Source organism: Coregonus clupeaformis, chromosome 9, assembly GCF_020615455.1.
Source record: "Coregonus clupeaformis isolate EN_2021a chromosome 9, ASM2061545v1, whole genome shotgun sequence".
Taxonomy (NCBI): Eukaryota; Metazoa; Chordata; class Actinopteri; order Salmoniformes; family Salmonidae; genus Coregonus; species Coregonus clupeaformis.
In genome coordinates, this window is record NC_059200.1 from 16,712,196 (window position 1) to 16,773,143 (window position 60,948).

General features: G+C 44.6%; 3 protein-coding genes and 1 long non-coding RNA gene across 4 annotated transcripts in view; 2 read left to right on the plus strand and 2 right to left on the minus strand.

The window, feature by feature from the left end:
- LOC121573386 (lysosome membrane protein 2) overlaps positions 1–8,692 on the plus strand; it is a 42,855-nt gene extending 34,163 nt beyond the window's left edge. Inside the window, exons 8-12 of the mRNA XM_041885327.1 lie at positions 4,170–4,288; positions 4,821–4,894; positions 5,095–5,146; positions 5,402–5,554; positions 8,480–8,692. Of these exons, the coding sequence (XP_041741261.1) occupies positions 4,170–4,288; positions 4,821–4,894; positions 5,095–5,146; positions 5,402–5,554; positions 8,480–8,587 (506 nt within the window). The 3' untranslated portion in view covers positions 8,588–8,692. The remainder of the gene's footprint in view (positions 1–4,169; positions 4,289–4,820; positions 4,895–5,094; positions 5,147–5,401; positions 5,555–8,479) is intronic.
- A 7,405-nt stretch (positions 8,693–16,097) lies between these two features.
- Positions 16,098–18,594, minus strand: LOC121573387 (tubulin alpha-8 chain-like). The gene is made up of 4 exons (XM_041885328.2): positions 18,451–18,594; positions 17,745–17,967; positions 17,318–17,466; positions 16,098–17,106 (listed from the first exon to the last, which is right to left on the minus strand). Exons 1-4 carry the CDS (start codon positions 18,451–18,453, stop codon positions 16,123–16,125), a joined length of 1,359 nt encoding a protein of 452 aa, XP_041741262.1. The 5' UTR covers positions 18,454–18,594; the 3' UTR covers positions 16,098–16,122.
- A 27,321-nt stretch (positions 18,595–45,915) lies between these two features.
- On the minus strand, positions 45,916–49,012 carry LOC121573390. The gene is made up of 3 exons (XR_006002035.1): positions 48,951–49,012; positions 47,908–47,966; positions 45,916–45,950 (listed from the first exon to the last, which is right to left on the minus strand). It is a non-coding gene; the product is annotated as an uncharacterized LOC121573390 (long non-coding RNA).
- Positions 48,366–59,397, plus strand: sdad1 (SDA1 domain containing 1). The gene is made up of 19 exons (XM_041885329.2): positions 48,366–48,568; positions 49,625–49,729; positions 50,042–50,140; positions 50,245–50,355; positions 50,480–50,652; positions 50,745–50,877; positions 50,969–51,070; positions 51,198–51,267; positions 51,378–51,481; positions 51,583–51,640; positions 53,834–53,969; positions 54,308–54,405; positions 54,571–54,647; positions 54,828–54,963; positions 55,174–55,265; positions 55,949–56,133; positions 58,700–58,784; positions 58,871–59,035; positions 59,134–59,397. Exons 1-19 carry the CDS (start codon positions 48,467–48,469, stop codon positions 59,179–59,181), a joined length of 2,079 nt encoding a protein of 692 aa, XP_041741263.1. The 5' UTR covers positions 48,366–48,466; the 3' UTR covers positions 59,182–59,397.
- The last annotated feature ends 1,551 nt before the right edge of the window (positions 59,398–60,948 follow it).

The following is a 60,948-nucleotide window of genomic DNA, read 5'->3' on the forward strand; positions in this document are numbered from 1 at the left end:
CCACCATAATAAACCTGTGACCGTTCCCCTACTTCTGTTTAGTTCATATGCTGATCACCAGGCAAGGACAGGGGAAGTGAGGGGGGGGCGGCGTAGGTATTTGACCTTGTCTGTGTCCCAAATGACACCCTATTCCCTATGTAGAGCACTACTCCACTTCCCATAGGGCTCTGGTCAAAAGTAGTGCACTATATAGGGAATAGGGTACCATTTGCGACGCACCTTGAGTTATGAAGTTGTGTGTGTTAGCATGCTAACGCCCTCTCCGTCAGGTGACTGTTGTCACAGCTTACTGTTGCCAAACACTGGAGTAAAAAAAACATCACCTCTGTTCTACTTCCCCCACACGTATTGTAACGAAAACAGAATCCCCTGGACTCTCCAGCTCAGACACCAGGGATGTCTCCAAATGGCGCCCCTGAGGGGAGAGGGACTAGCTGTCTTCTGAGGGGAGAGGGACTAGCTGTCCTCTGAGACTAGAGGGACTAGCTGTCCTCTGAGGGGAGAGGGACTAGCTGTCCTCTGAGGGGAGAGGGACTAGCTGTCCTCTGAGGGTAGAGAGACTAGCTGTCTTCTGAGGGGAGAGGGACTAGCTGTCTTCTGAGACTAGAGAGACTAGCTGTCTTCTGAGGGGAGATGGACAAGCTGTCCTCTGAGGGGAGAGGGACTAGCTGTCCTCTGAGGGGAGAGGGACTAGCTGTCCTCTTAGGGGAGAGGGACTAGCTGTCTTCTGAGGGGGAGAGGGACTAGCTGTCCTCTGAGACTAGAGGGACTAGCTGTCTTCTGAGGAGAGAGGGACTAGCTGTCTTCTGAGGGGAGAGGGACTAGCTGTCTTCTGAGGGGAGAGGGACTAGCTGTCTTCTGAGGGGAGAGGGAATAGCTGTCTTCTGAGGGGAGAGGGGCTAGCTGTCCTCTGAGGGGAGAGGGACTAGCTGTCCTCTGAGACTAGAGGGACTAGCTATCTTCTGAGGGGAGAGGGACTAGCTGTCTTCTGAGACTAGAGAGACTAGCTGTCCTCTGAGGGGAGAGAGACTAGCTGTCTTCTGAGGGGAGAGGGACTAGCTGTCTTCTGAGACTAGAGAGACTAGCTGTCTTCTGAGGGGAGATGGACTAGCTGTCCTCTGAGGGGAGAGGGACTAGCTGTCCTCTGAGGGGAGAGGGACTAGCTGTCCTCTGAGGGGAGAGGGACTAGCTGTCTTCTGAGGGGGAGAGGGACTAGCTGTCCTCTGAGACTAGAGGGACTAGCTGTCTTCTGAGGGGAGAGGGACTAGCTGTCTTCTGAGGGGAGAGGGACTAGCTTGTCCTCTGAGGGGGAGAGGACTAGCTGTCCTCTGAGACTAGAGGGACTAGCTGTCCTCTGAGGGGAGAGGACTAGCTGTCCTCTGAGGGGAGAGGGACTAGCTGTCCTCTGAGGGTAGAGAGACTAGCTGTCTTCTGAGGGGAGAGGGACTAGCTGTCTTCTGAGACTAGAGAGACTAGCTGTCTTCTGAGGGAGATGGACTAGCTGTCCTCTGAGGGGAGAGGGACTAGCTGTCCTCTGAGGGGAGAGAGACTAGCTGTCTTCTGAGGGGAGAGGGACTAGCTGTCTTCTGAGACTAGAGAGACTAGCTGTCTTCTGAGGGGAGATGGACTAGCTGTCCTCTGAGGGGAGAGGGACTAGCTGTCCTCTGAGGGGAGAGGGACTAGCTGTCCTCTGAGGGGAGAGGGACTAGCTGTCTTCTGAGGGGAGAGGGACTAGCTGTCCTCTGAGACTAGAGGGACTAGCTGTCTTCTGAGGGAGAGGGACTAGCTGTCTTCTGAGGGGAGAGGGACTAGCTGTCCACTGAGGGGGAGAGGACTAGCTGTCCTCTGAGACTAGAGGGACTAGCTGTCCTCTGAGGGAGAGGGACTAGCTGTCCTCTGAGGGGAGAGGGACTAGCTGTCCTCTGAGGGTAGAGAGACTAGCTGTCTTCTGAGGGGAGAGGGACTAGCTGTCTTCTGAGACTAGAGAGACTAGCTGTCCTCTGAGGGGAGAGGGACTAGCTGTCCTCTGAGGGGAGAGGGACTAGCTGTCCTCTGAGGGTAGAGAGACTAGCTGTCTTCTGAGGGGAGAGGGACTAGCTGTCTTCTGAGACTAGAGAGACTAGCTGTCTTCTGAGGGGAGATGGACAAGCTGTCCTCTGAGGGGAGAGGGACTAGCTGTCCTCTGAGGGGAGAGGGACTAGCTGTCCTCTGAGGGGAGAGGGACTAGCTGTCTTCTGAGGGGAGAGGGACTAGCTGTCCTCTGAGACTAGAGGGACTAGCTGTCTTCTGAGGAGAGAGGGACTAGCTGTCTTCTGAGGGGAGAGGGACTAGCTGTCTTCTGAGGGGAGAGGGACTAGCTGTCTTCTGAGGGGAGAGGGAATAGCTGTCTTCTGAGGGGAGAGGGGCTAGCTGTCCTCTGAGGGGAGAGGGACTAGCTGTCCTCTGAGACTAGAGGGACTAGCTATCTTCTGAGGGGAGAGGGACTAGCTGTCTTCTGAGACTAGAGAGACTAGCTGTCCTCTGAGGGGAGAGAGACTAGCTGTCTTCTGAGGGGGAGAGGGACTAGCTGCTCTTCTGAGACTAGAGAGACTAGCTGTCTTCTGAGGGGGAGATGGACTAGCTGTCCTCTGAGGGGAGAGGGACTAGCTGTCCTCTGAGGGGAGAGGGACTAGCTGTCCTCTGAGGGGAGAGGGACTAGCTGTCTTCTGAGGGGAGAGGGACTAGCTGTCCTCTGAGACTAGAGGGACTAGCTGTCTTCTGAGGGGAGAGGGACTAGCTGTCTTCTGAGGGGAGAGGGACTAGCTGTCGTCTGAGGGGAGAGGACTAGCTGTCCTCTGAGACTAGAGGGACTAGCTGTCCTCTGAGGGGAGAGGGACTAGCTGTCCTCTGAGGGGAGAGGGACTAGCTGTCCTCTGAGGGTAGAGAGACTAGCTGTCTTCTGAGGGGAGAGGGACTAGCTGTCTTCTGAGACTAGAGAGACTAGCTGTCTTCTGAGGGGAGATGGACTAGCTGTCCTCTGAGGGGAGAGGGACTAGCTGTCCTCTGAGGGGAGAGAGACTAGCTGTCTTCTGAGGGGAGAGGGACTAGCTGTCTTCTGAGACTAGAGAGACTAGCTGTCTTCTGAGGGGAGATGGACTAGCTGTCCTCTGAGGGGAGAGGGACTAGCTGTCCTCTGAGGGGAGAGGGACTAGCTGTCTTCTGAGGGGAGAGGGACTAGCTGTCCTCTGAGACTAGAGGGACTAGCTGTCTTCTGAGGGGAGAGGGACTAGCTGTCTTCTGAGGGGAGAGGGACTAGCTGTCCACTGAGGGGAGAGGACTAGCTGTCCTCTGAGACTAGAGGGACTAGCTGTCCTCTGAGGGGAGAGGGACTAGCTGTCCTCTGAGGGGAGAGGGACTAGCTGTCCTCTGAGGGTAGAGAGACTAGCTGTCTTCTGAGGGGAGAGGGACTAGCTGTCTTCTGAGACTAGAGAGACTAGCTGTCTTCTGAGGGGGAGATGGACTAGCTGTCCTCTGAGGGGGAGAGGGACTAGCCTGTCCTCTGAGGGGAGAGGGACTAGCTGTCCTCTGAGGGGAGAGGGACTAGCTGTCTTCTGAGGGGAGAGGGACTAGCTGTCTTCTGAGGGGAGAGGGACTAGCTGTCCTCTGAGGGGAGAGGACTAGCTGTCCTCTGAGACTAGAGGGACTAGCTGTCCTCTGAGGGGAGAGGGACTAGCTGTCCTCTGAGGGGAGAGGGACTAGCTGTCCTCTGAGGGGAGAGGGACAGATCCTATCACAACACTCTGTCAAGGAAACAGGTATCTTCTTAGTAGGGGAGAGAAGTTAGAGACACAGGTATCTTCATAGTAGGGGAGGGAAGTTAGGGGCCTACTACTGTTTTGTATTAAAGCTTTTGTAGCTGTGAGTACCTGAATCAACACAGCTGCGTTTATAGTGCTCTGCCACTTGCTGAGAACTACCCAGGAGTCATCTGTGTGTTGTTGTAGTATTAGCTAAACCTCAAGGGGTTGTTACTTTCTGTTTCTGCTCAGTCACATTTGACATATTTTGCTAACAAGATGAACCAATCACATTCCACTTCTTCCTCACTTCCAAATCTCTTAGCCCCTCCTCTCCCCCCCGTCTTCACAGAGTTCCAGTCACGTAACTCCTCCTCCCTGTCTCTCCAGGTGCTCCAGTGGTGACCTCCTTCCCTCATTTCTACCTGGGAGATGAGAAGTACTCTAACGCCATTGAAGGACTAAATCCTGTCAGAGAGCACCACCAGACCTACCTGGACCTGAACCCGGTACGCAACCCTCTAGTGTTCACTTCTCTGGGGGCGGTCGAATAGATCATCCTCTTTAATATTGCCAATAGTGTTACATTTGTGTAACAGGGAATTGCACCAACTGTGAAGGCTGAAATAATGTTCTCACATTACCAGGCTATAATTATTGATTGTTTAACCTAGACATAAATCATGTACTAATTATAATTATTATAATTATATTATAATTATAATAATGTACTACTTATGTCCAGATCCTTATGGGCCCTGGTCAAAGGTAGTACACTATACAGTATAGGGAATAGGGTGCCATTTGGGGCACACCCCTGGTTGACAGGGTCGTCCTCTACTCTAGAGGTCCTGGTTGACAGGGGACCGCGGGCAGCCGGTTTTGTAGTCTCCCCTGTGTCTTTCTCTGTCCTGTTGTGCTCTGTTCCACCCTCCATAGTTCCGTAGCTCAGTGTATATATAGTACATAAGTATATCAAGTACATTGAGCGTTACACCTGCAATTCAAAAGTGTGTGTTATCTGTTATTGTACACGTCCAGACCACTGGTGTTCCTATCCGAGCCAGTAAGAGGGCTCAGGTCAACATCCTCATCAACAGAATCTCTGGCTTCCCGTGAGTATCACCAATTCACAACCACAACCCAAGTTCAGATCGCTAAAGACGTGTAGTCTTTGTTTCTGTATGATTTTGTTCCTTTGTTGAATGATTTCTGTCTCACAACCACCACCCAAGTTCATGTAGCAATAATAAAGTTTAGAATCTTAATGATTTCTATGTTATTTCCTTCCATTGTTTCATGATTTCCTTCACAGGAAAACCAAATCCCTGAACGAGACTATCTTCCCTGTCATGTTTATCAATGAGGTAGGAAGATCATGTTTCATCGACTCCACAAAAAATATTAAACTTTTGTAGAATATGACATTTCAATTCAGAAAATGTTATTTTTTAATCTGAGCATTGATCGCAAATTTGCAATGACGACTTTGTCCTTTCGGATTGTACCGCACCACCTTACAGAGCGTTTTCGCTGTGAGTGGAAACCCCTAGATAGTAGATTGTCGGGGAGTTTACAGTGTCCACCCTGTAATGTTATTCACCATTAACCCTCTTCTTCAGACGGTGGTGATTGACGACGCGTCGGCCGCGAAGCTCCACAAGCTCTTGCTGATGGTGACGCTGGTGTCCAACTTCCCCCTCATCCTCGTTGGTCTGGGGGCCATCCTGCTGCTGGTGTTCATCGGCCTCATCGTCCGCGAATGCAAACAGAAGGTATGACACACCCATGTTTCTTTTATTTTATTTTTCTTAAGGAGTTGGGTAGTCCCTCTGCTTTTGTATATATATATATATATATATATATCTTTTTTTTATATATAGAACAGTGAAAGACTGACAGGAAAGTTAGGTGGAGAGGGGAGAGGGTGTGTTAGAATAACAGTGTGACTGAATCAAACCCACGCTCACACAGGCACATATATTCTGGTGGCAGCGGCATAGACAACGCCAGGCCACTGACCCGGGAAGGTAGAGTGTTGAGGGCCTTTGTAAAAGAGGAGCAGGACAAACAGTGTTCTCTAATCAATAAACTACAGTTAGAGCCCAGAGCTTTTCCTGGTCAAGAATAAGTCCTGGCCTGGCCCTCAACTATAAAGTACTTTAAAAAGGCAGCAAGAAATGCCACAAAGGGGAAAGTGGAAGTCATGCTGTAGACAGAATAGGTAAGCCCACTAAACCCATAGAGATCCTATTAAATTACTAGAGGTTAGCTTAGTGGTTAAGAGCGTTGTGCCAGTAACCGAAAGGTCGCTGGTTCTAATCCCCGAGCCGACTAGGTGAAACATCTGTCGATGTGCCCTTGAGCAAGGCACTTAACCCTAATTCCTCCTGTAAGTTGCTCTGGGTAAGAGCGTCTGCTATATGACTAGAATGTTATGAACCCTAAAAGATGGCAGATTTTTAGGCATGTTGCTAGGTACCCGATGTCCATTCTAGTGTTCTATTGCCTTTTTCTATGAGGAGACACTGAAGAATAGAGAATAGTATAGAACTTAAGGCTGTGGTTTGGTTTGTCACAAGACACTCCTTTTCCCATTTCTCTTTATTAGGCTAACATCATGTGGCTGCTTAGTGCTTTAGAATACGATTTATTACCCTTTTTTTTAACATCTTTCTTTCACTGCACGTTTTTTTTTTTTTTTGTAAAGGTCTTAATGCATTCTGCATCATAACATTAAACTTAACATAATATAAAATAAATCTCAAAATTGACCTAATTTTGCAAATATGAACACTGACTTCAAGGGACTAACATGTTTATGTAACTAACTGTTTTTTAAAACTATGATGCCACCATGATTCAGTGACCGTATTAACCAGTGAATCTTAACCCATTCTAACGGTACTGGATGTATGCATGGGCTTCCTTTATGTTTCTGTTCAGAATGAAGTTAAACGTAATTCTTTAATAATCATTCATCATTTCCCCTTTTTATCGTTTACATTTACCACTTTAATACCTTTACTTCTTAATCAGCCAATGTTGATCATAAATCCTCTCTGAAATGTTCTGTTCTGTATAATACATTACATTATCTGTATTTTCACCGACAAGTATGCACCATTTTGAATAACACTGTTTGGTATGTTAACGATCAGATTAACATCTATCCTGAAAGCTCAATTCTATGGGACGGTTTCCCGGAAACAGATTAAGCCTAGTCCTGAACAAAAAAAAAACATGCTCAATGGAAATTCTCCAGGACTAAACTTGATCTGTGTCCAGCTATCCCTTTATACAGTACAACATGTCCCTGATGATAGATCATGCACGGCTGTACAACAAACACTGTATCTGAAAGATTATGATTCCCGTCCAGGGTAGGGGAGGGAATGGCCGGGAGGGATGTAGCTCAGTTGGTAGAGCATGGCGTTTGCAATGCCAGGGTTGTGGGTTCGATTCCCACGGGGGGCCAGTATGAAAAATAAAAAAAAGAATGTATGCACTCACTAACTGTAAGTCGCTCTGGATAAGAGCGTCTGCTGAAATGTAAATTCTGAAAAGCTCTTTTGTTCAATGTTTTGTCGCTAGCATCGTACTCTAAATAACCACTCTCTACCTCCCTCCACTCTCTCCCTCCCTCCACTCTCTCCCTCCCTCCACTCTCTACCTCCCTCCACTCTCTACCTCCCTCCACTCTCTACCTCCCTCCACTCTTTACCTCCCTCCACTCTTTACCTCCCTCCACTCTCTACCTCCCTCCACTCTCTCCCTCCCTCCACTCTCTACCTCCCTCCACTCTCTACCTCCCTCCACTCTTTACCTCCCTCCACTGTCTAAAACCCTCTCTCCCTCCACTGTCTCGAACCCTCTCTCCCTCCACTGTCTCGAACCCTCTCTCCCTCCACTCCGTTCCTCCACTGTCTCCATCCCTCTCCCTCCACTCTCTCCCTCCACTATCTCTCCCCCTCTCTCTCTCTCCCTCCACTATCTCTCCCCCTCTCTCTCTCTCCCTCCACTATCTCTCCCCCCCTCTCTCTCTACTCTCTCCCTCCACTATCTCTCCCCCCTCTCTCTCTACTCTCTCCCTCCACTGTCTCTCCCTCTTTCCCTCTACTCTCTCCATCCCTCCACTGTCTCCTTCCACTGTCTTGATCCACTCTCTCCCTCCACTCTCTCTCTCTCTCCCTCCACTCTCTCTCTCTCTCTCTCTCTCTCTCTCTCTCTCTCTCTCTCTCTCTCTCTCTCTCTCTCTCTCTCTCTCTCTCTCTCTCATCTCTCTCTCTCTCTCTCTCTCTCTCTCTCTCCCTCCACTCTCTCTCTCTCTCTCCTCCCTCCACTCTCTCTCTCTCTCTCCCTCCACTCTCTCTCCCTCTCCCTACTCTCTCTCTCTCTCTCTCTCTCTCTCTCTCTCTCTCTCTCTCTCTCTCTCTCTCTCTCTCTTCATTCTCCCCTCTCTCTCCCTCCACTCTCTCTCTCTCTCTCTCTCTCCTCTCTCTCTCTCTCTCTCTCTCTCTCTCTCTCTCTCTCTCTTCTCTCTCTCTCTCTCTCTCTCTCTCTCCCTCTCTCTCTCTCTCTCTCTCCCTCTCTCTCTCTCTCTCTCCCCCCCTCTCTCTCTCTCTCTCTCTCTCTCCCTCCACTCTCTCCCTCTACTCCATCCTCCATTTTCTCCATCCCTCCACTGTCTTCATCTATAGAAGTCAACAAAGGAAGACACATCTTATTCCCCTGTGAGCAACAAGGAGGCTGAAGAACAAAATGGCAGCACCTACGTTGCCTTGACTCCCGTTATTGACAAGTCTTGAGGAGGGAATAGGAAGGGTTTCTGGAGAGACAGATGTAGAATCTTAATATGAACCAGTTTGCTACAACAGGAAATAATCCTGCAGCAACAGGAAATATGAATTATGTTGATACATTTTTCGTTAGGGCAAATCAAGTCTGAAATTGTAAATTACTAACTTTAGAAGCCTTTTTAAAAGTCAAAAAACGCTACAAGTTTGCATTTCCTTCTGTGCAGAAAAATTCTCAGCAACAAAAGAGTGATCAAATTAAGATCCTACATCTGTATATCACATATATCAGTGTGAGTTGCTGTTCAGGGCTGCCTCTCTGTGCCTCCAATGGAAGTGTAAATCATTGTGGCACTAGTTAGACTATTATTTTGATATATCTCCATTTATTTGTTTTGCTACTTTGTTTATTTGGATCTGGACTAACCCACAAGATAGGGCTAATCTTCCGAAAGTCCCTGTCAAAATGTGTTGACATACAGTACATGGCCAATTTGACCAGCTGTTTCAAACATTCTTTAAAATACAAACTGTTTGATACCTGTTATTCACTTCTAATCCCATTGTAATATTTTGCAAGTAAGGAAGGTAGGATCCCGTTACAAAAACGTGCATCCTTCCCTCTGGCCCTTAGTTAGCCTACTTGTCCCTCTGGCCCTTAGTTAGCCTACTTGTCCTTGTATATTTCAATGATAACAATAGGGCTTTGTGAAGCCATCACTACATTGCTTGTAGATTAGAGAAGGTGAGGAAAGGGAATGTGTTTTTGGAATCCAACAGAACACGATGGGAACAGCTTCCCAGACTCAGATGAAGCCTGGGACTAGCCTTAGGCCTAGATTCAATCAGATCAAGCATTAACCGACGACAGCAGACACCCGCATAGCAGATGTTTTGGTGGTGTCAGAGGTGGAACTGCATTGGAGCTGTCAAATCAGTGAGCAGCTGCTCTTGCTATCGTTGTCATGAAGCCACATCCGCCCCACTATAGATATACTGTATATAAATAATGAAGCTCAAATTGAAAATCATTCAACGAAATAATGAGGATTTCTATCATCCTAATGGAGGTGTAGATTCCATCTCACATTCCAGTGTTCCAACTTGTAAACAAGGCTGCATCGGATTTCTCTTAATGAGACTCCGTGCAGCCAATGGAAATTTCAAATTTAGGTATAACGCCGGGACCCGCTTGTGGATTTGACCCCTCTATGCAGTTCCACCCCTGACGCCGTCAAAACAACTGCTATTAGGATGTTGGCTAAAGCGGAGCTGATTGAATTGAACCCTTCATCTGTATCTGGGAAACCAGCCCTATGTGTGTGTGTCCTAAAGATATGTCCTAACGATGTGTGTAGATTATTCAGGTATCATTCCATTCTCAGGGGCACTATGCTAGAAACTATGCACCTTGTGCATCATGAGATGGCTTCAAAAGTGATTATTATAACCATAAGTGTCAAAGAAGGTCAAGGAAGTGGTAAAAATGCTTTACTGAGCAACGAAGGCTAAACGATTCATGTAATGAGTGTGTCTTCTTAATGAATTTGGATTCATATATATATATATATTTTTAAAAAATGTTACGTATTTTTATTTGTTCATGCACTGTTTAAATAGATTTTCAAAACTTGTTTGATTGAATACGTTCAAATTAGTGAACAAAAATGACGTCTGACTATGTTTGTTATGTTATTGAAAATATCTACAATACCGTCCATACCTAACACATGGGTCACCATCTCGTTGAACTTGCATGAGGTGATATTTTGCAAGTGAGCATTTTTGTAAGTGTTAAGCATCTGATTTTTCAAATGTGACATCTGCCCACATTCCTTAGGTGAGACGCTTGTGCCCAGTGGGTACATTCATTAGGTGAGTGTTGATCCTACTACAGTATGCACTGTATCTGGCAGATCTATAAAAACAAAATAAAAAATAAACACATCACTGGCTTATTGCCGCCATTGTGAACGAGCCAACAAACCAATGGCACTCTACACTGTGTAAAACAAGGACAGGTTTTTTTTCGACTGAATCGCTGTTAGGCTCGACACTTCAGCCAATTCTCCTGTGCCATATAGTGCTGGGGCCATCTTGTCTGAAACAAAATAATGAAGGTTATTAAAATGTGTAACTTGAAGATCAGATCCCTTTAGAATGTATTTACAGAATAGTGTTTTCGTTTTTTTTATCAATAGAATAGACTGCATTTCTGTTATACAGGGACGTCCATATGCCATTGTGTTTTGGTTGATATTTTAGACAGAAATGGACTGAAACTTTTAACTCACATATCAGGTTCTGCATTATCTAAATGTACTATCATCTCTACATTATCTCTGCATTACCATAGCTGCTGATGAAAACCATAACTTCAGGTTTTGATGCTTGTTGTCATCCTTATGGCAAACATTTAGGATCAAAAGATAAACATTTATGTCGTACCAAACTACCGTAATTGTAGACATTTTTTGCAGTGATGTTTAAACCCAAATAGTGTATTGCTTTCTATTGTGAACCATTAGTAGGAGCACATTACTAGCACTGCCTCTCTAGAAACTGTATTGAGACAAAGGGCTCCTTGGACATCTATATGTGTTTCTTTTTTACGGCATCTTCTATTGCGATAAATGCCTATAATAGCCTTTGTGCAACTGCTTAACTGCTATGGTCCTATGGTGTAGTAACGTTAATGTTGAAATTGAAGACTACAGGACCTGCTTGAAAGATAATGACCGTCAGACCGTAGCCTGAGTGCCAGTGTGATTTTGTGTTCTTGCTTAGCAAAACATGACAATGAGTGACAAGGAGTTGGCACGACAGCACAAACAAAACTGGCAATCGGGCTAGTCTGACCCTCAATGTTGAAATCACCGCATCAGATCACGTGTCATTGCTCTGAGCTCAAATATTGATGCGTTGCTTTATAACCCAGCTGACCGTTGTATTAACACCACCGTCTTCTACTTTTTGTTTACGAACAGAAGTAGCAGAACTTTTGCCTTCTTAGATTTACTTGTCACTCTCTTGTTCATGAGATGCCATGCACTTACGAACTCAGTATTAGGTGTTCTTGTTGAAAATAGAAAAGCTGCAATAGAAGTGTATAATTTGAAAATGAGTCAATGTTAGTGTTCTTCTCTGTTATAAATGTTAATCAGTCATTTAATTTCTATGTTTAATTTTTGTCTTTGGACTTTTGTATTTACTCTGTACCAACCATGTGCCTTTGGTCTGTAATGGAATTGCAGAACATTGAATGAAGAGGGTTTCATCCACAGGAGGTTGGTGGGACCTTAATTGGGGAGGACGGGCGGCTCGTGGTAACGACTGGAGCGGAATCAGGCGGAATGGTATCAAACACATGGTTTCCATGGTTTCCAGGTGTTTGATGCCGTTCCATTTGCTCCGTTCCGGCCATTATTGTGAGCCGTCCTCCCCTCAGCAGCCTCCACTGGTTTCATGTTCAGACTCTACGGTGCGTTTTGTAAAACAGTATCTGGAAACAGGACAAAATTGGGATGCAACAACTATCAGGAGAATTGTATAGCTAAATGATACACCCTAAAGTCTTGAAATCAAAACCCTTCTACGTGTACCGCCATAGACATCAGTGTACACACACAGCACTACTTGGTTTGTGCTCGAGTGTCATAGACCACATGTGATTAAACTACTTTCCTCAGTCCCAAGGCCATGTTTCCCCTAATACAGCGACATGCTTTTCATTGCAGCAGTCAAACATAATCCTTACATTTATCATAGTTATCTTTATTTTTGGAATATAGACTGCAAAAAAAAAGTCACTACAATATTTGTTTTGTAAAAAATAAAATGTTAAAACTTATTTACAATTAAATAAAAGCAACCATTTTGATTGATTTGTCGGTCTTCGGTTTTCTGTTATCGGTCAGCACGCTTAAAAAAATGGCAGATAAATGATCTTCAACCATAGCCTACACATTTTTATCCTGGCAACATTGCGGGAGAAGAACAACTTGAAGAGCGTCAAAACTGTTGCAATCTGCAATATTTTTGCTTAATGAGCAAATGCTCCTGAAAAGCAACTAATCCCTTCGAAAATGGTCTTCGTGGCATCGATTATGACTCGGAAACATTTATTCTAGTGTCAAAATTGACTACAAAAGTGTAAATAGGATAATTTTGGAACCTCAGTGCATCACAATGAGTAAATGAAGGTACGGTTTGGATTACAATTATGTTAACAGATCACAGGGGGGTCTATTGCCAAACTCCATCTTCAAATCGCCCCTCCTCCCACTTCCCTTCATTGAATGGGACTCTGTTGTGTCATCGCCACCAACGCATTCAAAGGAAGGCAGACCTACAGTACCAGTCAAAAGTTTGGACACACCTACTCATTCTAGGGTTTTTCTTTATTTGTACTATTTGCTACATTGTAGAATAATAGTGAAGACATCGAAACTATGAAATAACGGAATCATGTAGTAACCAAAAAAAAGTGTTAAACAAATCAAAATATATTTTATATTTGAGATTCTTCAAAGTAGCCACCCTTTGCCTTGATGACAGCTTTGCACACTCTTGGGCATTCTCTCAACCGGCTTCACCTGGAATGCTTTTCCAACAGTCTTGAAGGAGTTCCCACATATGCTGATCCGGTTTGATCAACTAGTAGGTTAATTACCCAGCCAAGCAGATACAAGTAGTAGAGTCATTTTTGGTTGTGAAGTGCATTATCAAAAAGCTTTGTTCTTTCTCTAGAACAAAATGCAATTTACCACATGGCTGTCTATTCGATCACCCTGTCACAGACCCTCCCAGTCAACACCACATCATAAGATGAGGAAGTACGTTATGAGGATTGCCTGCTGCAGTTGTTCGAGAGATATCCCGTTTGAAAGCGAACACGCAACATAGAGAAGACCAGTAAAGGGGCCCTCAGAAACACCAGACATGCCCTCGCTGTGAGCATTCCTAGAAATGGAACAGGGAGGACACTTGAATCAGGTTGGTGACATTTGACCTGGTCAAAGGTCAACACAGTTTCAAGTTTTGTCCCAATTCACCTTCGTAACCTAGCCCGGTGGAACCAGCCTGATCGCTGTGTTAACCATTCTATTTCACTTCACATATGATATCTGAAGTGAAATAGCGAGGTGAATGCAGCGATCAGGTTGGTTCCATCACGCTAATCCTAACCACCATTGATAATGTAATCAGTGCCTTGTGTGTGTGCGCGTTTGACCGATTACCAGTAACTTTGAGGAGCCATCATTGGGGGCGCTGGCAAAGACCTTACCTCCAGCCTCACCTACTCACCAAAGGTTGTCGATGGGGAGACCAGAACTAGGTAGGTTTAGTCTGACCTCTTCAAACTCCAACATTGGATAGGTGACAAACATATAGTAACTGATATTGGTACTAGAACAGTGAATGTGTTCACAGGATGCATCTATGGAGCCAGCACTTAAGAGACTTGCAAGATGTGATGTAGTCCTGACGGACAGGCTTGATACCGATGTACTCTGCCTAAAATATTTTCAGACAACTTTGACTCGTAGTGTTTTATTATCGAATTGTATCAGTCAAAAGTGGAGAGGGAGAAACCCTGTGTGTTCTGCACCAGGATCAGGACACCTCCTGTTGTATATGGGACATCACACAGGAAGGTATGACCACTCTGACGTGTTTGCCAAGGTAACCCCATTACCACCACACAGGAAGGTATGACCACTGACATGTTACCAAGGTAACCCCATTACCACCACACAGGAAGGTATGACCACTGACATGTTACCAAGGTAACCCCATTACCACCACACAGGAAGGTATGACCACTGACATGTTACCAAGGTAACCCCATTACCACCACACAGGAAGGTATGACCACTCTGACATGTTACCAAGGTAACCCCATTACCACCACACAGGAAGGTATGACCACTGACATGTTACCAAGGTAACCCCATTACCACCACACAGGAAGGTATGACCACTCTGACGTGTTACCAAGGTAACCCCATTACCACCACACAGGAAGGTATGACCACTCTGACGTGTTTGCCAAGGTAACCCCATTACCACCACACAGGAAGGTATGACCACTCTGACATGTTACCAAGGTAACCCCATTACCACCACACAGGAAGGTATGACCACTCTGACATGTTACCAAGGTAACCACATTAGCTGACAAAACGACGATGGGCACTGTATCTTGTAGCCGAATGACAAAACAAAAACAATGCTTCTTTAATATAGTTATCGAAACAGTTCAGAATATCTACATAAATTCAGCAATTGCATTCTCATATTACTCTATAGGCTACAAACCTATTGAAAGCTTCCACAGGCATCTCGCAATTCATCTACCTGTAGTTATTGAGCTCAACCTGCAGGAAGTCGGGGAAACAGAGTAATAGAACAGTGTGCAGGGGACACAACTGCAGGAAAGGTTTTAACAGATGGTGCACCGCCAAGCCAACACGCATGGCTTCTGTCATGGCCAACGTTCCCTCTGATTGTTTTTGGCAAGAAACATTAACTTGTTGACATGAACTTGTTAATCCACTTATCCTTCAGACAAGGTGAATGAAAATGTGTTTGACGCAGGAAACCACTTTACAAAATAAAAATTCATTATTCCCATACCATTAACAGAGAATCAGACAAATTATGCTACCCTCTGTCCATTGGCTACTTATTCAAGACCGTCTCAAAAATACAACACTGCCCCTTTAAGACATTGACCAGAAATTAGCTATAACTTGGCTAATAAACTCACTAAACTAGCAAAGAATATGAACAACTGTGCACAGGTGGCTACGCGCAGCTCTCGCTTTGATCTCAAAACAAGCGCATCTACTCATGACCGCTCATACTGTCCAGTTCAAAGTGAAATGGTACATTTGCATATAGGCCTACTGCTGCTCTGATTGGTTATGGTGCACTGGTTTGCAGAGTACGTGGCTGAGTCATGCAATAGAATCCTACTGCAAGGCGCGCTGCCTTAAAGAAAATCTCTTGCAGTTAGTGTACCAAGTCTTGCATAGTTCATTTTGTTTCGGTATGTTACATTGAAAGTGGCTAATATTGCGTTGATTCGAGCGCAATTCCCACAGCAGAGCAAAACATTTATATAGTGTTAACTTTCTAGCGTTTCCCACTTTAGTTAAGTGCAATCTCGTGCTTCTCTGCGCGGGCTGATATTTAATCAGCGCAGCAGTCCGAGGGGAGCTGTGTGCCTGCCCACAGCTTGGAGGGAACGTCGACTTAAAAAAGGGGAACTGCACTTCCTGAGTTGGCTTCGTTTTTTTTTGTCATGGCCGCCAGCATGAAGGGGAAGGCAAAAATGAGGCCAAAAGCAGCAGGTGCAGTTACCCTTTAAGTCATTTTGCTCTAGAACGCCATCTCCCACAAAGCTTAGCTAAACCATCATGTGACCCGTCAACCTAGTTACAAAACATCCACGTGCCAACCAAGCCATCTTAAACTTCTAAATTGTGCAACGGTCTATGAAAAGTATGACAAGAACTCAAAATACTTGTTTTTATTAGAAGTTACTCTAGGATTGTGTATTCCTCATTCTCACAGGCGTCCCCAGAGTCCGTCCCCACCTCCTCGTAATCCTTCTCCAGAGCAGCCATGTCTTCTCTGGCCTCCGAGAACTCTCCCTCCTCCATGCCCTCACCCACGTACCAGTGCACAAAGGCCCGCTTGGCGTACATCAGGTCAAACTTGTGGTCCAGACGACTCCAAGCCTCAGCGATGGCTGTGGTGTTGCTCAGCATGCACACAGCCCTCTGGACCTTGGCCTGGTCTCCTCCAGGAACCACCGTAGGGGGCTGGTAGTTGATCCCCACCTTGAACCCAGTGGGACACCAGTCCACAAACTGGATGCTGCGCCGGGTCTTGATGCTGGCGATGGCTGCGTTGACGTCTTTGGGAACCACGTCGCCACGGTACAGCAAGCAGCAGGCCATGTACTTGCCACGTCTGGGATCACACTTCACCATCTGGTTAGCCGGCTCAAAGCAGGCGTTGGTGATCTCAGGGACAGAGAGCTGCTCATGGTAGGCCTTTTCTGCTGAGATGATGGGGGCATAGGTGACCAGGGGGAAGTGGATACGGGGGTAAGGCACAAGGTTGGTCTGGAACTCTGTCAGGTCTACATTGAGCGCGCCATCAAAGCGCAGGGAGGCTGTGATGGAGGAGACGATCTGGGCAATGAGGCGGTTCAGGTTGGTGTAAGACGGCCGCTCCACTCCCAGGTTACGCTTGCAGATGTCAAAGATGGCCTCGTTGTCCACCATGAAAGAGCAGTCAGAGTGCTCCAGGGTGGTGTGGGTGGTCAGGATGGAGTTGTAGGGCTCCACCACTGCTGTGGACACCTGGGGAGCAGGGTAGACTGAGAACTCTAGTTTGGACTTCTTGCCGTAATCCACCGACAGGCGTTCCATCAACAGGGCACCAAAGCCAGAGCCGGTCCCTCCTCCAAAGCTATGGAAGATGAGGAACCCTTGTAGTCCAGTGCATTGATCAGCCTGAAGACAGAAGATTAGCATTAGTAATTCACCCAATGTTGGTACTTTGAGAGATTTGAAACTAAACATTCAACAGTAATTATATTTTTGGGGTTATGATGGACTTATTAGTTGAGCCAAGCGAACCAGTCAATGGGTATATCAATTTAAAATGATCTAAAAACGGCTGGTAAATATCCCAGCGGCCCTTTAAACATTCAGAGCCGCTCACCATTTTACGCATCCTGTCCATGACGGAGTCCACAATCTCCTTGCCGATGGTGTAATGGCCACGGGCGTAGTTATTGGCAGCATCCTCCTTGCCACTGATGAGTTGTTCAGGGTGATAAAGCTGACGGTAGTGGCCATTCCTGATCTCATCTACAACAAATTGTCGACATACACATAGGAACACAATATAAAAAAGCAATGCAATACCACATAGGAGGATAGAACAGCGTCAACTGCTACAAACACTGAATCATTACAAAACGCATACCATGAACTGTTTGCCATTTGGGGCGGACAGAGCCAGGTCCCAGATCTGTGTGCAGTCTAGCCAACTCCTAAGGTCATAGGAGTTGGTAAAACCACAAACAGATCTGGGACCAGACTAGGGCAGACCATCACCTCTATACAAGCAGCTTGCTATTCCTCACCCACAACAGTAGGCTCCAGATCTAAGAAGATGGCCCTGGGAACATATTTCCCGGCCCCAGTCTCACTGAAGAAGGTGCCAAACGATGAGTTAGTCAATTGAGGAGCAGCGTTTTCATGGATGGTCCCATCTGGCTGGAAACCATGCTCCAGACAATACAACTCCCAGCATGCGTTGCCCATCTGGACTCCTGCTTGGCCAATGTGGACAGAAATGCACTCCCTCTGTCAAGAAAAAAATAAAACTTTAGTCCAACAATAATAATTTTGAAAAGTCAGAGAACGGGTGTGAACTGCTATCAAGTCGTGAGGAGGGATTGTGAGCCCAGTCACTGTTGAGAAGCAGTAAGGATTCTCTACCACTTAGTGAGGTGTGAAATCTGTTGAGAATGTATCGTAATGTTTTTAAAAATTGCATGTAACTGCCTTGAGGTTGCTTGACCCCAGGCAGAGTAGCTTCTGCCTTGGCAGCAGCTCATTGGTATCCATAATAAATACAAATACCAAAGCGCAGTCCCAACACAGCACACAAGTTGGGAGGAGAGGGAACTTTGACCTCCCAACATTTTAATCAAACTCCTCGTCTACTTTAATTTACGTAGTTTCTATAGTAACTGTTGAGTATAGAAAATTAGGGGTAGTGGAAGTACAATTATATAAAGAAAAACCCAATCAACTAACAAATCAGTCATTTGAAGAAGTACTTACCATTTTTTTTTGCAGTCGTGGGATAGGTGTCCTTTTTGAGGAGTTAATTAACCCTGAAACAGTTTTGTCAATGTAAGACGTTCACCTGCGTTTTCATGTCAGCTTAATGTACGCACTCACCTTTGAACACGTTCAATGGCAAGTTCTCTCATGTGCTCAATTTATATGGCAACAGGTGTAGTAGGTGTGGCTTTTCAATTGACCTTTGAAAGGGGTAGTGTCTGTTTTATAATGATGATCACGGCCTAGTAGTTTTCAAATAATTCACAAATATTGAAATTACAGCGTTGTATTGCATTGCTGTCAGAGTTTTTAAATGAAACCCATAATTTAAAAAACGCCATAAATACACTTTGTTGTCATGTTATCAGAACATTCATCCAAGGAACTATAGAACCAATCAACATTTTTCTCCACAAACCCAATTTACAGTGAACAGGAGCAATGATCCACTTTGGCAAATATTATTACATTTACATTTACATTTTAGTCATTTAGCAGACAATGGAAATATAAAGTCCTCAGTGATTGAAGGCATGCGAGATCAGGTGGGACCGTTCTAGCCAATGAGAGGGCAGATAGGTGTGTGAACAACAAGTCGTTTTTTTCTTAAAGTTTCCGGAATGCCACGTGTATCCACTTACATCAGTACATTTGTAACAGCCCTAAACATTACGAAACTTCTATTTGATCAAATAGAGCCTCAAGTAATTCGACAGTCTCTCGTAGACCTCCATACAAAAAGGTCTTATCTCGCACACGGACAGATTTTGGGGCGAGTAAAACCTCTCGCTTCGCCTCTTCCTCTCTGACTTTGGTCCTCGCTATCAGTTGTGACCAATGATTTATATATACACTAGATGACCGATATTGACACTCCCACACCATTGTAAAAAAAAAAATTCTGGAAGCTATAGAAATGCATTTATAAATGTCTACATTCGTTTTTGCCACGTTTATTATATTACAGACAACTTAATGCATACTTTTAAATTATATTATGTGAGCTAAACATACAAATTAAAAAATTTAAAATATACAAATATTTTCCTTAAAGTATATATTTTGGGGATTACTAATGTTAATGTCCCCACTATAATAAAAAATACTTAAACACATGTAATTTTGTCCTTGAATCATTTAATTGAAATACTGTAGAATTCCTTTCATTCCTATCGAGCACTGCTCCTACCGGGGAGTTCCAACTGGTGGCGACAAAGCCTCTCATGGGCCAATACATAGCATCAGCAATCCAGGGTTTATATAAATCATTGGTTGTGACCAATGATGTACAGTATATTGCCGCGTTTCAAAACAACTGGGAACCCGGAAATCTCCGACTTCATTGCGTTCAAGACAACTGGGAACTCGGAAAAAGACAAGCTCTGACTGGGAAAAAAAATAGTTTTGAACGGTCATCCAACTCGCAATTCAAACTCGGGAACACTGGCCTCTTTCTAGAGCGCCGACTTCCCAGTTGTCTTGAACTCAACCAAAAAAATATGGATTGTGGTTGTGACCAAGGATGTATATAAACCCTGGCTTGCCAATCAGAGTGTGTGAACAGAGTTGAGTGGTCGGAAATCCCAGTGGTCGGAAATCCCAGTGGTCGGAAATCCCGGTGCTTGCGCATCGCTCCAGCACTCCACATCCTTTCCAACCGCTCCGCTCCAAGCTCACAGGAAATAAAACTGCTTCATTAAAATCACAATTTAACCAACACCCATCCATTTTTGTGACCACCTGGACATATCCTTTGGTTTTGAAGTTGTAGTATCTGAGGAATTATGACTTTGCTAACGTTTTCAAATGGAACCTGAGAGGAGGTTTATTCAGCTTAGAGGGAGCATCTGGGGAGTAGTTTTAGGGGGACACCCCATAGAACAGAGGAAGTCTGTTGTGTGGAGACAGGGGATTGGTTGGTAGGAAGAACCACCCATATCAGATTACATAGGATATATACCACAGTTAAGACAAAGGAAGACAGAATAATCATATTTGAGAGGGGGCGATTATTCTCCAGGTATCTGCAGGTATCTGTAAATTGACGCTGTAACCCTTTGTTATGAATAAACCTTTATGATGAAAATACAGCGTCAGCGGTTCTCCTTGGTCACACAGCATAATTAGCAACGTTTACTCGACACAACAAAGTATTGAAACCAAACCATATGATTTGAATGAAAAGTATTTTAATACAAATGAAAAGGTGAATGTAAGAAGCGCTCATCATTTCAAATAGGCTACATGTCATATTAAACAACATACAGTTGAAGTCGGAAGTGTACATACACTTAGGTTGGAATCATTAAAACTCGTTTTTTCAACCACTCCACAAATTTCTTGTTAACAAACTACAGTTTTGGCAAGTCGCTTAGTACATCTACTTTGTGCATGACACAAGTAACTTTTCCAACAATTGTTTACAGACAGATTATTTCACTTAGAATTCACTGTATCACAATTCCAGTGGGTCAGAAGTTTACATACACTAAGTTGACTGTGCCTTTAAACAGCTTGGAAAATTCCAGAAAATAATGTCATGGCTTTAGAAGCTTTTGATAGGCTAATTGACATCATTTGAGTCAATTGGAGGTGTACCTATGGATGTATTTCAAGGCCTACCTTCAAACTCAGTGCCTCTTTGCTTGACATCATGGGAAAATCAAAATAAATCAGCCAAGATCCCAGAAAAAAAATTGTAGACCTCCCCAAGTCTGGTTCATCCTTGGGAGCAATTTCCAAATGCCTGAAGGTACCACGTTCATCTGTACAAACAATAGTACGCAAGTATAAACACCATGGGACCACGCAGCCGTCATACTGCTCAGAAAGGAGACACGTTCTGTCTCCTAGAGATGAACGTACTTTGGTGCGAAAAGTGCAAATCAATCCCAGAACAATAGCAAAGGACCTTCTGAAGATGCTGGAGGAAACAGGTACAAAAGTATCTATATCCACAGTAAAACGAGTCCTATATCGACATAACCTGAAAGGCCGCTCAGCAAGGAAGAAGCCACTGCTCCAAAACCTCCATAAAAAAGCAAGACTATGGTTTGCAACTGCACATGGGGACAAAGATCGTACTTTTTGGAGAAATGTCCTCTGGTCTGATGAAACAAAAATAGAACTGTTTGGCCATAATGACCATCGTTATGTTTGGAGGAAAAAGGGGGTTGCTTGCAAGCCGAAGAACACCATCCCAACCGTGAAGCATGGGGGTGGATGCTGTGGGGGTGCTTTGCTGCAGGAGGGACTGGTGCACTTCACAAATTAGATGGCATCATTAGGAAGGAAAATTATGTGGATATATTGAAGCAACATCTCAAGACATCAGTCAGGAAGTTAAAGCTTGGTCGCAAATGGGTCTTCCAAATGGACAATGACCCCAAGCATACTTCCAAAGTTGTGGCAAAATGGCTTAAGGACAACAAAGTCAAGGTATTGGAGTGGCCATCACAAAGCCCTGACCTCAATCCTATAGAACATTTGTGGGCAGAACTGAAAAAGCGTGTGCGAGCAAGGAGGCCTACAAACCTGACTCAGTTACACCATCTCTGTCAGGAGGAATGGGCCAAAATTCACCCAACTTATTGTGGGAAGCTTGTGGACGGCTACCCGAAATGTTTGATCCAAGTTAAACAATTTAAAGGCTGCTACCAAATACTAATTGAGTGTATGTAAACTTCTGAGCCACTGGGAATGTGATGAAAGAAATAAAAGCTGAAATAAATAATTCTCTCTACTATTATTCTGACATTTCACATTCTTAAAATAAAGTGTTGAACCTAACTGACCTAAAACAGGGAATGTTTACTAGGATTAAATGTCAGGAATTGTGAAAAACAGAGTTTAAATGTATTTGGCTAAGGTTTATGTAAACTTCCCACTTCAGCTGTATAAATACTCTAAATAGGTCAGGAGCCAGACAGGGAGCCGAAGAAGGAACAAGAATGAGTTATTTAGGCTGTATTATTATTTATATTATTTCATGGCTAAAGCCTACAAAGAAATAAATTGTGAAGCATTAGCGAGTGCAACACTAGACTGGCAGGGACATAAAGGGCTCAGCATTTAAACAACATTTTGTTGTATTAAATCATTATAGTCTATAAATTGTGTATGTAGACTGTGAGTTACTTAGAATAAATACAAATTAAATGAAAAATGCTTTATAAGCCTCAGTCTACAGTGCCTTTGCATTCATTTTTAGAAACACGAGTTTGGCCAGAGTCTGTGGCTTCGGGAGAGCAGGCCAGTAGCGGAGAATATCCTCTCCGCCTTGCAGAGAGGCATTTATAACCACCAATTGGACATGCTGTAACATGCTCTTACAAAGCTTAAAAGCCAAACTTTCAAGATTATTGAACTCGGGCTGGCCAACAAATGACAGTGGAACCTCTCCCTTAGTCATAGGTGTTGATTTTAGCATGTCCATTTGGCTCATAATAAAGGCCCATTCAAACATATTCCTAATGTATAAGTATAACATATTGGCATTGGCAATGTTTCATATGGCAAACGTACAAGTACATTTGCAATAAGTTTGAATGGGCCTTTATTATGAGCCAAATGGACATGCTGAAATCAACACCAATGAGTAAGGGAGAGGATCCACTATCATTCGTTGGCCAGCCCGAGTTCAATAATCTTGAAAATTTGGCTCTTAAGCTTTTTAACAGCATGTTACAGCAAGTCCAATTGGTGATATTAATGCCCATTGAAATGTATTGCAAATGGACTTGTACGTTTGCCATATGAAACATTACCAATGCCATTATGTTACAGTGGATTCTGTTAAAGCTGTTGCACCCTTGTGGCCCTGCTGACTTCCATGCAGGCCCACATTGTCAGGCTCTAGTCAAATGCATTCTATTTCCAAAACACACTACTCTCACTAAAACACACATCCATGCTGTCAGGCATGGGTGACCGGACTGGTTAGCAAGAGTACACCTGGTGATGGACGGGTTACCAGGAGTGCACCTAGTGACCGGGCAGGGGGTGTAGGCCTAGAAGCCTGGAGGTCTATAGCTCCATAGAGTAGGCTGTGCTCTCAAAAAAAAAACGAATAAAAACCCGGTTCTCTGCTATTTACCGGTTCATGAGGGTTGCCTAATCACACATGTGACATTTTGGAAGGATGTGACCTTTTTAACCCTTTGAAACAGCCCCTATGACCCCATTTTAAGGCACTTCCGGTTGTCACAGGAAGCTGTAATTACACACATATCCTCATTGGGATACGCTCATACAGAATCCTGAGTTTCAGGTCAATCTGCATTTTTTACAGAGGGTTGAATGTAGTGTTTTCACAATCTGCAGGTTGGGTCAATCTAAACCATGTTTAGGGTCAGTCTTACCACTTCCGGTTGCTCCAGGAAGCTGAAACTCAACACAGGTAATCCTTATAGTGGCCTGATGGGTTGACAAAGAGGACAGTTTGATATGGCAATCAAAACCCACATAGGCATCAAGTTGAAGTTAGGGCAGCAGGCAATGTATTTCTATGGGGGGAAATGAGTGTGAATAAATGCACGCTGTTGTCACTGTTAAGGGTTAATTCCACATGGTCACGGGTAGGCTTGCACGGATCGGGAGGACCTTAGGAGCGTTCCTGTGGTTGAATTGTGTTTCTAGCCTCAACGGTTCTCTCGCTGTGGCCCAAAAGCATATAAATTGAGGTCAAGGCTTCATTTTGGGCCTTTTTTCTTTGCACAGTCACTGCGGTCAGCCCGAGCGAGCTACGGTCAAGTGGGGCACCTCGTTGAACTCGGAGCGGCCTCGAGATTACAGTGATGCCATCCATTTGCCTCTCAGTGTTGATTTCAGAAAGCCAGTTTTTTTTTTTCACCCCAGGTCATCCTTCTGTTTTAGTATATGAAGGGACCATCTACTGTATTAATATTCATATCAGAGGAGCTACAGGTGACCCTGATCACGTGGCAAAAGGAATTTTGCAAATTGCATAAACAGGAGCAGAGTTAGAGCATTACATGTATACCCATGTTATCCTGTGGGGGAACAACTCGGATGGGTCAGACTGAATGAACCGCTGCACGCAGCTAGAATAACTCTGTGGCTTGTCCACCCCAACCTCCCCCCGATGAGATAGTCGAAAACGGCGCGTCTCTGTGAGACCCAGAGGCCGCAAAATGTCCAATCATGTTGAAATAACTACTAGTCAGGCTTCACTCCGGGCCTACTTATTTGCACAGATGCTGCGGTCAGCCCGAGCGAGCTACGGTCAAGTGGGGCCCCTCGTTGAACTCGGAACGGCCTAGAGACTACAGTGATGCCATCCATTTGCCTTTCAGTGATGGTTTCAGCATAACAACTTGGTGATGATAACTCCCTGTTTGGGTGATGGAGAGTGTCCATTTGCCAAATGACATATTGCCACTGCCAATACTTTCTGCTGCAATTGGACAGTCAGCCATCAACTCAGCCATCACTCCAAAAAAATGTCATACTGACACCAAACGGATACAATCTGACACCAAACTCACTTTGTCCAACTCGTTTAGAAGCCACCTATCACATATGTCAGAGCCGGACCAAAACACATAGCGCCTTCTGTTCGAAACCATAAAAAAACATAAAACACGTAGTTACGTTCAAGCTGCGGGTCCGATTCTGACATTATGTGTAGGCCCAGCTGAGGCGATCCGGAATCCAGAGTTTCGGCTTGATAGGTCATTCGGAGCCCGCGCAGCGACCTTAATTAGTGCTGAAAAATCACTTCTTTCAGGGGTCGCTATGGGGTCCCTGAACGAGCTATCGGCCAGAGACTTTTATGTTCCGTTTCTATGGGCCGGGCCGGTTTCAATGCACCCAGCCTTGTGATTCTGGGACTTTTCTAAATGTCGTAATATTCGTGATGATAAAAATGAATGGAACTTATTGCAAATGTACGAGGCTGTTTCAAGGCCGGAGAACCTCCTAGAGCCACGAAACTCACTGTGCAGGACTGGCTTAAGCTCTAGAACCGTTTTTTAAAGTTTCAGAGCTCTAGGTCTGACGGTTCTTTGATGGTTCCAATTCAGGTAACTATTGCAGGCTCTGTGCGTCTGTAAGCCCCACACTGTATCACTCCAGCTTGGCTGTGCGTGTGAGTTTTTTTCGGAGGTCTGATGGCTACTGTGAGCGCTTGTCAGGCTACAGCATGTCTCTATGGGTGCTTTCTCTGTGTCCTGGGCTTCTGGGGTGGTTCTTTGGGTCTCAAAAGAGTACTTGTGTTAGTTTGTCCAATTGCATTACAACATATTGGCACTGTCCAATTGCATTACAACATATTGGCACTGTCCAATTGCATTACAACATATTGGCACTGGCAATATACGTAATGGCAAATGGACACGTCCATATCAGTGTTGCAAATGTACATAACTAGTTAAAGATGGACAAATTTTACCCAGAAAATCACATAAAATCACAGAAATCACGTAGAGCTCCGAAACCTGCCTTAACGGATGCGCCTTAACACGCCTCAAATGGGCCTATAAGTGTTTTCTACAAAAAAAACTTTTTTTTTTTTTGTCAATGTGACGTTTTACGATTTCTCGTAAACGACGACAGTTAAATTGCTGGTTCCATTTTTCCTTACACCGTAGGGTCGTGTACTTTGACGCGCCGCAGTCAAATTAGCGCTGTATGACCGTTTTCGACATCTAATCCCAGAAAATGTGCATTAACTCGAAGAGCGTGGCGTCCTCGACGCCATCTTGTCTTCAGGCTAAAAGCACATCTGGCCGCCCCCCCCGCTCACCGAGTTTCGCTTTCAAAGTCAGTATAGTTTACGAGAAACGGCCAAGTCCATTTGGCTGATGAAACGTCCATTTGCAATATGACGCTCATCGCCACACTGTGGAACTGTCCGGTACTGCAGGAATTTTCCCCAAAAAAGAAAAATTCATATCCCGGAAAGCAAAGGTCCTGGAGACTTCGTTTCGCGACTTCGCGAGGGGCGGGGCCCGGGGGCTCGACCCGGGGCCGTCGCCCCATTTTTAGCTCACCCGCGGACGTCTAGTAAGGGGCCGTCCATTTGCCATATGGTGAGTCCCACCGATCATACGGCCCCCGCCGTTTCGGTCCCTTATGTAGGTTAGGGTTTAGGGTTTAGGGTTTAGGGTTTAGGGTTTAGGGTTTAGGGTTTAGGGTTCAGGGTTTAGGGTTTAGGGTAGGGACGTTCCAAGGATACTGGCTTAAACTAACCGATTAAACTTTGGGGTGGTCACTAGTTAACAGAGCCACAAAGTCAAAATTGTCTATATTGTAAAAATGTATGAAAACAAAAAATGTGCTTTTTGGTCTTAATTTAAGGTTAGGGTTAGTATAAGGTTAGCAGTGTGGCTAGGGTTAAGGTTAGGGTTAGGTTTAAAATCAGATTTTAAGAAGATAAATCTTAGAAATAGGCAGGATTTAGCCATAAGTATGACTTTGTGGCTGTGGTAACTAGTGAAGACCCAACTTACTTCTTTCAAGACAACTCTGAACTCTGAAGAAAAAAAACGAGGTCAAATCATGATGTCAGTGATTTCAGGTCAGAAAGTTGGAGCTCTAGGACCATGCCTGATTTTCCGACTTGGAATTCCGAGTTGGATTCAAAGCGATTATGCAGAGTCTGAGTTCTTAAAAAAAAAAAACTTTGTTTTGAATGCACCGAAGTCGTAGGTCGGAGATTTCTGAGTTCCTAGTTCTGAGTTGTTTTGAACACGGCATAACCTTAACCAAAGATGGTGGATAAATGAAAATAGTTCACTCAGGCCATTTGCCATTTAAAAAAATAGGTAAGTTCCGGTTTACTTAACTGGGTGTCTCCCATAGACACCAACGCAATAGCTGCTGGGCATGGTCTACTTAGTTAATTAAGAGACTCTCAAATGCATACTCCTCGCATCCTCTCTCCTCGCCTCCTTCTCAAAACCCATTGGAGGAGAAGGTCAGAGGGGCGGGACCTCTGGCTTTTTCATCCAATGGGTTTTGAGAAGGAGGTGAGGAGAGAGGACGCGAGGATTATGCAATTGAGAGTCTCCCAATTACTTTAATTGAACCCCCCCCAAAAAATTGTAAATAACGGCGAGTGGGGCGTTTCACTTCCTCTTCTGTCTCTGCCTTCTGTCACGTTCACGTCATGTTGGAAACTCTGAAATGTCCCACTCGCTAACCTAGGCGGAAGAGTCAGATACCGAGATTCCCACTTGGGAGGTACCAGAATCAACAAATAGGAAGCTCTACGTAAATAACTTACTTTCATTTTAATTCAGAGGTCTCGACTTTCCGACATGGCATTAACCCTTTTTTTCAAACCGTTTTCAATTTCAATGGGGTGACGTCAGAGTTGGGACGTCCCAAGGATTTAGACTTTTCCGTGCTAATTCTGTACTGTCACAGATAGAAAAATGAGCCAGATGTGTCACCGGATGTAGGGGGGCAACTTTCACTGGCATTCAGAATGGCAATTCTGTCCGCCCAAGTTTTATCATTGGAATGTGCTACAAAAGACGGCAACGGTGTGCTTTAGGACCATGCGGACGCCTCTGAGCAGTTGGGTAGGCTGTTTGGAGTGTTTATCTGACTGGATATAAACCAAAAATTATGTCCCCCCCACTTCTAAAACAAAAGTTGCGCCCCTGACCAGATGTATAAATCTGAAGCATGCAGTTACCATTTCCACTCACCACCAAATATGGTGATGAGAGGAAGTCCAGTGGCCGGCAGTGGTAGAAGATGGAGCAAGATGAAATTTGGCCGACATTCTGCACATTTTCTCATCGAAGAAACATTTGATCTCAATACAATTTTCTGTTCCCAAAACAAGAATCTGTTTTGTAGACTTTACCCTTTGCCACACTTGAAAAAATATCTAATTGTTTAGAAGGAGTGCAAGGGCGAATTTAGTCATCGCACACATGCTTCACAGAGTAGAAATATGCAACTACATGCTAGAGAACGCGCCAATAGGATCTCGCTAGCTCTTGGCTCTGCCCACTTCCTTGCTTGTTCTGCCCACTATGATTTATTTGCTCCCATAATAAACACAGGCTGTGGTCTATCTTGGGTTAGTTATAAAAAATCTTAAATAATAATAATAATAATAAACATAGGCTGTGGATGAAGATTGAAGTCAGAATCTAGCTGTTTGTTTACTGTGTGGATGCATGTTGGCTATGCCATCTATTTAATTGTACTAGATAGCGAGCTAATCAAGCTAACATCACACCCTAGCTAGCTAACGTTAGCGGTCCAACTCATCCCAAACCATCTCAATTGGGTTGAGGTCGGGTGATTGTGGAGGCCAGGTCATCTGATGCAGCAATCCATCACTCTCCTTCTTGGTCAAATAGCCCATACACAGCCTGGAGGTGTGTTGGGTCATTGTCCTGTTGAAAAACATATGATAGTCCCACTAAGCGCAAATCAGATGGGATGGCGTATTGCTGCAGAATGCTGTGGTAGCCATGCTGGTTAAGTGTGCCTTGAATTCTAAATAAATCACCAACAGTGTCACCATCAAAGCACCCCCACACCATAACACCTCCTCCTCCATGCTTCACGGTGGGAACCACACATGCGGAGATCATCCTTTCACCTACTCTGCGTCTCACAAAGAAATGGTGGTTGGAAGCAAAAATCTCAAATTTGGACTCATCAGACCAAAGGACAGGTTTCCACCGGTCTAATGTCCATTGCTCGTGTTTCCTGGCCCAAGCAAATCTCTTCTTCTTATTGGTGTCCTTTAGTAGTGCTTTCTTTGCAGCAATTCGACCATGAAGGCCTGATTCACGCAGTCACCTCTGAACAGTTGATGTTGAGATGTGTCTGTTACTTGAACTCTGTGAAGCATTTATTTGGGCTGCAATTTCTGAGGCTGGTAACTCTAATGAACTTATCCTCTGCAGCAGAGGTAACTCTGGGTCTTCCATTCCTATGGCGGTCCTCATGAAAACCAGTTTCATCATAGCGCTTAATGGTTTTTGCGACTGTACTTGAAGAAACGTTCAAAGTTCTTGAAATGTTCTGTATTGACTGACCTTCATGTCTTAAAGTAATGATGGACTGTCATTTCTCTTTGCTTATTTGAGCTGTTCTTGCCATAATATGGAATTGGTCTTTTACCAAATAGGGCTATCTTCTGTATACCACCCCTAGCTTGTCACAACACAACTGATTGGCTCAAACGCATTAAGAAGGAAAGAAATTCCACAAATGAACTTTTAACAAGTCACACCTGTTAATTTAAATGCATTCCAGGTGACTACCTCATGAAGCTGGTTGAGAGAATGTCAAGTGTGCAAAGCTGTCATCAAGGCAAAGGGTGGCTACTTGAAGAATCTCCAATATAAAATATACTTTAATTTGTTTAACACTTTTTTGGTTACTACATAATTCCATATGTGTTATTTCATAGTTTTGATGTCTTCACTATTAGTCTACAGTGTAGAAAATAGTAAAAAAATAAAGAGAAACCCATGAATGAGTAGGTGTGTCCAAACTTTTGACTGGTGCTGTAGATGGAGTGGTTGGCTCACGTCGACTGACCTGTATGGTGGATGGAGAAAAGAAATTCACGTCTGTTCTAAACTACCGTTCTTTGATGAAGAGTCTCTCCCTTCTCATATCAATTAGGATTCATGAGATACCCTGTAAGAGCTTATGTGCACAAAACCCCTGCAGTGTCACAAATGCAAAAAAAAAATTTGGATTTGTGTCCAGTGTGTGCAGGCGGGAAGAGTATCATATGCCAGATTAAGTGAAATGCTGCGATATTGGAAGTGAACATGCGCCTGAATTCCCGGAGTGCCCTGTTAGGGTGAAGGAGGCCGAGGTGGCAAGGCTAAGGGATGTGTCTCCTATCTGGAGGAGGTGAGAAGACTGACGGGGTAGTACAGCCACAACGACCAGTGAAGGTTTCTCAGCAATCGAGGGATGATTAAATGTTACATGTTAAAAATGGTGGACTTTGTATTATTTATTGCAATGGTCATAAACTGTACAGCACAAGCGGAAAAGATGTCTGAGAAAATTGGAATCATTGTGAATGCAGCTGAAAGTTTTGTGGGTTTAAGTAATTTCACATCTGTGGCCTTGCAAGGAATCCTGGCAGAGAATGATCCGCCCTCAAATGCCCCTGAGCCTGTGTAGGGATGTATTTTAGAATGGACTGTGATTAAGGGAATGGAATGGGTTGTGTTTGTTTGTTGATGTGTCTATTTTGAATATTGTATTATGTTGTTTTTCCCCCTTTCCCGCAATTGATTTATTTTGTTGTTGTTGTTCAATACCCCATCCAGTTAATGGCGGTAATGCAACATTAACATTGGATGCAAACCGTCATTAAACCCCATCGAAGAAGAAGACAGGCTGTGGTCTATCTTGGGTTAGTTATAAAAAATCTTTGGTACTGTCTTTGCTGCTACCATTGGTGCACCCGATTAGACTACAATCACCCAATAAAAGGTGGAAATCATCTTACCAATCACACACACCATTCATATGGTGATATGTGGCGCGCGTTTTCAAAAAAAAAAGCAAACAATCAAACTTTACTCTGGTTCGGCATGGCTGTGCTGTGACTGGGTCAGAGATGGTAGGAGATAGTGATGGAGAGGAAAGGGAAGCCGGTATGGAGCATAGCGGTACAAATAAAGGGGGGAATATGAAAGAGAAAAATAAAGAGAAAGCGGGAGACAAAAGGGAGCAGGGGTTTCTAGAGGACTGAGAGGTCTATGGAGACGAAGAAAAGGAAGCTAGAGGAGAGCAACATAGTTTCCATCGCAGGCTCAGAGGAAGCTAGAGGAGATTAACATAGTTTCCATCGCCAGCTCAGAGGAAGCTAGAGGAGATTAACATAGTTTCCATCGCAGGCTCAGAGGAAGCTAGAGGAGAGCAACATAGTTTCCATCGCCAGCTCAGAGGAAGCTAGAGGAGAGCAACATAGTTTCCATCGCAGGCTCAGAGGAAGCTAGAGGAGAGCAACATAGCTTCCATCGCAGGCTCAGAGGAAGCTAGAGGAGAGCAACATAGTTTCCATCGCCAGGTCAGAGGAAGCTAGAGGAGAGCAACATAGTTTCCATCGCAGGCTCAGAGGAAGCTAGAGGAGAGCAACATAGCTTCCATCGCCAGATCAGAGGAAGCTAGAGGAGAGCAACATAGTTTCCATCGCAGGCTCAGAGGAAGCTAGAGGAGAGCAACATAGCTTCCATCGCCAGCTCAGAGGAAGCTAGAGGAGAGCAACATAGTTTCCATCGCAGGCTCAGAGGAAGCTAGAGGAGAGCAACATAGTTTCCATCGCAGGCTCAGAGGAAGCTAGAGGAGAGCAACATAGTTTCCATCGCAGGCTCAGAGGAAGCTAGAGGAGAGCAACATAGTTTCCATCGCCAGGTCAGAGGAAGCTAGAGGAGAGCAACATAGTTTCCATCGCAGGCTCAGAGGAAGCTAGAGGAGAGCAACATAGTTTCCATCGCAGGCTCAGAGGAAGCTAGAGGAGAGCAACATAGTTTCCATCGCAGGCTCAGAGGAAGCTAGAGAAGAGCAACATAGTTTCCATCGCCAGCTCAGAGGAAGCTAGAGGAGAGCAACATAGTTTCCATCGCCGGCTCAGAGGAAGCTAGAGGAGAGCAACATAGTTTCCATCGCAGGCTCAGAGGAAGCTAGAGGAGAGCAACATAGCTTCCATCGCCAGCTCAGAGGAAGCTAGAGGAGAGCAACATAGCTTCCATCGCAGGCTCAGAGGAAGCTAGAGGAGAGCAACATAGTTTCCATCGCCAGCTCAGAGGAAGCTAGAGGAGAGCAACATAGTTTCCATCGCCAGCTCAGAGGAAGCTAGAGGAGAGCAACATAGTTTCCATCGCCAGCTCAGAGGAAGCTAGAGGAGAGCAACATAGTTTCCATCGCCAGCTCAGAGGAAGCTAGAGGAGAGCAACATAGTTTCCATCGCCAGGTCAGAGGAAGCTAGAGGAGAGCAACATAGCTTCCATTGCCAGCTCAGAGGAAGCTAGAGGAGAGCAACATAGTTTCCATCGCAGGCTCAGAGGAAGCTAGAGGAGAGCAACATAGTTTCCATCGCAGGCTCAGAGGAAGCTAGAGGAGAGCAACATAGTTTCCATCGCAGAATCAGAGGAAGCTAGAGGAGAGCAACATAGTTTCCATCGCCAGCTCAGAGGAAGCTAGAGGAGAGCAACATAGTTTCCATCGCAGGCTCAGAGGAAGCTAGAGGAGAGCAACATAGTTTCCATCGCCAGCTCAGAGGAAGCTAGAGGAGAGCAACATCGTTTCCATCGCCAGCTCAGAGGAAGCTAGAGGAGAGCAACATAGCTTCCATCGCCAGCTCAGAGGAAGCTAGAGGAGAGCAACATAGTTTCCATCACAGGCTCAGAGGAAGCTAGAGGAGAGCAACATAGTTTCCATCGCAGGCTCAGAGGAAGCTAGAGGAGAGCAACATAGTTTCCATCGCAGGCTCAGAGGAAGCTAGAGGAGAGCAACATAGTTTCCATCGCAGGCTCAGAGGAAGCTAGAGGAGAGCAACATAGTTTCCATCGCAGGCTCAGAGGAAGCTAGAGGAGAGCAACATAGTTTCCATCGCCAGCTCAGAGGAAGCTAGAGGAGAGCAACATAGTTTCCATCGCCAGCTCAGAGGAAGCTAGAGGAGAGCAACATAGTTTCCATCGCCAGCTCAGAGGAAGCTAGAGGAGAGCAACATAGTTTCCATCGCCAGCTCAGAGGAAGCTAGAGGAGAGCAACATAGTTTCCATCGCAGGCTCAGAGGAAGCTAGAGGAGAGCAACATAGCTTCCATCGCAGGCTCAGAGGAAGCTAGAGGAGAGCAACATAGTTTCCATCGCCAGGTCAGAGGAAGCTAGAGGAGAGCAACATAGTTTCCATCGCAGGCTCAGAGGAAGCTAGAGGAGAGCAACATAGTTTCCATCGCCAGCTCAGAGGAAGCTAGAGGAGAGCAACATAGTTTCCATCGCAGGCTCAGAGGAAGCTAGAGGAGAGCAACATAGTTTCCATCGCCAGGTCAGAGGAAGCTAGAGGAGAGCAACATAGTTTCCATCGCAGGCTCAGAGGAAGCTAGAGGAGAGCAACATAGTTTCCATCGCCAGGTCAGAGGAAGCTAGAGGAGAGCAACATAGCTTCCATCGCAGGCTCAGAGGAAGCTAGAGGAGAGCAACATAGTTTCCATCGCAGGCTCAGAGGAAGCTAGAGGAGAGCAACATAGTTTCCATCGCCAGCTCAGAGGAAGCTAGAGGAGAGCAACATAGTTTCCATCGCAGGCTCAGAGGAAGCTAGAGGAGAGCAACATAGTTTCCATCGCAGGCTCAGAGGAAGCTAGAGGAGAGCAACATAGTTTCCATCGCCAGCTCAGAGGAAGCTAGAGGAGAGCAACATAGTTTCCATCGCCAGCTCAGAGGAAGCTAGAGGAGAGCAACATAGTTTCCATCGCCAGGTCAGAGGAAGCTAGAGGAGAGCAACATAGTTTCCATCGCCAGCTCAGAGGAAGCTACAGGAGAGCAACATAGTTTCCATCGCCAGCTCAGAGGAAGCTAGAGGAGAGCAACATAGTTTCCATCGCCAGCTCAGAGGAAGCTAGAGGAGAGCAACATAGCTTCCATCGCCAGCTCAGAGGAAGCTAGAGGAGAGCAACATAGTTTCCATCGCCAGCTCAGAGGAAGCTAGAGGAGAGCAACATAGTTTCCATCGCAGGCTCAGAGGAAGCTAGAGGAGAGCAACATAGTTTCCATCGCCAGCTCAGAGGAAGCTAGAGGAGAGCAACATAGTTTCCATCGCCAGCTCAGAGGAAGCTAGAGGAGAGCAACATAGTTTCCATCGCAGGCTCAGAGGAAGCTAGAGGAGAGCAACATAGTTTCCAGAGAGTGGCGAGGATGAGGAAGAGCAGTGGTGTAAAGTAATACAAGTAAAAATACGTTAAAGTACTACTTAAGTAGTTTTTGGGGTATCTGTACTTTACTTTACTATTGATATTTTTGACTACTTTTACTTCACTACATTCCTAATGAAAATTATGTACTTTTTACTCCTTTCCCTGAAACCCAAATGTACTCGTTACATTTTGAATGCTTAGCAGGACAGGGGAAATTGTCTAATTCACACACTTATCAAGAGAACATCCCTGGTCATCCCTACTGCCTCTGATCTGGCGGACTCACTAAACACACATGCTTTGTTTGTAAATGATGTCTGAGGGTTGAAGTGTACCTCTGGCTATTGATACATTTTTTGAAAAAGAAAATGGCGCCATCTGGTTTTGCTTAATATAAGGAATTTGAAATTAATATACTTTTACTGTTGATACTTCAGTATATTTTACCAATTACATTTACTTTTTACTTGACCAAGCAGGGAAGCAGTGGACTAAAGGGGAGATAACAGGAAAGCCTGAGTGGTCTAAAGGGGTGGTAACAGGAAGTACCCGTGAGTGTTAACATTAAAGAGGTAAGAGGCAACCTGAGAGGAGGTGAATGTTCAAAGATTGCAAGCAACAAGGGATGGAGTGAGAGGGTAGACAGCACATCTATTCTGTTACTCTTCGAGGACAGCATTCTGCCAAACAAATTAACAATAGGATATATTAGTTATTATGTGAGGGCTTATGTACCGAAGCCTTTAAGATGTTATAACTGCCAGAGGTTTGGGCGTGTTGCAACAGCCTGTAAAGAGTGAAAGAGGTGTGCCAGGTGTGGAGGGGAGCCTGAGTATGGGAAGTGTAAAAGAGGGTACAACCAAAGTGCTGCGGCTGACCATAGTGTAGCGACTGGGTACAACCAAAGTCCTGCAGCTGTGGGAGTGCTCATAGTGTGGCATATGGTGGGTGTGAGTTAATGAAACAGGCAGTGGAGGTGCAACAAGTGAGAGTGGAGAGAAGGGTGTCATATGCTGAGGCAGTGAGGGTGGTCCCGGAGAGAAGGGTGTCATATGCTGAGGCAGTGAGGGTGGTCCCGGAGAGAAGGGTGTCATATGCTGAGGCAGTGAGGGTGGTCCCGGAGAGAAGGGGTGTCATATGCTGAGGCAGTGAGGGTGGTCCCGGAGAGAAGGGTGTCATATGCTGAGGCAGTGAGGGTGGTCCCGGAGAGAAGGGTGTCATATGCTGAGGCAGTGAGGGTGGTCCCGGAGAGAAGGGTGTCATATGCTGAGGCAGTGAGGGTGGTCCCGGAGAGAAGGGTGTCATATGCTGAGGCAGGGCTAGCTCGGAACTGCTGAAAATTGATTTTAAAGAACTGATACTAGCTCTGAAAGATTCCAAAAAGTGGCCGATTATTTCAGGTCGGGTATCACCTCTGGGCAGCGGCTGTGAGAGATTCAGCAGGCTACTGGCATTGCACGCCTGGCTAAAATATTACTGTAGCTCTGTTGGAATCACTTTTATAGATAACTTTGACACCTTTTGGAAACAGAAGATGGTCTACAGGAATGACGGAGTCCATCCAAATCATCTTGTCTCCTGGACCCTGTCCGCGCATTTCAAGGCTGCGTTGAGACAATGACGACCCAAGCCCTGCTCAGATAATCCCTACCATTGTGTCGCTGAGCTGTCGTAGTGCTGCTACAAATGTACATTGTCCCAGGGGCGTTGGCAATGTGCATTTGCAGCAGCATAAAAAAAATAAAAATCCCTGTGGATTGATGAGGAATTTTAAAATGGTATGGTTGAGAGGGATGAGGCAAAAGGAATGGCAAATAATTCTAGCTACACATACTGAAAATTGAGAAATCATGTGACTGAACTGAAAAAAAAAAAAACTGTACTATGAAACAAAGATAAATGATTTATTTACTAACTAACTAAATAATAACACAGAATACATAAACACACACACACACACACACACACACACGGTATAGGTTTCTGATTACTAACGTAATATGATTAAAACAGGTCCCTTAGTGGACTGGACTAACAATAGCATGACTGTTTGGTTATAAAAATAACTCAGAATCAGAGGAATCAGAAAGAGAGGGAAAGGGAGAGACAAAGAGATTCAACTATCGTGACATATGGAAACCACCGCTCATTCGGATAAGAAATGCAATGCATATTTATTTGTTTATTTACGCGTAGCTGTCCTTGATCGTCGTCTCTCTGTTGAACCACTTTCTCAAAAAGGGTTTGAGTGTTTCATCCCACTTCGGTGAGACTCGGCTCGTCTTCGAATGGAGTGCTCGTTAGAATAGACACTTCAGATGTACCAACGGTTGTCTGAGATGGGATTGTCCTTCCCAACTCGTGTCTTTAGTGAAAGTTCTAGACTAATTTACATGCCAGCTGCAGACTGGTAATGCTACGGTCTAGTGAGTCTCTTCTTCTTGTGTAGAGATTGAGAGTTTCAGAGTTTCTCACCATTTCAAACGTGTGGACTGACGTCTCACGTTTCCTGGTTATAGAGGGTCAACCATTTGTAACGTTCAGCTCCCGCTGCACGTCGGCTGGTCTTTCTGGTCTAACCATTTTAAGCCGTGTAGCCACAGCTCCACGCTTTCTGGTCTAAATGTAAATTTCGTTAATAAGGCTTTTATCCTCAGGTAAAAAGGGATGTTCCATCACGCCGACCCAATATCTGTGCTCACTTGGGCGTGGTTACTGACTGGATAAAGTTTATATAGAACAATTATCTAATTTAGAAGAATACAATCACATTGCTGTCTTCACAAAAGTACTCTCATACTTAATCATATATTTTATACAACATTTAGATGTAAACTTGATAAATAGAACGTGTACACTTTCAGAGTTACAGTTATTTCTTGATACCATCCTTAATGACATCACAAAATAATAAACAATATGGCATGATTATTCTTTAGATCCCCACTGACCATTCCAAACATTTGGATGTCAGAAATAATGTTCCAATGTCCAATCTTTTGATGTTAGAGTTTTTAGGCGGGCCACACTCTCTCTAGACTAAGGCATTCCTTTGGTGGGTACTAAAAGGCAGAGAGAGATCGTTTCTCTCCTGGCATGTAGCTTAGTGGTTAAGAGTGTTGTGCCAGTAACCGTAAAGGTCACTGGTTCTAATCCCCGAGCCGACTAGGTGAAAAATCGGTCGATGTGCCCTTGAGCAAGGCACTTAACCCTAATTGCTCCTGTAAGTCGCTCTGGATAAAAAATAAAATATAAAAAAAATGTACGACCCAGTGTTAAGGTGTCAAGACCGGCACAGCACCCCTTCCCCTCTTCTGTGGGAGAGAGGGGGTCCGGCTTTCTTCAAACATTTGCCTAGCTGATGGCTCCTTTCATCCACTGTCATGACAATGTATAACTGACCAAATTATGAAAGACAATGAATTTGAATTCCGTAAAGTGAGTGTGGAAGAGGTGAAAAAAGTATTGTTGTCTATCAACAACGACAAGCCACCTGGGTCTAACAACTTGGATGGAAAATTACTGAGGACAATATTGCCACTCCTATTTGCCATCTCTTCAATCTAAGCCTACAGGAAAGTGTGTACCCTCAGGCCTGGAGAGAAGAACAAGTCATTCCGCTACCCAAGAATAGCAAAGCACCCTTTACGGGCTCAAACAGCCGACCAATCAGCCTGTTCTGTTACCAACCCTTAATAAACTTTTGAAAAAACATGGTGTTTGACCAGATACAAATGCTATTTCACAGTAAACAAATTAACAACAGATTTTCAGCACGCTTATAGGGAAGGGCATTCAACGGCACTTACACAAATGACTGATGTTTGGCTGAGAGAAATTGATAATAAATTGTGGGAGCTGTGGGGGCTGTTTTGTTAGACTTCAGTGCGGCTTTTGACATTATCGATCATAATCTGCTGCTGGAAAAACGTATGTGTTAAACAAATCAAAATATATTTTATATTTGAGATTCTTCAAATAGCCACCCTTTGCCTTGATGACAGCTTTGCAACACACATCAGGCTCTCGCAGACATCGTCCCCAACACAAAGTGGCTGAAGGATCTTCATAAATACCTGAACTTCAGGTGGGTTAAATATTTTCTCAAAAATCCTTCCCCCTATTTAGCAATTGGTTACAGATAATGGGCCATGATGCATCACTGCAGTACTGTCCTCTGGGTCCACCAGAAAACGTATAGAAATATTGGTCTATTGGTCACATCTTGGAGATGGTTGGGAATCCCTGCATTAGGGTGATGTTTGACATACACACAGCCGAAGGAGGATTACAATTTAACTTGTCTTTTTTTTTTTTTTATCAACAGCTGATCTTGAGTCCTAGCAGAACCATATTCTGATGTGCGTCAGCAGTCGTTTCTTCCTTTCCAGTCTATGAGGCCAGAACACTGCTGGCAGCACTAGATTACAACTTCCACAAGGACAGACCAGCCAGGCAGAACGCAGATGGAACCAAGATGTAAGTCCCCACCTCTATTTGAAGTCGATAGGTTAGAGAAGGACGTTTTTGAACAACATAACTTTTCAAGTCCGCCCCACCGCACCTGTTTGACTCACACATTGGCCAAAACACAGGGTCTTTCTAAATTAATATTTCCTGAATTGCTTACATCCTCTTTCCTTGCCTCCTTTTCAAAACCTATTGGAGAAGAGGGTCAGACGGGAGTGACCCTGGACCACCTTCTACCATACGATTGAGAAGTAGGCGAGGACGTGGGACGCAAGAAATATTTAGTCATTGAATATAAACTGGAACTTCTAAGTGTATTTGCAGTGTATTGTAAACCATCCAATCTCCTTTCTCTAAACCATTGAGGTAGGTCATGCACAACCTTATTTGTTCTGTTCAGAATGCTCTGTGACCTTACTAATTGTCCTTGAAAGTACATTTTTAGTATTTTATAACACAATGCATACTCTCAAATTATGTTGGTTTATAGCTATATAAAAAATATAAAAACAGACTTGGAGTGTCTACTCACTAAAGACTAAGAAGACATATGGATACATTCCGGACCTCCAATGCAAGATTTTGAGGAAGCGGTTGGAATCTGGTGGCGGGATGCCAAGGAGAAGAAAGGTCTGAAGACCTGGACTCCTAACCCCCTATTCCTCCACCAACAACTGAGGAACTTGTGCAATCACAAGTGAGAAGAGGCCTAGGTAAGTAAAAAACTGCAGGCAGGAATATCAGGTAGAAATGCATCAGACCTGAGTTATAACAATGCCTGTAGTAGATGATACCCATGCAGCCTTGAGATAGAAGCTGTTTTTCAGTCTCTCGGTCACAGCTTTGACGCACCTGTACTGACCTTGCCTTCTGGATGATAGCGGGCTGAACAGGCAGTGGCTCGGGTGGTTGTTGTCCTTGATTATCTTTTTGGCCTTCCTGTGACATCGGGTGCTGTAGGTGTCTTGGAGGGCGGGTAGTTTGCCCCCGGTAATGCATTGGGCAGACCGCATCACCCTCTGGAGAGCCCTGCGGTTGTGGGCGGTGCAGTTGCCGTACCAGGCAGTGATACAGCCCGACAGGATGCTCTCAATTGTGCATCTGTAAAGGTTTGTGAGGGTTTTAGGTGCCAAGCCAAATTTCTTCAGCCTCCTGAGGTTGAAGAGGTGCTGTTGTGCCTTCTTCACCACATAGTTTGTCAGTGATGTGTACGCCGAGGAACTTGAAGCTTTCCACCTTCTCCACTGCAGTCCCGTCTATGTGGATAAGGGCGTGCTCCCTCTGCTGTTTCCTGAAGTCCACAATCATCTCCTTTGTTTTGTTGATGTTGAGTGAGAGGTTATTTTCCTGGCACCACACTCCCAGAGCCCTCACCTCCTCTCTGTAGGCTGTCTCGTCATTGTTGGTAATCAAGCCTACTATTGTTGTGTCATCTGCAAACTTGATGATTGAGTTGAGTTGGAGGCGTGCTTGGCCACAAAGTCATGGGTGAACAGGGAGTACAGGAGGAGGCTGAGCACGCACCCTTGTGGGGCCCCAGTGTTGAGGATCAGTGTAGTGGAGGTGTTGTTTCATACCTTCACCATCTGGGGGCGGCCCATCAGGAAGTCCAGGACCCAGTTGCACAGGGCGGGGTTCAGACCCAGGGCCTCGAGCTTAATGATGAGCTTGGAGGGTACTATGGTGTTGAATGCTGAGCTACAGTCAATGAACAGCATTCTTACATAGGTACTCCTCTTGTCCAGATGGGATAGGGCAGTTTCCTCTTGTAGTCCGTAATTATCTGTAGACCCTGCCACATATGTCTCGTGTCTGAGCCCTTGAATTGCGACTCCACTTTGTCTCTATACTGACGTTTTGCCTGTTTGATTGCCTTGCGGAGTGAATAACTACTCTGTTTGTATTCTGCCATATTCCCAGTCACCTTGCCATGGTTGAATGCGGTGGTTTGCGCTTTCAGTTTTGCGTGAATGCTGCCATCTATCCACGGTTTCTGGTTAGGGTAGGTTTAAATAGTCACAGTGGGTACAACATCTCCTATACACTTCCTGATAAACTCAGTCACCGTTTCAGTATTTTAGTCTATATTATTCTTGGAAGCTACCCGGAACATATCCCTGTCCACGTGATGAAAACAATCTTGAAGCGTGGATTCCGATTGGTCAGACCAGCGTTGAATAGTCCTTAGCACGGGTACTTCCTGTTTGAGTTTCTGCGTATAGGAAGGGAGGAGCAAAATGGAGTCGTGGACAGATTTGCCAAAAGGAGGGCGGGGGAGGGCCTTGTAGGCATCCCGGAATTTGGAATAACAGTGGTCGAGTGTTTTAGCAGCGCGAGTACTACAGTCGATATGTTGATAGAACTTTGGTAGCCTTATCCTTTGTTAAAATCCCCAGCTACAATAAATGCAGCCTCAGGATATGTGGTTTCCAGTTTGCATAAAGTCCAGTGAAGTTATTTGAGGGCCGTCGTGGTATCGGCTTGAGGGGGGATATACACGGCCGTGACTATAACCAAAGAAAATTATCTTGGGAGATAATACGGTCTGCATTTGATTGTGAGGTATTTTTGGTCGGGTGAACAAAAGGACTTGAGTTCCTGTATGTTACCACAATTACACCATGAGTCGTTAATCATGAAAGATACACCTCTGCCCTTCTGCTTCCCGGAGAGATATTTATTCCTGTCTGCGCCATGAACTGAGAACCCAAATGGCTGGACCAACTCAGACAGTATATCCCAAGAGAGCCATGTTTCCGTGAAACAGAGGATGTTACAATCCCTGATATCTCTCTGGTAAGAAACCCTCGCCCTGAGCTCGTCAACTTTATTATCCAGAGACTGAACATTAGCGAGTAGTATACTCTGAAGCGGTGGGTGGTGTGCGCGCATCCTAAGTCGGACCAGCGGGCAGCTCCGAGTACCTCTCCTCCGCCGGCTTTGTTTTTGGGTCAGCCTCTGGAATCTGTTCAATTGTCCTGGGGGGAGCGAACAGGAAAGTCGTATTCCTGGTCGTAATGCTGGTAGTGCTGGTGAGTTACCACCGCTCTGATATCCAATAGTTCTTCCCGGCTGTATGTAATAACACAAAAACAAATCTGGGCTAGTGTAAAAAAAATAATACATAAAAAAATAATAATAATTCTGCAAGGTTTCCTAAGAGCTAGTCGCAAGGCAGCAAGGCACCATCTTCTTCTTCTTCTTCTTCTTCTTCTTCTTCTTCTTCTTTATTCATGCTGCTGTGGTAGTGTCACATTATCTTTAGCCATACCATAGCTGCTGTGGTGGTGGTCACATTGTCTTTAGCCATACCATAGCTGCTGTGGTAGTGTCACATTGTCTTTAGCCATACCATAGCTGCTGTGGTAGTGTCACATTGTCTTTAGCCATACCATAGCTGCTGTGGTGGTGGTCACATTGCCTTTAGCTGCTGCTATGGATATGTATTTAACTTGAGAGCTCCGCCCTCTTTGCCAGGTCTCCCTTGAATTTATTTTTATTGTTGACCTGGTACAATAAGCTAAAGGTTGTATGCACTCTCACTAGATAGAATTTTGTGGTTCAGTGGCAGATTTTCGAAAGAAAATTGACATATATATATATATCATTCCGCAATTCTCAATCACATAAGATACACAGCTAACCCACATTGAATTTCATTCATAAATGTGGGAACTAATTATAGTTAATATTCTAATTCTCTAGGTCCTCCAGTCCCACACCTGAAGCCTCTTGTCCCCAGCACGAGGAAAAAGTGTTGGCTTAAGGTACAACTTCCTGTTGAGGAAATGTAAGATAACGCAATGTCACATTTAGAGTTACTGACATGAATAGAAGCATATACAAATCAATCAAATGTATTTTATAAAATCCCTTTTTACATCAGCAGTTGTCAAAGTACTTTATACATATACCCAGCCTAAAACCCCAAAGAGCAATCAATGCAGATGTAGACGCAAAGTGGCTAGGAAAAACTCCCTAGAAAAGGCAGGAACCTAGGAAGAAGAGAGAGGAGCCAAGCTCTGAGACGTGGCCACTCTTCTGGCTGTGCCGGTGGAGATTACAAAAGAGTACAGCCATTTAGGCCAGATCATTCGTCAAGAGGTTTAAAAGTTCATAGATGACTGCCTTGTTGATAGTGTTGTTAGGAAGGCAGAGCAGCGCTTTGTTATGGACAGCCTTCTCCCCATCTGAGCTACTGTTGTATCAATATGTTTTGACCGTGACAGTTTACATTCCAGGATTACTCCAAGCAGTTTAGTCACCTCAACTTGCTCAGGTAATTCAGAATTATATTACATTCACACCAACAGATATGCGCACACACAAACATGTTGTTGAGCTGTATACTTACTGTCACTTTGTGCATCTCTCTTTCAGATCTGCCATGCACTACACCACTGCCCGACAACCTCACCCAGAAGTGCATACACTGGGCCTATCAAGACTGACAAAGCAGAGATGGGTGGCTGACAAGGAAAAATAAAACATTCACTCTCTCTGTGTGTCACACACATTAGCCCCAATGTTGTTTATTTTATGCATGCTCCATTTTATTTTAGGATTGGAGATATCTAGGCCTACATATCCATTATAAATATCTACATAACTATTACTTTAAATATCTATCAAATCAAAATGTGATTGATAATTTTGTAATACAGTATTGCTTAATGTGTACAGTTTGAGGAAATTCTTTTTTTCTGAGTTTAAAAACATGCCCCCATCAAACACACATTAGACCCAATGTAAATAAATGGTAATAACTTGTTTATTTTGTGTTCTCCATTTTATTTTAGGAAATAAAGTGTGAAATAAAGTACATTCACAGATAAAGCAACGTCTTTGGTTTATTGGATATTTCTCTGATTAAAATGAGTGACGAAAAGGAAGTCGGCAGACCTGCAACCCTCTGGGCGTGTGTGGAGGTTGTGTCATCTGGAGTTGAAACGGGGGCCCCAACAGCCCTCGCATTTGTACAGGGTTCCCAGGAGTGGCAGGCGAATATGTTTATTGTGCTGCAAAAATACTGTTTATGTACCAAGGCCATTCCCTGGTTACCCATCCACATCGCTCCGGCCAAACTAACGTTTCTTCTCCACGATGGATTTATGTAGCGATCGATAGAGCAGAGCAATTAAATTCAGGCAACCAAGGCCAAGGAGAAAGATGAGCTGGAGGGAGCGCCAGACCTCAGCTTTTTATGAAGCAGAGATGGGTGGCTGACAAGGAAAAAAATAAAACACAACATGCACACACAGTATGTAAATAAGTTGTAATGACTTGTTTATTTTATGTTTGCTTTTAGGATTGGAGATCTCGGCCTACAACTCTAGAGTGCACTTAAAAAAACATTACCTGACAATTCTATAATGAATACACATTAGAAAAATAATCCATAATAGAGTGACCAATAGTTATTGCATTGTGTCACGAACGTCTTGAAAAGGAGTAGACCAATGCGCAGCGTTAGTTGCGAACATAATTACTTTAATTAGTTAAAGCACGAAATTACAAAACAAAACATGACTCGTGAAGTCCACAGCGACAATGACTGAACACGGAACAAAAACCCACCAACACAAGGTGAAAACAGACAGTTTAAATATGTCTCCCAATCAGAGACAACCAGCGAACAGCTGACACTCGTTGCCTCTGATTGGGAGTCACTCAGGCAAACACAGAAAATGACAACCTAGAACACCCAACCTAGAAACAGAACACATAAACGAACACACCCTGGCTCAACATACAGAGTCCTGGAGCCAGAGCGTGACAGTACCCCCCCCTAAAGGCGCGGACTGCGACCGCGCCTCAACAAAACCCAAACAGGGGAGGGCTGGGTGGGCATTCCTTCTCGGAGGCGGCTCCGGCTCCGGGCTTGACCACCACCCTTCCATAATCCCCCCGTAGCGCCCCTGGTCCGGTCTGACCCCGCTGGCTGGATCTGGACTGGACATCGACGGAGCGGATTGCTTAAGCTCCGTTGTGGAGCAGCTGACCGGTACCTGATCAGGCACCGGACTGACGACGCGCACCCCTGGCTTGGCGCGTGAGGCAGGAACGGACCGGACCTGGCTGACGATGCGCACCCCTGGCCTGGTGCGTGGAGCAGTAACGGACCGGACCGGGCTGACGATACGCACCCCTGGCTTGGTGCGTGGAGCCGGAACGGGCCTCACCAGGCTGACGACTCGCATCCCTGGCTTGGTGCGAGTAGCAGGAATGGGCCGGACCAGGCTGACGACTCGCACCCCTGGCTTGGTGCGAGTAGCAGGAACCGGCCGGGTCGGGCTGGCGACGCGCACCGTAGGTTTGGTGCGAGTGGCAGGAACAGGCCGGACCGGGCTGGCGACGCACCCCATAGGCTTGGTGCGTGGAGCAGGGACAGGCCGGGCTGGGCTGGCGACGCGCACCGTAGGTTTGGTGCGAGTGGCAGAAATAGGCCGGACCGGGCTGGCGACGCACACCGTGGGCTTGGTGCGTGGAGCAGGGATCGGCCGGGCTGGGCTGGCGACGCACCCCGTAGGCTTGGTGCGTGGAGCAGGGACAGGCCGGGCTGGGCTGGCGACGCACACCGTGGGCTTGGTGCGTGGAACAGGGACCGGCCGGGCTGGGCTGGCGACGCACACCGTAGGCTTGGTGCGGAGAGCAGGAATGGACCGGACTGGGGACACACACCACTGGCCCTACATCGGGATCTGGAACGGGCCGGACCGGACTGGTAACACACCCCAGTACCTCTCGCCGTGCCTCTCCACCTTCCATCCCCTCTTCGACCAGTGGCCCCCGTAACCTGGCGGCCTCCTCTGGCAACCCGCTGGGCCGCTCTATCGCGGCCTCCTGCTGCCCCGACGTCGTGAGCCCCCCCCTAAAAATTTTCTGGGGGTCTCTCCTCCCCGTGGGCCAGGCCTCTATAATTCTCACCCAACTCTCGCTCTTCTGCCCCCAATTCCAGCCATTCTGCTCTTCATTAGGCTTGACCCAGTCGAGACTCTTCCTCCACTGTTCCCAAGTCCATCCACTCTGCTCTTTACAAGGCTGGACCCAGTCGAGGTTGCCACGGAGATCTGCAAGCGATTCCCCTGGCGATGGCTCCTGGACACGCTGCTTGGTCCAGTTTTGGTGGGTTTTTCTGTCTCGAACGTCTTGAAAAGGAGTAGACCAATGCGCAGCGTTAGTTGCGAACATAATTACTTTAATTAGTTAAAGCACGAAATTACAAAACAAAAACATGACTCGTGAAGTCCACAGCGACAATGACTGAACACGGAACAAAAACCCACCAACACAAGGTGAAAACAGACAGTTTAAATATGGCTCCCAATCAGAGACAACCAGCGAACAGCTGACACTCGTTGCCTCTGATTGGGAGTCACTCAGGCAAACACAGAAAATGACAACCTAGAACACCCAACCTAGAAACAGAACACATAAACAAACACACCCTGGCTCAACATACAGAGTCCTGGAGCCAGAGCGTGACACATTGTGATTGTTTTGAGTTTTAATTAGTCAAGAAGTAGTGTCCCAGGGTTGGGATTTAACCGTGTCTCAAAAGCAGCAGAAAAGGTAAAATAAGGTCACAAAAATATCCGTTACGGCTATACACAAATCAAATCAAATTTTATTGGTCACATGCGCCGAATACAACAGGTGCAGACATTGCAGTGAAATGCTTACTTACAGCCCTTAACCAACAGTGCATTTATTTTAAACAAAAAAAGTAAGAATAAAACAACAACAAAAAAAGTGTTGAGAAAAAAAGAGCAGAAGTAAAAATAAAGTGACAGTAGGGAGGCTATATATACAGGGGGGTACCGTTGCAGAGTCAATGTGCGGGGGCACCGGCTAGTTGAGGTAGTTGAGGTAATATGTACATGTGGGTAGAGTTAAAGTGACTATGCATAAATACTTAACAGAGTAGCAGCAGCGTAAAAAGGATGGGGTGGGGGGGCAGTGCAAATAGTCCGGGTAGCCATGATTAGCTGTTCAGGAGTCTTATGGCTTGGGGGTAGAAGCTGTTGAGAAGTCTTTTGGACCTAGACTTGGCACTCCGGTACCGCTTGCCGTGCGGTAGCAGAGAGAACAGTCTATGACTAGGGTGGCTGGAGTCTTTGACAATTTTGAGGGCCTTCCTCTGACACCGCCTGGTATAGAGGTCCTGGATGGCAGGGAGCTTTGCCCCAGTGATGTACTGGGCCGTACGCACTACCCTCTGTAGTGCCTTGCGGTCAGAGGCCAAGCAGTTGCCATACCAGGCGGTGATGCAACCAGTCAGGATGCTCTCGATGGTGCAGCTGTAGAATTTTTTGAGGATCTGAGGACCCATGCCAAATCTTTTTAGTCTCCTGAGGGGGAATAGGCTCCACAAGGAGCTGGACGAAAGCAACACTTAAGTGTGTATTTACATTTTTAGACATTTAGCAGGCGCTCTTATCCAGAGCGACTTACAGTTAAGTGAGTGCATACATTTTCATACTGGCTCCCCGTGGGAAACGAACCCACAACCCTGGCATTGCAAACGCCATGCTCTACCAACTGAGCGACAGAGAGCCTGTCATACAACATGACTGATTTGACTCAACAGTTCAATTAAAGTAAATGTGGAGGTTTTTTTTCATACTTTGATGTGATATGAAAGTAGAGGGCTTTATGTTTCTAGGACCAATTGAGAGTATTTGTCTTCATAACAGAACATGTAAGGTCCTTGGACTATAAGGAGTAACGTTAGTCTCATTTAGTCCATTATTGGGCTAGGAGGAGAGGGAACTTTGGCCTTCAGCAAGAACCATTTTAATCCAAATCCACATTTGCTTTAATTGAACTAGTTGAGTCAATACAGGAAAAGAGGGTAGTGCAAGCACAACTCCAGAGAAAAGCTGGAATTGCATCACATTTCCAGACTAATCTCAATTAATCAGTCATGTTGTATGACAGGCCCTCTGCAGCTCAGTTGGTAGAGCATGGCGTTTGCAACGCCAGGGTTGTGGGTTTGATTTCCACGGGGGGCCAGTATGAAAATGTACGCACTCACTAACTGTAAGTCGCTCTGGATAAGAGCGTCTGATAAATGACAAAAAAAAAAAATGATATGGAACTTACCGTTTTTCAACAATTAGTGGGATGGGCCTCTTCCAATTGGGAGCTTGAGGAATAGAACCCTGAAATGTATACTTTGTCTCAATCACAAGAGGTTTGCAAGCATTTTTATTTAACTAACAGCAACATACATGTTTGACTCACAACACATTGGTACACTCACCTTGAACACGCTTAAAAATCTGACCAATGCATAGTGTTTATATGGCATCAGCAATCAGTTGTAAATCTGATTTGGGCGTGGCTTATGACTATTTCCTATCTAGATGTTCAAAATATTACTGTATTGCATATGGTTCTATAGCATATTGTAACATTTTTTAAGTGGGTTATGTAAGGACCTTAATTTCAATATTCTTCTTTGCACAACACTAGTGTCTACTGTAGGCAATATTTTATTTCACCCGAATTCACTGGGTTTTGGCAACGCGTTTCATTGCCACTTCGTTTGTCCCTGGATACGTTCCGTCGTGCGTCTGAAAATAAATGGCGATCTACCAGTGAGCCACGTTGGTATTTTGATAACATATTTATAATATAGATATGCCCTTTTACACCGAAAATGAATAAAATCATGTCGGGTCGACACAGCAACAAATTGCCAACCAATTTGCCGCAATTGCAGAACCTGATCAAGAGAGATCCACAGTCGTACACGGAAGAAGTGAGTGTATAAAACTGAACTAGCTAACGCATGCCAACGAACGTTAGCTAGTTTGACTAGTAAACAAACTACTTGGCTAACTTTCTAGTTATCTGCTTTACATTTAACTGACATTAGAAAGCAAGCTATGTTTTAGGGTCAATTAATGATGTCATGTATCATATAACTATATTGCTAACGTTAATTAGATAGATTACTATATTTGATTGCATTACCAGATAGCTAACGTTAGCAAGCTAGCCAGCTATCTAAACGAGCTAACTAGTTACGTCTTAGCCCAATATTAGACACATTTTATTCATGATCAAATGTGTTAATAAACCGGGTCTAATGGCAGTCCATAGCGACAGCTTGCGAGATATTGCACTACCCGTTGCTGTACCTCTTTTAGCAGCACGTGTTCCGCATTGCACCGTATGTTCTCCGTAGGCTGTTTTAATGTAGCCTAGGCAGCAGACAGTGGCTCTAGATCTGCACAATCTTCTTCGATTGGTGTGCATTCCTGGTAATAAACTCGTGTCCCCCATGGACCGGCTCGTACATAAAGCATCCACCATTCAGGCTGCAAAAGCATCATTTTCCTCCTTTAACTTTAATGGCGAGCCGCCGTGGGAGAAAAAAAAACTGGAAAAATGTGTACTGTCTTATTAATAAAACACAATTTTCCACCACCATTTTCGGAAAACTTAAGTTGCACACCCTTGGCTGAATGTGGCAATAGTGTGCAGCTATTGCTTAGTAGTAATACATCAGACTGTAATACCTCGCAGGTTTAAGGAAGAAATCAGTGGACAACTGGTGTAGTAAGTTAATATGAAGTTTAGTCAACATTCTTCTGATTTATTAACATTTAAGTCATTTAGCAGACGCTCTTATCCAGAGCCACTTACACATTTATAAAGGGACTGTTCAGAATTTTGGACCCTATATATAGTAGAGACGAGAGTGGACGCTTATCCAGTCCACGCTCGGGAATCAGGAGAGGCTAGCTATGTCAATTCCCGCTGACTTGATTACATATTTTTCGCTATGATCGTCTTAATTTCTAATCTACAGTTCCTGCAACAATATCGACACTACCAGTCCAATGTCCAGATCTTCAAACTCCAGCCTGACAAGCCTAACAAGGAGCTGGCAGACCTGGTCATGTTCCTTGCTCAGGTACGATCATCACTCTCAAATCTAGTCCTATAAATAGTATGCCAAATTCATGATATTAATAATAATTTGGATATTGTATTGTTTTATTTAAGTAATCAGAAACGTAATTATAAATGTCATGTGAGAACCCTAGTTGGGGTCGAAGCTATCTCAAATCAGGAAATGTCTGTAGGCCTGCTGTATTTGTGGATCTTATTGGAAAACCATGAACTGTCAATTATTTATAGATCGCCAACTGTAGACACAAGTGTACTGCTGATGTTAATCCTCATAGGAAGCTATCAAGCTAAATCCATCATTGTGATGTTCCAGGTTGGACACTGCTATCTGCAGCAACTTGCCTCCTTCCCTCAGGAGTTGACCGAGCTCCTTATGAATCATCACACAGTCCTCGAGCCAGATCTACGAATGGTAAGAGAACATATCATCAACAGGTATTTTCTCACCCTTGTCAGCCGTTACAAATACGTGGATTTAATGTGTTTTTCCCCCCCTCATGTTTCTCCCTCGCTCAGACATTCTGCAAAGCCCTGATTCTGCTGAGGAACAAAGATCTGATCAACCCCACAGGTCTTCTGGAGCTGTTCTTTGAGCTACTGCGCTGTCACGACAAGCTCCTCAGGAAGGTGAGCCCCGGAGTGTCTTGTCTGTCTGCACCCCGGTATTGTTATTCCATCTCTATGGTCAGTCTGCACTGTCGGTCACGGTCTGCATCTCGCTTAAGTCTCCTGTTCATCTCTTCCCCCCCAGACACTGTACTCGCACATCGTGCATGACATAAAAAACATCAACTCCAAACACAAGAACAACAAAGTCAACACCACATTACAGAACTTCATGTACACCATGCTGAGAGACAGCAATCCTCTAGCAGCCAAGATCTCGCTGGATGTCATGATTGAGTTGTACAAGAGGAACATCTGGTAAGTAACATGCCTTGGCTCTGTGCTAAGTATCTTCAAAAAACACGTCACATGATATATATATTTTTTTATTTCCTTGTTTTCCATCACAGGAATGACGCCAAAACTGTTAACGTCATCACGACAGCATGTTTCTCCAAAGTCACAAAGATCCTTGTGGCAGGCATGAAGTTCTTCCTGGGCAAAGATGAAGATGAGAAGCGGGAAAGTGATTCAGAATCCGAGGCATGTATAGAGGGGAGGGGGGGGGTGAGCATTATGATTGGAGGAGAGACTTCCTTGCTCTGTCAGGTCTAAGCCAATCTCTTATCTCCAGGAGGAGGGTCCGTCGGCTAGAGACCTGATGGTGAGGTACTCTACAGGGAAGAAGACGACCAAGAACAAGAAGAAGATGGAGAAGGCCATGAAGGTCCTTAAGGTACGCTGACAGTCCTGCGCTAATTCATTCCTGTGTTTTGTCTTTTACCTAAGATAGACTTTTTAAGTGGCAATTGTCTCGTTTTTGTTGGTTGGTTAGTTAATGAATCTAACCTGATGATTCACAGAAACATAAGAAGAAGAAGAAGGTAGAGGTTTTCAATTTCTCTGCCATCCACTTGATTCATGATCCTCAAGGTATGTATGGTCACCCTCAAAAGCACACACTTATACACTAAACTACATCTGACCTCTTTATGTCACTCTATTCTGGTTTTCCTAAGAAATATTTTATTTTTTTTGCACAGATTTTTCAGAGAAGCTGCTAAAGCAGTTGGAAGACTCTAAGGAGCGTTTTGAGGTGAAGATCATGATGATGGAACTAATATCCCGACTGGTTGGGATTCATGAGGTAAGAAAATGGCACTGTTAGATATGAACAGTGCAATTATTCTACAATGTAAAAAAAAAAAAAAGAAGACATTCACGTTGTTATTTCTGTTCTTCCCACAGCTCTTTCTCTTTAACTACTATCCCTTTGTACAGCGGTTTATTCAGCCCCATCAAAGAGGTAAGCTGTAAACGAGGGCTCCACTTACATTTACATTTTAGTCATTTAGCAGACACTCTTATCCAGAGCAACTTACAGTTAGTGAGTGCATCACTTGTAATTAAAACCTACAAATCAAGTGTTATTTGTCACATGCGCCAAATACAACATGCGCTTACTTACAAGCCCTTAACCAACAATGTGGTTTTTAAGAAAATAGAGTTAAGAAAATATTTACTAAATAAAATAAAGTAATAAAATAAAGTAACACAATAAAATAACAATAATGAGGCTATATACAGGGGGTACCGGTACAGGTTAGTCGAGGTAATTTGTACATATAGGTAGGGGTAAAGTGACTATGCATAGATAATAGACAGCGAGTAGCAGCAGTGTAAAAACAAAGGGGGGGTCAATGCAAATTGTCCGGGTGGCCATTTTATTAATTGTTCAATTAGGGCTTTGTGATGGCCACTCCAATACCTTGACTTTGTTGTCCTTAAGCCATTTTGCCACAACTTTGGAAGTATGCTTGGGGTCATTGTCCATTTGGAAGACCCATTTGCGACCAAGCTTTAACTTCCTGACTGATGTCATGAGATGTTGCTTCAATTTATCCACATAATTTTCCTTCCTCATGATGCCATCTATTTTGTGAAGTGCACCAGTCCCTCCTGCAGCAAAGCACCCCCACAGCATGATGCTGCCACCCCCATGCTTCACCGTTGGGATGGTGTTCTTCGGCTTGCAAGCAACCCCCTTTTTCCTCCAAACATAACGATGAGCATTATGGCCAAACAGTTCTATTTTTGTTTCATCAGACCAGCGGACATTTCTCCAAAAAGTACGATCTTTGTCCCCATGTGCAGTTGTAAACCGTAGTCTGGCTTTTTTATGGTGGTTTTGGAGCAGTGGCTTCTTTCTTGCTGAGCGGCCTTTCAGGTTACATTGACATTTTAGTCAGAGCGACTTACAGTTAGTTAGTGCATACATTATTATTTAATTTTTCATACTGGCCCCCCGTGGGGGGGCTGAGCTACATCCCTGCTGGCCATTCCCTCCCCTACCCTGGACGACGCTGGGCCAATTTTTGCGCCGCCCCATGGGTCTCCCGGTCGCGGCCAGCTACGACAGAGCCTGGATTCGAACCAGGATCTCTAGTGGCACAGCTAGCACTGCGATGCAGTGCCTTAGAACACTGCGCCACTCGGGAGTTATGTCGATATAGGACTCGTTTTACTGTGGATATAGATACTTTTGTACCTGTTTCCTCCAGCATCTTCACAAGGTCCTTTGCTGTTGTTCTGGGATTGATTTGCACTTTTCGCACCAAAGTACGTTCATCTCTAGGAGACAGAACGCGTCTCCTTCCTGAGCGGTATGACGGCTGCGTGGTCTCATGGTGTTTATACTTGCATACTATTGTTTGTACAGATGAACGTGGTACCTTCAGGCGTTTTAGAAATTGCTCCCAAGGATGAACCAGACTTGTGGAGGTCTACAATTTTTTTTCTAAGGTCTTGGCTGATTTCTTTTGATTTTCCCATGATGTCAAGCAAAGAGGCACTTGAGTTTGAAGGGAGTGGTTGAAAAACTATTTTTAATGACAACAACCTACATACACCAAAGTGTATGTAAACTTCCGACTTCAACTGTAGGTCCTGGATGGCAGGAAGCTTGGCCCTAGTGATGTACTGGGCCGTACGCACTACCCTCTGTAGCACCTTACGGTCAGACCAGCCTTTCAAAGCACTTCATGGCTACCGACGGGAGTGCTACGGGGGCGGTAGTCATTTATGCAGGTTACCTTTGCTTTCTTGGGCACAGGGACTATGGCGGTCTGCTTGAAACATGTAGGTATTACAGACTCAGTCAGGAAGAGGTTGAAAATGTCAGTGAAGTCTGTACAGCGGTTTATTTATCCCCATCAAAGAGGTGTGTTCTAAGAAAGGGCTCCGCTTGTAATTAAAAACAAACATGCAATTAGTCACGTTGCGTTTAATACATTTAAGTCATTTAGCAGAAGCTCTTATCCAGAGCGACTTACAGTTAGTGAGTGCATACATTTTCATACTGGCCCCCCCTGTGGGAAACGAACCCACAACCCTGGAGTTGCAAGCGCCATGCTCTACCAACTGAGCTACACGGGGCCCAGAACTTGAGTTGCAAAAAAAATATTTTATGCCTTGTGTTTCTTCTTTCTTTCTTCTCCAGAGGTGACCAAGATCCTCCTGTGTGCTGCCCAGTCCTCCCATCATCTAGTTCCACCTGAGATCATCGAGCCTGTCATCATGACCATAGCCAATAATTTTGTGACAGACAGAAACTCAGGAGAGGTGATGTGTGTTGGGTAAGGGAGGATCCCTCTGTAACCTGGTTGGATGGCAATTGTAAAGTCACTCACCTAGGATCCCTCTGTAACCCGGTTGGATGGCCATTGTAAAGTCACTCACCTAGGATCCCTCTGTAACCCGGTTGGATGGCCATTGTAAAGTCACTCACCTAGGATCCCTCTGTAACCCGGTTGGATGGCCATTGTAAAGTCACTCACCTTCTGCATGTGATTGTTACCATGGGATATTGTGTGTATATAATACTGTTCTATACAGTTGAGATTTGTACAGCATCAATTATTGGTAGTAACATGGTTACATATGGTAACAGAGTTGTGGGACTTTCTTTGTACAGCATCAATGCCATCAAGGAGGTGGCAGCTCGCTGTCCCCTAGCCATCACAGAAGAGCTCCTCCAGGACTTGGCTCAGTACAAGATGCACAAAGACAAGAGTAAGTAGTCTGTCCTTACTGTAGTAGGTTAACATGTTTTGTTTTGAATCTTTTCTCTTAAAACCAATGTGCTACAAGAGATTATTCATCACGTGTCATTAAAAAAAAAACGATTCAAAGGGTTTCAATGACGGTTATTTAAATGATGTCATTGCCTTTTTTTAGATGTGATGATGTCTGCCAGAGGACTCATTCAGCTCTTCAGAAGCCTGGATCCAAAGATGCTACATAAGAGAGACAGGGTATGTTGCTGAGACCAATGTAATAAACATTTTTTAAATGATCTCAACATCGTAATGTTTTTCCTCCCTCGTTCTAAGGCCCATATGCTAGGTGGTTCCTCCTCTCAGGGCTGAGGGGCTGTGAAATGTCCTGTAGGCCTGTGCAAACTGCTAACTTAACCATTTGGTGTTGTTTACTAGGGGCGACCCACAGAGTTGTCTACAGAGGCTAAGATCCAGGACTATGGCGAGATGGGGGCCAAAGACTACATCCCTGGAGCAGAGGTTCTGGAGGTGGAGGAGAAGGAGAAGGAGGGAGGAGAAGAAGGGGATGGCGGTAAGGGATTGGATCGTGTATAGTCATTATTATAGAACTGGAAACTTCTACTTGTTGGGTTTTTTGCTGCAAGGACTCTCATTTGGATTTATATCAAGGACGGTATGTCCGACATGCAATAGATGATGTTCTGTGTGAAAATAGTTAAGACGGGTTTAAATATTGATTATTTGATCATTTCTTCCTCCGGCGTTTCCTCTTCATCTCCAGATGGCTGGGAGAGTGCCAGCAGTATCAGCGATGATGAGGACGGAGAATGGATCGATGTTCACCACTCCTCTGATGAAGACACCACAGAAATGGTAGGGTTCTGCATCAGCCCCATGTCTGTTAGGTGTTCTGGGTTGGTGACCTGATATTGAAAAGCTGGGCTGGGCTCGCGTTCAATAGAGCACACCGTAGCAAAACACTTTGAATCAGAAAACTAAAATGAGTGTTTCTTATTGCACAAGTTCAGGTTGTCCCTCCCTGTTTGTCTGTTTTCTGCCATTTGGTGCTGAATGAACACTACTACCCTGGTGATTATCAAATCAAACTTTATTTGTCACATGCGCTGAATACAACAGGTGTAGACCTTACCGTGAAATGCTTACTTACAAGCCCTTAACCAACAATGCAGTTCAAGAAATAGAGTGAAGAAAATATTTACTGAATAAAATAAAGTACAAAAAAATACAAATATCGAAAAGTGACACAAGAAAATTACATAACAATAACGAGGCTATATACAGGGGGTACCGGTACCGAGTCAATGTGCGGTGGTACAGGTTAGTCGAGGTAGTTTGTAAAGTGACTATGCATAGATAATAAACAGCGAGTATCAGCATTGTAAAAACAAATGGATGGGGGGGTCAATGTAAATAGTCCGGGTGGCCATTTGATTCATTGTTCAGCAGTCATATGATTAGTGTTCTGATTGGTGGATAAGGTGTTCTTATTGGTGAGCAACGTCTTCTCATTGGCCATTTGTATGTGTCTCGCCCAGGCTGAGAAGCTGAAGAGCATGGATCCAGAGGAGAGGAAAGCCAAGGCGGCAGCGGTCAGCTCCAGTCGACTCCTCACTCAGGACGACTTCAAGAAGATCCGTCTGGCTCAGATGGCTAAAGAGGTCAACGCTGCCCCGGGCAAGGGACAGAAGAGGAAGATTGTGGACGATGATGAGGGTGAAAGGTCAGTTTTGTTATTATTATTTTACCTCCGCTCCTATGATCAATATAATTCAAAATGGGGTCGACTTTTTGTTATAATGATGATTGTGGATCCATGTTTTCCCTGATGGGAATATCTTATTTAAAACGCATTTATGCTGCGTTTAGACGAAGGGACGCAAAAAAAAAAAACTTCATACCAGTCGGTATAGCGAGACAAGAAGGCAAGAGAGGGTGACGGCAAAAGCAATCCAGCACGACGGCATGCGTTGCTATGGTGATATCAGTAAACAAACCAGTGCAAATCAACACCCGATAGAAAACGACGCTACGGCAAAAGTTGAAATATTTTAACTCTGGCGGCAGGTCCCGTCTATCGCGGCGGCTGGGGCTGACCCCATTTAGTCGACTGGTCGATAGGCTGTTGGTCGACCGAGATGTCTGTAGTCGAGCAGTAGCAAAAAAAAGACAGCTGTCTGATTGGAATGTTCCGGATTGACTTGAATGAACTTATTTTGAACTTATTCTCTGCAGCAGAGGTAAAATCTGGGTCTTCCTTTCCTGTGGCGGTACTCATGAGAGCCAGTTTCATCATAGCGCTTGATGGTTTTTGCGACTGCACTTGAAGAAACTTTCAAAGTTCTTGGAATGTGGTCTTCTGTAGCTCAGCTGGTAGAGCACGGCGCTTGTAACGCTAAGGTAGTGGGTTCGATCCCCGGGACCACCCATACACAAAAAAAAAATGTATGCACGCATGACTGTAAGTCGCTTTGGATAAAAGCGTCTGCTAAATGGCATATTATTTTATTTTATTTTTTCGGATTGACTGACCTTCATGTCTTAAAGTAACAATGGACTGTCATTTCTCTTTGCTTATTTGAGCTGTTCTTGCCATAATATGGACTTGGTCTTTTACCAAATAGGGCTATCTTCTGTATACCTCCCCCCTACCTTGTCACAACAACTGATTGGCTCAAACGCATTAAGAAGAAAATAAATTCCACAAATAAACTTTTGAGAAGGCACACCTGTTAATTGAAATGCATACCAGGTGACTACCTCATGAAGCTGGTTGAGAGAATGCCAAGAGTGTGCAAAGCTGTCATCAAGGCAAAGGGTGGCTACTTTGAAGAATCTCAAATATAAAACATATTTTGATTTGTTTAACACTTTTTTGGTTACTGCATCATTCCATATGTGTTATTTCATAGTTTTGATGTCTTCACTATTATTCTACAATGTTAAAAATAAAATAAAATAACCTTGAATGAGTAGGTGTTCTAAAACTTTGGACTGGTACTGCATATCTACAGAAATAAGACAGATCCGGCTTGTGTTGCCTGTTTGTTTTAATAGCCTACTGATTCTGTAAGCACCAAGCCTCACACAACCACATGTACACAAATGTGGCTGTTCGTAATCTTTGCTTTGCTGTAATAAAGGCTTTACACTTTTTTATTTATTTCGTTAGAGCAGCCTCTGTTATTACCAGATTAATTATAATTAGATTAAATTAATTTATTTAGTGTTTACACTGTTCCAAATTGTCAGAAAAATAGTATTTATAATAATAATAACCGTCTTTTTTCTAGATCTACCTGTTGTTGTTATGATGATGATTATAATAAGTGAAATCATTAGTAGTCTTAGTATAGCAGCCTTGTATAACTGCCATTGAGCTGTAGGCCTAAAGAGTGTATCCTGTTTAGTCTTAATACCGTAACTTACTTAGGCATGTTTCAATACTTATATAGGCTACTGTATCATTCATTCGTTCATGTCATCGCACAGCATATGAGGCATTCGTGATTTGAAATGCAATCAAGCGTTTAGGTTTTAATATAAAATAACAAAGAGACCCTTGAATAATTGGCGTAAACAAAAACTAAACCGTTTCCATGTTGGCAGTTGAATTCACGAATGAATGTGACTTTTTTTTCAGTCTTTGCTGTAATAAAGGCTTTGCAATTTATTTAATTTTTTTGACGTTACAACATTTTCTGGTACGCTTTTAATTTATTTAGTGTTTACATTGTTCAAAACGGTCAGAAAAAGTATATTGTAATCTAACAGCACCTGTCCTTAACACCTTTTTCTTGATCTCCTGTATGTTCCACAACTAGTCACATTTATTCCACCCATCTGACTTCCCCTTTACCTCCTGAGCAACCAGTAAACATTCCCCCCGTTTCCAGTTTATTTGTCACGTCATCTGCATCCATTTTGCTGTCATCTGTTACGGTGTTCAGAGTTTGTTAACCAATTTATTAATGTGGTTATGATGTGCTATAGGTCAGGCCCTATTGGTCACGTGCATGCGACGCATACATGTGTCACGTAAAAAGTGCGAGGGTTGAGGGAATAGGGAATGCCCTAGTGGCGGCTGACTGCATTCGCTGCCAGCGTCAACGCATTTACTGTCGTGCTCTCATTGAGAACAATGACATCCGGTTTACCGTCTACCTCGTACCATCTAAACGCAGCATAAGCGTGATAAATACTCATGCAAACGGTTGGAAATTGTTTAACTGCAATTGGTGTGTGTGTGTGTACACATCTTAACGAATAACATTGCAAACCGTTTTCAGAGGGGAAATCCTTACCTTGAGAGACATTGAAAAGCTGCACAAGAAACCCAAGGCAGACAAGGAATCAAGACTGGCCACTGCACAGGTGACAATCTCAATCAAGAATGTGCTCAATTCAAATTCTCGTATTCTCAGGATTTCATCCGATCATGTGGTTTGTTTTGATGGTAGGCTGGCCGCTCAGATAGGAAGGAGTTTGTGAAGAAGAGGAAAGAGAAGCTGAATCCATTCGCCTCCACCAGCAACAAGGACAAGAAGAGGAACAAAGACTTCAGGATGATGAGACACAGTCTAAATGTACGGACCAAGAACAAGAGATCCTTCAGAGATAAACAGGTAAATTCCGTTTCTTTTTTTGTGTGCAGCATAATTTTTTTTTCTTTTTTTTTCAGTATTATTTATCTCTTCTCTTCTCTCTCTCTCTCTCCATACAGATTGCTCTAAGAGATGCACTCATTAAGAGAAAGAAGCAATACAAATAGCGATATCGCTGTATGCCGTGGACTCTTGGTTCCAAAGGAAATGATGGCTTCCATGAACTTGGGCTATTAAATGAAGATGGGGAATGGTTCGTTTTAACTGCAATATACCATTCCCCATCTCCATTTAACAGGAAGATGTGGTCTATAACATATTTGTATAGGTAGTAGGCTATAATCACACTGCCTTCTATTAAAAGATTTACCGTCAGTCGTTTACCCCTTTCTCCTATTTGTATTTTTTTTTTTCAGTCTACTTCAAATTTCGATACACCTTTTTGTGATGTGAAGATAATGTTCCTGGCAACAAAGTGTAAATGTAACTCATCTAGATTGACGTAATAGACAATAAATAAATGCAGACTGCATTTAAATGTCAAGATTTCCAGGACGAACACACACATATACAGTGGGGGGAAAAAAGTATTTAGTCAGCCACCAATTGTGCAAGTTCTCCCACTTAAAAAGATGAGAGAGGCCTGTAATTTTCATCATAGGTACACGTCAACTATGACAGACAAAATGAGAGAAAAAAATCCAGAAAATCACATTTGTATGATTTTTAATGAATTTATTTGCAAATTATGGTGGAAAATAAGTATTTGGTCAATAACAAAAGTTTCTCAATACTTTGTTATATACCCTTTGTTGGCAATGACACAGGTCAAACGTTTTCTGTAAGTCTTCACAAGGTTTTCACACACTGTTGCTGGTATTTTGGCCCATTCCTCCATGCAGATCTCCTCTAGAGCAGTGATGTTTTGGGGCTGTCGCTGGGCAACACAGACTTTCAACTCCCTCCAAAGATGTTCTATTGGGTTCAGGTCTGGAGACTGGCTAGGCCACTCCAGGACCTTGAGATGCTTCTTACGGAGCCACTCCTTAGTTGCCCTGGCTGTGTGTTTCAGGTCGTTGTCATGCTGGAAGACCCAGCCACGACCCATCTTCAATGCTCTTTGCTCTTACTGAGGGAAGGAGGTTGTTGGCCAAGATCTCGCGATACATGGCCCCATCCATCCTCCCCTCAATACGGTGCAGTCGTCCTGTCCCCTTTGCAGAAAAGCATCCCCAAAGAATGATGTTTCCACCTCCATGCTTCACGGTTGGGATGGTGTTCTTGGGGTTGTACTCATCCTTCTTCCTCCAAACACGGCGAGTGGAGTTTAGACCAAAAAGCTCTATTTTTGTCTCATCAGACCACATGACCTTCTCCAATTCCTCCTCTGGATCATCCAGATGGTTATTGGCAAACTTCAGACGGGCCTGGACATGCGCTGGCTTGAGCAGGGGGACCTTGCGTGCGATGCAGGATTTTAATCCATGACGGCGTAGTGTGTTACTAATGGTTTTCTTTGAGACTGTGGTCCCAGCTCTCTTCAGGTCATTGACCAGGTCCTGCCGTGTAGTTCTGGGCTGATCCCTCACCTTCCTCATGATCATTGATGCCCCACGAGGTGAGATCTTGCATGGAGCCCCAGACCGAGGGTGATTGACCGTCATCTTGAACTTCTTCCATTTTCTAATAATTGCGCCAACAGTTGTTGCCTTCTCACCAAGCTGCTTGCCTATTGTCCTGTAGCCCATCCCAGCCTTGTGCAGGTCTACAATTTTATCCCTGATGTCCTTACACAGCTATCTGGTCTTGGCCATTGTGGAGAGGTTGGAGTCTGTTTGATTGAGTGTGTGGACAGGTGTCTTTTATACAGGTAACGAGTTCAAACGGGTGCAGTTAATACAGGTAATGAGGGGAGAACAGGAGGGCTTCTTAAA

Coding starts and splice junctions, on each gene's coding strand:
- LOC121573387 (XM_041885328.2), bottom strand. Junction 17,467..17,744: donor TCTGGAGCCTACTGTTGTGG/GTGAGGAATAGC, acceptor AATTTGTTGTAG/ATGAGATCAGGAATGGCCAC. Junction 17,107..17,317: donor TGGACAGGATGCGTAAAATG/GTGAGCGGCTCT, acceptor TTCTGTCTTCAG/GCTGATCAATGCACTGGACT.
- sdad1 (XM_041885329.2), top strand. CDS start 48,467: ATGAATAAAATCATGTCGGGTCGACACAGCAACAAATTGCCAACCAAT. Junction 49,730..50,041: donor TGGTCATGTTCCTTGCTCAG/GTACGATCATCA, acceptor GTGATGTTCCAG/GTTGGACACTGCTATCTGCA. Junction 51,071..51,197: donor AGGCCATGAAGGTCCTTAAG/GTACGCTGACAG, acceptor GATGATTCACAG/AAACATAAGAAGAAGAAGAA.